Raw genomic sequence first — 72,089 nt, 5'->3', positions numbered from 1 at the left:
ATCAGTGTTGTGGCTCCAGTCCAGTTTATTATTCAGGTGAACACCCAGGTACCTATAAGAGTCCACTATCTCAATGTCCACTCCCTGGATGTTCACCGGTGTCAGTGTGGTGGGTCTGCGTCTTCGGAAGTCCACCACCAACTCCTTGGTTTTCCCGGCGTTGATCAGCAGGTGGTTCTGCTGACACCAGTCTACAAAGTCCAGAGTCCACTGTCTGTACTCTGAGTCGTCCTCACCTGTGATGAGGCCGACTATGGCAGAGTCATCAGAGAACTTCTGTAGGTAGGTGGAAGCGTGGGGAGTTGATGGAGAAGTCTGCAGTGTAGAGGGTGAAGAGGAACGGTGCCAGCACAGTTCCCTGTGGGGCCCCCGTACTGCAGACCAGCGTGTCAGAGACACAGCCCTGTGACCTCACATACTGTGGGCGTTCTGTGAGGTAGTCCAGTATCCACTGGGACATGTGGTGGTCCACTCCCGATAGCTCCAGCTTGTCTGTCAGAAGTCATGGCTGGATGGTGTTGAAAGCACTGGAGAAATCAAAGAACATGATCCTCACAGTGCTTCCAGGCTTCTCCAGGTGAGTCAGAGTTCGGTGCAGGAGGTAGATGATGGCGTCCTCCACCCCAATGCCAGGCTGGTAAGCAAACTGCAGCGGATCCAATGAAGACCTCACCAGGGGGCGCAGATGGTTTAGAACCAACCTCTCGAGGGTCTTCATCAGATGCGATGTCAGGGGTACCAGCCTGTAGCTGCTGAGGTCCTTGGGATGGGAGGTCTTTGGTACCGGTACCACACAGGAGGTCTTCCACAGTTGTGGTACTTTCCCCAGTGACAGGCTCAGGTTGAACAGATATCCTAGGATGCCACACAGTTCACCTGCGCAGCATCTCAGGAGTCTGGAGCTGACGCCATCTGGACCTGCAGCCTTCCGCACCTTGATCTTGCGAAGCTCATTCCTCACTTGAAGTGCTGAGATAGAAAGAGTGGATTTTGGGGGAGGGGTGTGTATGTTGGAGTCCACAGAAGCCAGGGGTGGGTGTAATGACTGGGAGCTGGGAGGTGTGAAGCTGAGAGGTGTGAAGTCCTGAGATGAAGGACAGGCAGTCCCTGAAGATGAAGGAGAATGCAGCAGGGGGGACGATGCTGTGGGAGGGGTGGGTGGTTGATCAAACCTATTAAAATATTTATTTAGGTCATTCACCCACCCCAAGTCTCCTGCAGCCTGGGGGGTTGGTTTTTGTCCTGAGATTGTCTTCAGGCTGTTCCAAACCCCTCTGATGTTGTCCGTAAACACATAAGGCAGTATAATGTTGAATAGATTATATAAAAGAGGATACTATGATTCACAAGAATTACACTGTTCAACACTATGAGTCATAATAATTACACCATTCAGGACATTTTGTAGATGAGCAAGCTTAGTAGTGGAAAAGAGTCAGGAACACCTTTGTGGAAGACAAAAAGCTCTCTGCCAAACTATTGCTTAAATCAGGGGTGTCCAAACTTTTTTCACTGAGGGCCACATACATAAAAATATAGGAGGGGCTGAGCCACTTACTAGAAATTAGGTATATAACCTTAACTGTAGTGTATTAAAGTTAGAAAAATCATTTAAAAGTGGTCAAATGTGTTATAGTGTTGAATATAATTAAAGACAAAACTGCCTTCATCACAGCTTTCCATAAATGGATCTTTATTGATTTATTCAGAAAAAGCTTTGGTAGCTCATTCTCAGAACAGCAGCCTCAGATTTCTTCTTAGACAGAAGATTTACAGCACAGAGAAAAAACAATAAAGGGGAAAATGGGACGGGTATATTTCAAGCTTGTTATTTAAGTTCTTAGACTTAGCAACACACCTGTTAACGTTCGTTTGAAATGGTTATCAACATTAACAGACTGAACTGGACTTAATAACATGAGTCCATATAATTTTAGTAAATTATTCTGGTGAGTATCAGCTGCGCTGGGTATGTAAATCGGGCCATCCAGCCGCGGTGCTGATCGTACGCCACTCGTGCCAAAAATCCGGACAAATGTCACTTGATCAAGGAGCAGATCTGCATCAGATGAGATCAGCTGACTTTGCGTGTGCGTGCGCTGTGCACAGCGGTGTGTACTCAGTGTGTTAACAAGAAAAACGCATATAAGAAAGTGGTGCGCAAAAGCAGGGTAGTGACAGAATTGATGCGCATTATTGATATTTGAAGCATGTCTACCTGCACATGCATGCTTATTAACACACGGGTACTGTAGAATATATTTTTTACTCACCTAAAGCGCTCGTGCTCTCGTCCACTCCCCGCAAAAAAAAATTAGCAGCTGTGCGGTGTCTGTGGCATCAGTGCTCGGATTGCATGCGATGGAGTAAAAATCAAAAGCACAGCTTTATCAGACAGTTGCAGTTTAATGTTGGCGGACGACTCTTCAATGCGTGGCACAACTGTATTTCTGGACATGCTGACGTTGTTGAAGTCCTGCACTTTTTTCGGGCACATTATTTTGGTGACTTTAACGAGGTCGTGTTTTATGAGGTCTCCATCTGAAAAAGGCTTGCCATGTCTTGTGATGAGTTGGGCGACCTCATAGCTGCTATTGTAGCCTTTTCCTGGACAATTTGAGCACTAAAAAAATACTGTTGCTGACCCCGCAGGATAGCTACCCTTTGCTTTAATTTCTGCTCTCGCTCAGCACCAGTGTAGGATGCATAGGCCTGATGTTTGGTTTCATAATGACGTCGTACATTATACTCTTTCATAACTGCCACAGTTTCAGTGCAGATCAAACAGACACACTTCCCCTTTAATTCTTTGAAGAAATATTCACTCTCCCACCGTGTCTGAAATTTTCTGCACTCACTTTCTACCTTTCGCTTCTTTGGTTCTGCCATGTTTGGTAACTTGGGGTAAATTTCTTCTGTGATTGTCCTTTTTGGTAGAGCAACTGCCTTGATCATCAGTAGCTCCCCTTGGTGTTAAAACTAAGAAGTGCAATACACTCAAGCAAAAGTTGAAGTGCGGGCCATTTTCTATTCTATTTATAAAATTACTTGAGGGCCAATTAAAAATGGACCGTGGGCCGCAGTTGGCCCGCGGGCCGGACTTTGGACACCCCTGGCTTAAATAGATTACCAGCAAGATGCACAAAATCATACACAACACAGCAGATGAAGTTAATACAGTTCTGAGTTTTCACTTGACTCTCTGCCATCTTGTATAAAAATAGCATGTAGATCCTCCTTTAGCAGCAATAACTTCTGTGAGATTTTTTATCAGTCTCTAATGTCATTGTGGAAACATTATAGTCCACTCTTCTTTACAATATTGCTTCAAGTTCTTGGAGGTTTGCGGACATTCATTCATAAACAGCTCTCGTTTTGGCTCGTGAGTCTATTTCAGTCAGGTCGAGGTCTGGACTTTGACTCGGCCATTGCAACACCTCGATTATTTTCTCTTTCAGTCAATCCGTTGTAGATTTGCTGGTGTACTTGGGATCATTGTCACATTGTGTGCCCCAGTGTCATCCAAGCTTTAGCTGATGGACAGATGACCACAGATGAACTCTTCTAGTTTACAGAAGAGTTTAAGGTTGACTCAGTGACTGCAAGGTGCTCAGGTCCTGTGGCTGCAAGCCCAAATCATCACCCCTCCACCACCATGCTTAACAACTGTGTTTATGCTGATTGGCTGTGTTTGGTTTTCACCAAACGCGGCTTTGCAAACCAAAGCTGTGCTGCCATGTTCTTTTTATAAAGAATGAGCTTTTGCATGGAAATCCTTAAAAACAAGCCATACTTGTTCATGAGTAATTTCTAATTGAACTTTATCTCATTAAACATGCTAACTAGGGATGGGTATTGTTTAGGTTTTATCCGATACCGGTGCCAAACCGGTACTTTTGGAACGGTGCCGGTGCTTAAACGGTGCTCAAACCGGTGCTTAAAGAATGGAGAACACAAAATTGGTCCAAAAACCTCTCATGTTCAGCTGTTTTTTTTTGTAAAAAGATAACAATGTTAGCCTTTTCTGCAGCTATAGGGCATATATGGTATCACTCTTGGCTGGAAGCAGTGCTTAAACAATGGAAAAAACACAAACTTTGTCCAAAAACTTCTCATGTTTAACTGTTTTCCACTTTTTCTTTGGTCATTTTAGCCTTTTTGGCCAGGGTGAAGGGAGTATCTGCCATCAAACAAGAAGACAGCCGCATGTAACTACGACGGTGTTTGCTAGTTCACCTTACATGCATTAATGTAATAATGTGGTTAGCGTACTCAACGTTAATTACACACGAACAACATTAAGCTACTCACCCAGAGAAGAACAGCTGCTGCTGCTGTCATCATCATCCGTCATCATTTCTGCTACACTGGCAGGGCTAGGGGCCAGGACTCTCCTCTTCGGGTTTTTGGGGGATGTTGCTAACTCCAGGTCCAATAACAGGCACCACACCCGCAGTAGATGTGCACGGTGTGAGGTCTTGCAGCAAGCTATCAAACTCAGCGCATTTCTCGGCTTTAAAAAAAAACGCTATGCGTGGCCAGGTGTTTCATCAGATTTGAGGTGTTACCTCCTTTGACAGTATCACAGTATCACCTTAAAGCACTTGTTGCAGGCTGCTGAGTTTGCATCTTTTGCTGTGAAGTACAGCCAGACTTTTGACCGCTTAGCCTTGGGCGTTTTTAATCTGTAGCTCTGCTCTAAAAGAACGTACGTACCTGGCCCCGCCTACTATCCTCGGAAACGTAAAATGATTGGCTAGAATTGGCTCAGGAAAAAAAAAGCACCGAAATAAAGCACCGAAATGTGTGCTGCTTTTCGGTCTGGTTACTACCGTTTATGTCAGAACCGGACACCGGTACCCATCCCTAATGCTAACTGAGGTGTGTGGCTCAGAGTACGGGGTGGGGCATCATAACACATTTGATGGACCCAGACCAGCAAACTGCCAGAAGTTCTGCTTTTATAGAAGTGGTCACATGGTCTGATGATCAATAAGTGCATTTGCAAAAAAGATGTTATTCAAGTCAAAGTCAAAAACCACATGTACGTTATTCATGGGTCTGCACAGAGTCATGTGAAAACTTTCTTTTTTGCATGACTGCAGCAGCATTCAGGTTTGACTATGCAAGCAATAATTTTGATTTCAACATTAAGTGTCTAATAATAAACATTAGATAAACAACTAGAGTTTACATTTTCTAATATAAACCCTAATTAAATGTCATTCATGTTATCCAAGTGTTTACCCAAAGCTGTTCCAATGAGATTAGATGTATATGAATTCCTGGAACTCTTACAACAGAGTAAAAGTTATACTATCACTCCATTAAAGTAATAGTACTGCATTTAACAAAGTAAATAAGCTCATTTTTTTCTTCCACTTATAGTTAAAATAGATTAATAAGTAAGTTTTAAAAATATTACTATACTAAATGGTGTTTGGGCTGTTTGTTGAGAGTGCCAGTGTTGATGCATTAACATGTTTGCAGAATTTGAATCTTGCTGTAAGTCAAATTAGGCCAGTTTTAATGTGTCTGAGCGATATTTAATATTTTTATTGTATCTTTAGTAGTAAGTGCAACACGAAAAAGGTAAAAATGCCCTAGCACACAACGTAAACACGCATTAAATTGAATATTCATCATTCATGTTTATACATAGCCAGAACACAGTCTGCATGGCTCAACTTGGCTAAAAGAATCTATATTTCTTTTTTCAGTAATTTTTCTTTAACCTATTAATAATCTGCTTTTTTAGAGTGCTTGCATTATTACTTAATTTGACTGAGATATACATATTTATACAGAACTGTTTGTACACTACCTGCTGAGTGCAGCATGAATACTCTAGATATTATTAATAAAGCCATGATTAAATATCATCATGAGCTGGCACAGAAAACAACGAGGTAATTGAATGAAATTGATGAAAAACAATGATAATAACTAGTCAAGTTTGAGCTCGTCTGAAGAAAAGGTAAATCTGGGCATTGAGCTTTTGTTCTTGATAAATGTCCTTTTAATTTTAGGTTTGTTGTGCACAGATGCATTTTTAAAGGTTTAATCCATTAGTTCTGGCACTCTGAATAATTTTGCATTTTTAAATAAGATCTGGGCAAATAAGTAGATGATTAAATAAATTATTTCTCTACCAGAACATTTTTTCTTATACTTATAGCACTACACTGGGAAAAAGATCTACAAGAAATATAGAAGTAAATTTAACAGAATAATAACATAAAACAGTCATAACATAATAATAGATTTAAATATAACATATTATAAAAGGTGTCTTACAGCTCTGTTTAAAGCTCCAACTATAATGTCTTTGACAGTTTGTTCAAGGGACTATTGGCTATATCCCCCAACAAATAAATAAGCAAAGAGAAAATAAACTCTATGCTTCTTCCTGCCCGTTACCAAACACTGCACACTTTTAACAAAGCATTTAGTAGCTAGTTAGCCAAAATAAGCCTAGTCCATGTCAGCTTTAAAGCTCCACCTGCTGTTTTTCCAGTAGCAGCAGACTCTCTGCAGGCAAAGCTGTTTATGGATAAGGTTTAGCCATCTTTTAACACATTGGCTTTACATCTTTTTTGCCCCATTTCTTATAAGCACAATCTACAGTTTTTGTTTGGTCTTCCTCATCGCCATTCCTTATTCACAGTATTTCATGTAAGCCTTTAACATAAACGATATAGTAATCCATTATGTTGGCAGTGACATCAAACTCCACCATTATGTTTACAGCTTCTTTAAACTGAAATAAAGTCAGTGAGTGCAGAACATTTCAGTTGGACTAATGGCTACAAAGTCCCAGTATCAGTCGCTGGGTCTTCACAGCCCATCAGTGACTTTTACCTGGATTTACTTTTAATGTCAAAGGAAACGTCTCAATCAGACATTTTTTAGACTCCAGATCAGTTCACAGGTCATATTCCCTAGTTTACTCATTCACCAGTGTATTTTGGTAAACCTCTCACCCTCCATGGTACACAGATCAACAAGAGAAGCACGTTATGTATGCCTTTTTGTGGTCTCCATCTGCTATACTTCTTCTGACTCTTAAAAGAAAAATGTCCTCTTTTTCTTTCCTCTGTCTTCTTACCCACAACCGAAGGAGCGTGAGCGTTTTTTTCCACATCTCCATATTTTCAGTGAGGATCTGTTGTGTTCTTCTTTAGCACGTGTGGGTGGGTGTCTCTGTCTGTGTGTGGGGGGGGGGGGGCAAGTGACTGTTTGGGTGTGTGTTCAATGCCAGTCCCACATTCTGCATCACCATTCATCTCAATTTAACAGTGTTCAATGTGTGACTCCCTGTGTCTGTGTGTGTGTGTGTGTGTGTGTGTGTGTGTGTGTGTGTGTGTGTGTGGCCATCAGAGCCTGTAGATATATAAATCATTGGTCGAGATTACGGCTGTTTTATTATTCATGATGCAGGCCTTTTATTGCCAGCGATATTTATCTCTTTGCTATCTCCCATGACCTGCAAGAGAAGGAGGGAGGAAAAGAGGAAGAGAAGGAAGGAGGGAGGGAAAAAGTCTGTGTGTTTGGAGGGGGTGGGAGGCCTTAGCGGAGTTGTGCATAAATAAATTTGTTAGGTGGGCGGGTGTGGTTGAGTATTTGTGCGTGCATGTGTGTTTTGCGAGTGTTACCTTCGATTCTCCCACCATGAGGCCCAGAAACCTCACACCACAGTCCTGCATAGCACGTTTTCCTCTCATTCCCTTTTCTCAGTATTTGTTATCACTCTTTTTATTATTGTAATAGTATGTTTTCTAAAGTCATGTTAATGAAGCAAAAGATGACCACTTTATGACTTTCTTATTTGCATAATGACATAACATCTATATTTTCAGTGACCGCATAGCCTAGGTCAGTAAAAATGTCTGTTTTAGTTTTTCATCTGATGTCAAAGTTTTCTAAAGTCTTATTTTTGGCAGTTTGGGGAAAAAGTACTTATCGTAAATGTTCAGTATGACGTGTTGTCCTGAAGGGATATCGCATTTCTTTTTTGTTCTAAGTTATGTATTTATGGTTGTATTTTCGTGCATTACACATTTTTACTGCAGGGTAGTGCAGGGAGATGTCCCTGTAATCTGTAATCATTGTAACCAGGTGAGTCATTAAGAAGAATTTACAATGATGGGTTGGCAAAAGGCAAAGCTCAGAACAAAATGAGAGAAGCTGCAAAGAAATACCAAGTCAAATGCGGCATGCCTCAGGAGAACGTCACAATGCACACATGGGTAAAATACTGCCATCTTGTGGTAAAAGTTTTAGTCTAATTCTGTAGATGGTAATTGCAAAAACTGCATTATAGAGTAGCTTGCATACATGCCCATCTCCCATCCTCATTCCACTCACTGCCTCCCCCTAAATATAGGGAACAATATTGGTAAGGACAAGTTTCCAGTATGGACTGACTTTCCGAGGATTCTGGCCTGGGCTCAGCCATATTCGTCTTCTGGGGAAGCTAATCCACTGCCTTTCTGCCCAGTGTGCCAATGTCCAGTGGATGTGTGAGCCAAGCTTTTTCACTCATAGCTCTTTCCTCTGTTCTCCCATCCTTACTCACTGGGTCTATTTCTGTCAGAGCAGCTTGCATCTCTGAAGCATGCATATCACTTGTGAATGTTTGCTAATGGCTGGAGTTCTTGCCAGTTTTTGTCTAAACTCTTCCAGTCAGAGATGTTCAAATAACTAAGTCTTTGAGGAAGCTCTTAAAAAAGACTAAGCACAGGGAATGGGAACTAATCCTCCCACAAAGCAACCTAATACCTCATGAAAATCTCATTTAACTTCTGACCTTGGTGCAATGATGGAAAATTGTATTCTGTGAATCCTCAGTCGCCATAGGTGCAGTGGACCACACCCAGAAACTTTTAGACTTTCTGACTGCTGAAAAACTTTAGACAAACACAAAAAAATCCTAAAATTACATATTTTCAGGCTAAACAGTTCCTGAGTAACCAATGAGTAACTGCCCACTAAAGTGCTCCCTCAAGACCTGCATACGTTCTTTCTCTGTTTGCATTCCCAATTCAGTTCACCTCGGTTATATTTGTATAATGCCAAATCACAACAACGGTTGCCTCCAGGCACGTGACAGTGTACTGTAAAGTTACAACCCTACACAGAAAACACAGAAAACCTCAACAACCGAAACCAAAACTAACATGATGTATGAGCCAGCTAGTAGAAAGCACAGCCAAGCACGAGATGCAACTCACTTTCAAAAGAGGCTTCCTCCAGCAGATTGCAGCTCCTGGTTTAGCTGATGATGTCCTAGTCTTAGGCCAAGTGTAGTATCTAGTAAATCATACCAATTCACATCTGCTTTACTTACCTGATAGACCTATTTCAGCTTCATCAATTTCTCTGTGTGCTGATTCACTGCATACAGATGCCTGAGGAAGAGGCTTAAGAGGAAATGCTATAAAACACATTTACATTTTGCTTTGAGATGCCAACGTTACGTTGTTCTGCCTTGGTCAGGTTTGTTTAATAAAGAATCTATTTCTCTGTATTTTTATCAGTTTTGTAGCCCTCTCGTCTCAGTTGTTTTTTGTCTGTTGACACCGCTGCAACAATGCGTACTTAGATTTAGCTCAGTCACCGTGCACACATACCACTCTGCACAAAAAAGGGACGTTTTTTCAGGACTATGAAAAAATGCCCCCAAACTTTTTGTTTGATGGGCACTGTTACTGTTTTTTAAAAAAGCTATTAAATTTGCAAATCATGAACGAAAACATAAAAATGACCAAGTGCCCATTACTCTTCCTGAAATAACACTGTGCTTTATTTCCTGTTGGGCCCTTTTTTCACAAATGTCAGTATGAAATGGACATTTGCATGCTAAAATTTCCCCCCAGCTGACATACTGTGCACACAATAAGGACAAGACAGCATGCTGTATACTGTAATTAAAGTAAGTGCATCCAGAAGACCTTCATGACCACACTGATCATTAATGAACTACAAACGCGTTTGCTAAGAATACTGGAAAAGAGAGACACGATGGGGATGTTGAACTTGACCGCTTCACAGCCACACCTAGTGGACATGAGTGCTGAGCATTTTTCTCATAACTAGCTTCATACACAAGCCTCTGGGCACTCATTAATGCTCCTCTCTTGGGTTATTTCTTGCTTTTTGATTCATTTTCAAGTGCAACCAAAATCCAAGTAATTATTAATAAAGATCTAAGACCTAATTCTGCCTCACAGCCGTTTGCTTGCATCTTCCTTTGGATACTCAGAACATAACTGCAAAATTCAGCCCGTATGGGTTCTGCTGGGTATTACACTGCACGTGGAGAGGCCATATTAAATAAAGGTTCCCCATAACGCTGTGGTCTGTCTCTGTTCCTCTCCATCTTTATCGCACACACATAAAGTCAGGCGGAACTAAAGAGGAGCATGTGTCGTAGGTCAGACTCCCTTTCACCTCACAGGTGGCAGGCGCAGCTGTTCACACACACATTTACACACACCCGCAAGTCTATAACTGGAGTATGGAGCCCCCTGGTGAAGCACCGATGCGTGTCACAACGTTTCGATGGCAATACAATTTTTAGTTTTATTATTTGCAGTTTTTATCATTGAAACTTAATAGAGTTTGAGGATGTGAAATTTTCTTTGTCTTTTCTTTGTCTACATTTCTTTTTCTTTTTTTGTGTCTACATCTGCAAAGTGGCTGATTAGAGTGTAATGTACTGTGTAACAACCCTTTCATAGACTTCCCACAACACTGCCACTATTATTGGCACCTCTGTCTCATTCTTCACATCTCCCTACATAACACAACACAATGAACTTTAATAAAGACAATATTCTTTTGTTGTGTGTGTGTGGACCTCAAATAATAAAAAATATTGACTTGGAACATCCTTAAGTCGATATTATTCTCTGTCACCAGGGAGCACAGGCAGACGAAAGCTTAGCGTAGAGCTGCCATTATGAAGCTTACATCACCATCTAGTGGCTGTTAGTGAAGCAAGCTCTAAAAGAGATGGGTATGTGGAAAAATAAACCTGTTTTGCTTGTGTTCTCAACTTTGCAGAAATGCATTATTGATTATTCCTAATTTAGATAAAGAGCTGAAAATGTCTCACACCTTAATTTCCCATCAGGCAATGAACCTTTAGGGCTTAAGTGCCACATTAGGCCTTGCAGGGATTTTTAAGGAAGGGGACCCATCCAGTTCAGCTCTTTTAGCTTTGTAGGTTTATTAACTGGTCACAGTACAAAACCCTTAATTTTATTACTATACTTATCAACAATTATTTTTAAAATTACAGAAATACAGGCCACTCTATGTTGAACCTTCTTGTAAAAATCAAGGTCACAGAGACAATCTTGCGACCGCAATCCTTAAGCTGTCATCAGATCACAGGAAACACGGGCAACAATTAATAAAATTTAAAGTTAGAACTATTATTCACACATTGAGATAAGCAAATGTCCAAGGACTATGGGAAAATTCTATAATGTCTTTATATTAGATTGTTTTATTGTTTTTCCTTTGGGTACACCCAATAAATAATAAAATAAATCAATAATAAGATCGCAGTAAACAGTATAGTGGTATAAAAGGTTATTTCACTATCAGAGTTAATCCATAAAAATCAAATGAATGAAAAACTCATTTTCAAAGGTTTCCATATATATAGCCCACATAGCAAAATTGGTATGGCCCCGATCTGGCCCACACAATGTGCTTACACATGGCCCACATACCGCAAAGAATGACGGCCCTTTGGTGGTCCAGATCTGGTTTGCCAGAGGTGGCCCACACACGGGCCAGCACAAGGCCAGTTGCAGACACACTGCTGGCCCTGTGCTGACCCAGATGTCAGGCTTATGTGTACCTTAATCAAGCCATGTAATAACAACATGTGCCGGAACATAATAGCGCAAAAGTAACATAACGACTTCTGAATGGACTGATTCTTATATAGCGCTTTTCTAGTGTCCTGGATTACTCAAAGTGCTCTATACAACATGCCATATTCACCCAATCATACACTTTCTCTTAAATGAGTGCTTCCTAACTACATTCATACACATTCATACTCTTGACATACAGACTGCAGGAGCCAGGGATCAAACCACTAACCTTCCAATCAGTAGGTGACTTGCTCTACCGCCTGAGCTACAGCCACCCGGTGGTAAACATGAGTAAACTGTCACTAAGTTTTGGATAAAGTGTACACTCACAAACCTGTCAAATCTGCATTTGAAACATTGGCTACCATAGCAGTATAGTATTGCAACATGGCATTTGGGCCTTCTAACTAAAATAGGAGAATAGGGACATAAATAGTGCCATCATTGCCAGACCTGGCCCACATCTGGTTGACATACACCCTGCCATGATACCGGTCAGTCAGAAGTGCCAGCTTGATGCCAGATCTGGGACAGACCTGTTTTCTATGAGCCTGGGCCACATAACCCAAACCACAATCGAGCCAGATATGGCATGCCATCGCATAAACAGTGCCATCTATGCCAGGCCTGGCCCATATCTGGATGACATACGTCTTATCATGCCAGAAGTCAACCAGCAATGCCGGCTTGATACCAGATCTGGGCCAGACCTGCTTGCGATGTGGGAGGGAATGAACAATGAACTACTATTTCCACCTAGAGATAGTGATCTGCTATTAACTAGTAAAACATTTCTGACCCCAATCCATACCCCTTTAATTTGTGTTTAATCCTTTTACCCTAAAAATCTTAGCACACAGTAACAAGTAAGTGTATGACACAACAGCATGTATTTTGACTTGATGTTGATGGAAATTGTCATGAGAAAAAATGTGGGGGAGAATTCAAAAGGACCTATGAGAGAGAACTGCAGTGTCAGAAAATCTGACCACTGCTCTTAAACTAGACACTGAATACTGTGGTGGCACGAATTGCTGACATGGGTCCGCTTTGCTAATACTACAGAATCCTGATAATGGACTACAAAAGCTCAGCTGGTTGCCAAAAGGAGAGTCACACTTGGAAGTGAGGTGCACTGCTGGTCAAATATTATGACAATAATGCGAAAATAAGAAGACATTTTTAATATGTTTCGGGGGGGGGGGGGTTAGATGGTTTTACAAAACTTAATTATTTATTCAGCTCACTAACGTCATGGTTTCACTCCCTCCGTCAAGTTAGACTACAACTTAAATGAAGAAATTACACAAGGTTTCTTTTAGAAATGAGAAGTTATGAGAAAGAACACACACTTCCTCAATTCTGCACATTTAGTGGAAAAGATATATATTAGATCCCTATGATGTTTCACAGTGTTAGGAAACGTTTGGTAAATACTCCTGTAACCGAAACTGTGGGTCTACTGAGTTTCGTGACTTCATTTTCTCTTTTACCGTCACAGTTCACCATTGACCAACTATGGGCACAGCTCTTTAGTGAAGCTTGCATTAACCCTGGAGTGCTAATGCAAGAAATTAAAATCACATTGTTTCTTTGTAGAAGATTTATCACATTATATTTAATGCCGAAACAATGACTTTTTGTATTTTATATTTTAACATTGAATGGTACTGATCAAAAGTCGTGACAATTTGAACATTAATGATCTTGAACTTGACCTCACAGCCCAGTGTTAGTCAGTGGGCTGGTTTCAGTCATTATGCAAATGTACTGTTTATAAGGTTGGGGAAACCTGCAGTCAGCTGAGACTGAAGAAGACACCTGGATGAGTGACGAAACGTTTCTCCCACTGAAAACGCTACGTCCAGATGAACAGCATCAATTTCCTGAGATTTTCTTATCTGGATGACTGCGCATGCATTAGGCATGGTTTTTATGGTTTACAGTATAGAGTAAACTTCACTGATCAACTGTTGTTGATCTGGAAATAAATAATCAGCACATTTGACTTACACAATCCAAGTGTATGCTGAAGTGACTGTAAAGCTTATGCTTGCAGTGGGTGTAAGTCCTTTGTCTTCTCAACCAGCTCAGAGTCACACACAGTAACAACAGCTGTCTCCTTGTGTTCTTGTTTTCAGTGTATACTTCCCCTGTCAGTAATTTCCCTTGTGAATAATGAGGAGCTTTTCTAATGCATTTGTTCCTTATCAGATTTATGTCCCTTTTTCAGATTGTTTCTCTTCAAATTTGTATTTTAAATCTTTATTGTAATGCAAAGGTGGCACATTGTTGCACAATCTGAGGGTCAGAGGAGAACTACAGTACCAGTAGTTTGTTAAGCTCTTCTTAACTGTGGTCAGATAAATAGAACTTAACTCCATAAAGTGGCTCTTTGGCTATTTGTCTCTACTTTCTTTCTCAGAGAGTGTGTTTTGGAATGTAAAGTAACCCATAACACCTGGAAAAGCATGTCATTTATGTAGATGCACAAAAGGAAGGGAGGAGGAAGTGACCAGTAGGTGGAGGGTGATTTACGTGTAGATGCTAAAGAATGACAAAAGGAAAAAGGTCAAGGGTGTGGTAGACAACACTGAGGTGACAAAAACGGGAAACTCTCCAGATGACATCTGATTAATACGCTGACATGTAAACGGTTAGGTATTATGCTTACATATTGTTTCCTTGAGAGTGACGTATTAATTACTTACCACACAATGGGTTCAAAGAATACCAAGTCTGTCTTGATAATCGTCATCAACACACATCACATGTCCAGACTAGTCCCCATCTGAGAATTAGCTCTAAAGCTGTGTAATCACACCTCACACACCCAAAGTGTTTCAATTTTTTTAACAGGGCCTTTTTTTCGTATAACAGTTATAATACATTAAAAAAACATTTTAATGGCACGTTTTTTGAAAAAGTAATACCAAAGACATTTTTGATTCTGAGAGGTACTTTATTCTTTTTTAAATGTAAAAGTTTTTCTAATATACTATTTTTAAAATTGTAATGACGCTGAACACGGGACAAAAAAATGTGTAACTTTCAACTATTTTTTGATTTTGAACAGCTTTTCCACTGTTTCGTAGATATTTGAAAGAACGCCTTTATGTTTGTTCCTATTTTGAATCACAAATTGCATTAAGTAATTTCAAGTATAGAAAAACTTACACAAATTTATATCGGATGGCATTTATTATTATTATTATTCTATGCATAATTGAGAGCTCATTAGAAGGCTAACTCCATATGAGTTTGCATCACACTGAACAAAATCTTTTTTTAACACCTTATCTTATTCAAGTTTTATATCAAGAGAAATAAAGTGTAAGAGGATACTCAACAGAATAAACAAATTACTGGTCAGCCTGTACCAATGTGGCGGCTTGCAAAAAGCTGACATTTGACTACAGGTTGCAAGGAAGAGAGTTGCAAACAAGAGAGTGTAGGCAAGGTGGAGGGAGTGGAGATGAGCGTCAGGGGGATTTGACACAGGGAAAAGGAAGGGAAGGTCTACAAAATATAGCGGTTAAACCTGTTGTGATGTATGCTTTGGACATGGTGGCAAAGCTGGACGTGGCAGATTTGAAGATGTTAAGATTTTCATTGCAATGAAAAGTACATGAAAGGGACAGCTCAGGCGGAGTTGTTTGGACACAAAGGTAGAAGACAAGACAGAAATAGTATGAACATGTCCAGAGGTGCTATAGTGTATATATTAGGCAAAGGATGTTGAACATAAATCTAACTACAACAGGAAAAGAGGAAGACACCAGAGCTTCATAAATGTGGTGAAGGAAGACATGCAGAGGGATGGTGTGACAGAGGACCCCAAAAGGTGGCAAGTGAAAAATGATTTATTATTTTTATTATTATCACATGGATTCATTATTTTATGTTTACATGGCCTCCCTATAGGCCGAGCAATTACGTCTCACGGCCACAAGAGGGCAACGTTGGACTTTTTTTCTGCTGTGGCGTTTTTGCTCGTTGGCCTGTGTAGATCCGCAGCTGTGCCGCTGCACAAATTGCCCAACAAAGTAAAACTCAGGCGCTCACACACGGGTGTTGACAGTCTCATCTCACAGGATCTCCATCTCCGGTTTGAAAGTCGTAAGGATGTAGGTCACTCTGCGTCTTGTTTTGATATCTCGTTTCAAGCGATAACCATCTTTGAGCTCGCACCATCAAGCACTGTCGTGTTTTGATGACGCCATCACTGGGACTTTCCGGATACGTCACTAGGGGCTTCCGAGTTATTTAGCTAGCTCTGCCGCTGTGTTCATGTCGTTTAGCCGTGTAAACGTCGCTGAGTCGGTCTGGAGTACACAGCAAGAAGAACATGAACACCCCGAAGGCTCCTAAGAGCCACAAAGGGTGTGACTGTTGAGACGTCGTCGCCAGGAACGACGGTGTGAGAGAGAGGCAGAATGTCAACAACGCGGCCCCTCCTCGGAATGAGACGAGTCACCGAGCTAACGTGCCCGGAGCAGCCGGGCAGCAGGCTGCCTGCGTCCGCCGGCAGGCAGCAGCAAGAGAGCCCCACAGTGGACGAGTTTACGGTGCTGGAGGATAAAGAAGATGAGCTTAAATGCGCCAAACCGAGGGTGGAGCAGGTTTTTAAAGTAGCGTTCACCATTATCGGCTTGCTGGACCACACAGGACAGTCGCACGGCAACAAAACCTTACGGCAGATATGGCTGCAGCTCAGAGGCAACAGAGAAGACGTGTCGAAGGCAAAGGTAGGATCTTAAAAACGCTTTCGCTTGCATTTCTGTGGCGAAGCCAGCAGACCAGTCTGACAACAAGTCTGTCATTATTATTCTAAGAGCAGGTCAGCTGCTGTCATTATTATTTTTAAATCAAACACAGTGCTGACTGTGCCCCTCAGTGTTGGTGCAGCTCAGAAACACGTCTGACTTGTACAATCTTATATTTGGCAGATCACGTATTAGGGTTTAAATATATTCTTCAGGTGTGCAGATGAATAGCTTGTTTAAAAGTCGTATTAGTGAGCGATGTAAAGGACAACATTTATGGCATCTCATCCTTTCTATCACAGGAAAATATGAATGATGAAATATGACCTATGAATTTTGCCCAGATAGCTAATGAAAGTAACACTACTCATAACGCTCATAAGATGATATCGCAATATTTACGCTGTGGTATCTTGTCAAATGTCATGACATTTGCTTTCATTAGTTTATTGTTGGACTGTGGAGTAGACAGCCACAAGCAGTTGGCCACACTGTCTGTCAGATATGTTAAACAGGCCATCTCGGTTTCACAATGATTTTTAGGTGGGGTTGGATACAATGTTTGTTAACTAGTTGCTATTTGTTTTAACCAAAACAAAGGCTGAAGACTCCCTTTCATGTGTCTGTACAGCCATGAGAAAAAATACTAAGCTATTACCAAACAGGTGGAGTCTGAAGGTTATATAAGAATACAGTACAATCAAAATAGTTACTGTACAGGCAAATGTGTGGGCGTCTACCTTACTACACAACCTGAAGAACAACAGGCAAAATATGTTAGCTGCTGAGAGCTCAAAGGTGTAAGAAGGTGTTTTATTTACAAGTCAAACATGAACAGACACAACTGCAGCAGAATATCATTAGTTTAGCATTTAGTTGTTTAACGCCTGGGGCTGAGTAAACATACATAATAGTTTTCTTTTTTTTATTCTTATTTATTCCTGTAGTTGTATGTCTAGCTTCAGAACTTTAAATATTTATTTTCAAATTGCTCAGTTTCTGATTGCCTTATTTATTTAGTTAGTTGTATAGATATATATATTATATATATTTATCTTTATTGTGATTCTCCTACTTCCAAATACTCCAGTTTTTGGCTAGGCATTGGCATGCCTGGGAATCTCCATATAGGAAATTATGTTTATTACAGTTTGTTTTAATTCAGCTCCCTAAACAGTTTGCAAAGTTATTTTATTAGGTGCTAATTTCAAAGTGCCAGTATAGTCCTTTCCTTAACGAAAAGAAAGGAGACTCCACTCTTTGCCTTTATTCAGCATTTGCAATTATGTTATTTGTAGATATAATTTTAATGAGGCAGACCACTAAATTAGCAAAACAAAACAAGAAAAAATGTGCAAAAAATGGTTAAAGTCATGGATAATAACAAAGTAAAATAGCAGTTTTTAAGTTTCTAAACACCGTACATGTGAAGTTTTTGTGTCTTTGTGGAGCCATTGTGATTGTAAAATTGTAATACGTATGTAATGATCTGCTTTTTAAATGACCGTCTTATTAAGTGCTTTTTTAGGGTGAACATTTAGAGTTTGTTAAAAGTTATTATAAAAATGCAATAATAACAACAATAATAATAATAATGATAATAATGATAATAATGATAACAATAATAATAATAGAAAGAGCAGCGCTCTTTAGCACCACTGCTGGAGAGAGATTACTCATTGTGACTGATTTACCTCACCTGAAACCAAAGTCAGCTTGTTACACAGCCATCAATTTAAAAGTCATGTGATGTGTTTCTAGAGGTTTTACGGCATAATTAGTCATGCAAGGGATCTGTAAACATGTGAATCTTGATCTCAATCAGATCACTTTTGTGTGATTTCCCGGAGCATCGCTCACACTTCTGCATCTCGTGTCATGCATCTCTTTCTTTTTGGCACACTGTAACCAGCTGCTCCGAGCTCTGCCAGTCAACCGAGAAATGAATGTGGAAATGGTAATTTCACTGTGAGCCTGTTGAACTCATGATAAGAATGACATGCAAGTCGTCAGTGGCGTCCTGCTTAACTATATTAGGTTGATGCTGGCAGTTCCTCCAGTTTGGGAAATCACTACTGTTTTTCCCATGACTGCATTTCTTTTTTTCCCTTCCATAGTCCGAACATGTGATTCTGACCATGCGTACTAGAGTCTTAGACGTCTTGTATGATTGACGTAATATTTTTTTTGTACAGATGCTACATTTTCTCTTTATCTTTGCAATGAGCAGATGGGAATGTTTATTCCACTGTTTGTTTGGGACTCTTTCCCTAGTAAAAAGTATCCTCCAATACCATCAATACTGTGGTAACTGGTAGGAAGAGATGGATTAGGCTTAGATTTACATTTGGTAAATATCCATTGGAGAGGCATTAGACTTTATGTTGTTATAAGTTTGCTTTTAGTTTTCAGTGGTACTCAATAATATGTATTGAGTGTGGAAACAGAGTCTTAGTGATAAGTTTTAACATCAGGAACTATAGCATATGCAATAATACTTAATATTTTAAAAGGTTTGTTTGGGTTGGCCACTCATGTTTAGATTCTGTGACTGTGTTACCAGTGGACAGCCTTGCTTATTTTGCTTTGGCGTATTTTGCTTATTTTGCTATATTTTTGCTTTGGCCCTACCTTCAAGTGTTTTCACTACCAGCTGGCCTGCTGGCCAGGTGGTCATTGTCCTTGACCCTTGTCCTGGATTGCTATTGACTGATTTCAAGATTTACTCACAGTTAGAGTGCTACTCCAACCAGGACCTAGAGCAGGTAGAAAAGTGCTAAAGCTCACTGAGACTGCAGAACAAGGAGCTGCAGTCCAAGCTTCCCGGAGATGGGGCTTGTATTGCTTTGTTATGTGTAAACAAAAATAAAATAAATAAATTTTAAAAAATGCTCAAATCTTTGCAGAAACATAGAAACATTTATTTAATAATTCGTTTGAGAAAACGTGCGCTTCCTTACGCAGCACAGGCAAACACGTGTACCCTGACAGTCCCCTTTATAAATACAATCATTATTTCTAGTTGTTAAAAATCTAAAGTATATGCAGCAGTGATCTCTCAGCCTGTATAGTTTGTACACAGGGCCAAAGGAAACTCATTTTATTGGTTATTTTATTTTAAGAAGCCACACCCACATATTTATAGCCCTGCTCACTTTCAAATCTCACACCCTTTCTGTCTCTCCCACCACATCATTGAGTCATCATACATTGCTGGTGCTGAGTCACTTCTTATCGGCAGAGAAACACTAAAAAAATGCAAAACACTATCTGTAAGAAAGTTACCGTACCCACCAGCAGCTGATTCATCCAAACAGTTGCCACAGCCAGGAGATTCCCTAAAGCAGTGAGTAGAGTTTGGTTTCATCACGTGTCATCTTAAATACCTTACAGGTGTGTGGGCACGTCAAGCACAAGACAACACTTACTGTGTGAAATATTTATATTCTTTTTTGTATTTTTTGCTAAATACATTAAATTAGGTCATTCTGACTGTTTTCTTTTGTTTTTGTTTGTTTCCTAGATGGACGATAAACAACACTCCAGTCATAATGCAGTACTCACCGCTGTGGTTCTGTTACATTTTGTCTTCTCCTTGTTGTGCAGGAATATGTTCGAGGACTGTGCGACCCAGAACTGCAGAAAGAAGAGCGGTACCCGGTGGATATGCACTGTATCTTTGCTGGCGCCAGGGGCCTTTTTTTGGACAGGCTCATACGGGACACAAGCGCTGAAGTTCTGGTGCAAGAGCCGGGTTGCCTGCGGCTGTTGGGTCGGGCTGAGCCCGTGGTGATGGCTCAAAGCCGAGTTCAGCAGTTTGTGGCACTGTTCCAAGTACGAGTCTTGTTATCAGACGTAGTTTCATTCTGTAGTAGTTGCGTGACTCCGGGGGGGGTTGCATATATATATATATTGTGGAAAGCTGATGAATAGTTGTAAAATTCGTTTAACAGCAAATTAATGGCCAACTTATTCGTAGTTTTTAATCAGATGTACTCAGATTTGCTGGTTTTCAGTCATAAAATGTGAAAATTTTCTGCAAATGAATCCTTTTTGTTTTGAACTATTGATGGGACAAAATGAAAGGTACGAAGGAACGCCGTGGGCTTTCTAGAGAAAACAACTTAGCAGTCATTAAAAATTATTTAAGGAGTAGTCTACAGCATGTGATACCACACACTCAACTGTTTTTGTGTTTTGTCCAGGAGAAGCGAAGTCTACCAAGTGACAGAGAACCAACAGTAAAACGAGCATTCAAGTCCTTCGTGGAGGAAAGGGATGACAAGTACACTATGGAGCTCTTGCTGCTTCCCAGTGCCCTGAAGGAGGAGTTGCTGGGACTTGTTCACACCCCTATGAACGCAAACACCTCTTCTCTGGTTAGTGTGAACATTTTCTGGCAGCACGTAGAGCATGACCGCTGTGACCCAAGAGTTTTTGATGACAACTGCAAATTTCAAAGAGAATAAGCTGGAACTGCTGTGGGTAGTTGAGCTTGTAGCCTTGTGCTATAAGATTTAATGCTAAGATTTTAAAAAGTTTTTCTGATGCATGACTGGTATTATTTTGTGTTTAACCACAGCTCGACCCAAAAATATACCTCTGTGTTCATTAAGTTGGCGTAAGCAGCTTAAGTTTACAAACTGATCTGAAAGTAAAGGTTGGAAGGTGTGGTCAGTCAGAAGAAAGTTAACTTCAAGGTCATGTGTAATAAAAGACGTTTTTATAGTGTTGTTATAACTGTGTAGAATTAGCTGTTAATATCTGCTGACATTCTTCTACGTCCCGGCAACAAGATGCTTCCCAGCTTTACAAGTCAGTAAGAATTTCCCCCCGTTTTTACTTAGAAAACTGGTAAGCTATAGGCATTGAGCTAAAATCAGTCTCACCCCCTCACTGCTCACTTCCATTGTGAGTGTGAAGGGGAGATTTACTAACACAGATGCTAAACATACTGCCAGCCTTGGCTTTGGGTGGGTGGGTTATATTCAAAGTGTTTTTGAGAGATAGGAGTGTGTTGTAAATAAGGATCATTGTGAATCATGCATAGTAGTCCCCCATTAACCACAATGTCTTTGATTAGTTTAGAGAGCATGACTGGTGCTCTGAAACTTTTGTGATGATGCTGCAGAATTACAAATTTGGATCTGTCGCCAAAATGTTGAACTAGTTATTATTTAATATGAAGCTTGTTTTAGTTTTAAAAAATATGAATTCAGTGTGATGGGGCGATTGTGGCTCAAGAGTTGGCAGTTCGTCTTGTAATCGGAAGGTTGCCGGTTCGAGCCCCGGCTCCGACAGTCTAGGTCGTTGTGTCCTTGAGCAAGACACTTCACCCGTTGCCTACGGGTGGTGGTCAGAGGGCCCGGTGGCGCCAGTGTCCGGCAGCCTCGCCTCTGTCAGTGCGCCCCAGGGTGGCTGTGGCTACAATGTAGCTTGCCATCACCAGTGTGTGAATGGGTGAATGACTGAATGTAGTGTAAAGCGCTTTGGGGTCCTTAGGCAGTAAAGCGCTATACAAATACAGGCCATTTACCGTTTGAATTATTTATTTATCAACAAGTTAACGGCTTCATTGTACTTTTAGGTATTTAGAAATCATGTTTTACCAACTTATGAAGTAAGAGAGTAGTTGAAAAACAAGTTTTTGAAAGTCACACACTAAGTACGTCATTTCTGGCATCGGGAAGAAGAACCACGTAGGGCACACAGGAAAGTACGATAGGAACGATGGCTATGGCAAGCATCCCAGTTTGAAAGGAACTTTTATTGTAGTTTCCTAACTGAGGCCACAACCACTGTTTTTCCTTCCCCAGACTCAGCTCAACCAGATGCTCCATCCAAGCATGTCGGAGGTTGACCAGGACCGCTCACAGAGCAGCACACCTGTGACGGAGCTCTCCAACCGCATCCTGGACACTAGTTTTGAAGAGCGAGGGACCACGCCATCATCTCTTGGCGGAGGCAGTAAAGCAGGAGGTGGAATCGGTTTAGGTCCCGAGGCAGTCCTGCTTAACAGCAATCGGCCCACGCACAAGCGGCGCTCATCAGGCAGCGAGACGCGGGATACAAAGAGACAGTACTCTCTGGAGCGGAGGGAAGAGTCGCCGGAGAGAGCAAGAGAAAGGGAGCGACAGAGGGACAGAGAGGGCCGGGGGGGCAGCAGCAGCTGTAGATCCAAAACCCCCTCTGCTTCGTCGTCCCTCTCCTCCTCAGCGAAGGCAAACACCGTATCTGGGCCCAACATGCTGGACTCCGCTGAGGGTGTCTCAGATGAGGGAGAGGCAGTCAGCCCAGAAACCAACCTCCGCTGCTTGGTCAATTTTTTCAGGTAAAGGTCACACTAGTCAAATGTTTCCAAATTAATTCCTCGGATTTATATTAGAACTCTTTGGAATTATGGTGGTCGTCTTTGGGGTCTAAAGACGACCACCATAATTTGAAATGTGGTCAGTTTTTCTTTGTTTTACATTACAGTAAGTCGAATATTACCTGGAATGAAGGATATTGTGATGGCCTTGTTTTATTGACTAAATTAACATACTCTTTGGAAGATTTATTGCTAATGAATATAAGAATTAGTTGAAATCTGAATGAAGAATAGATTTTGTATTTGAACAGAGCTCACATTTGCTTATGTACATATAAGAGACCTGCTGCCTGTTGTCCTGGTTGTTCTGATCCTGTTTAAGATGAAACATTAGGTCACTGTACGTACGCGTACAGTACAAAAATAGATTTGGATGTTCAAATTAAAGTAATACGAAGGTTCAGTGGTCCATTTGAATCACATCGAGTGGCTAACTGTTGAGTTTCACTGTGCAGTATTCCTTACTCATTTGTGGTGAGATCATAACAGAACGAGTCAACCTCACGTACCCTTTTCAGACGTGCCTCCTTTTCATTGATCTCCTAATGACTCCTGTCTTGAATGTGCAATCCAGTCAGCTTTCCCTAAAAGCCGTGATGACTAGGTGGGACATCACATAACATTTACACGTTACTTCAACTCATAACGAGTCTGAAATGCATGCTCACAAGATTTCAACACACATCTGTGAGTCTGCACGAGCTTTTCGTCAGCATGGACTGAAGCTTGAATGAAGAGAGGCAGACAGCATGTAAGGGCAGGGACGAGTGAGGTCACGTTTCACTGAAAGGAAAAGAGAACCGAGAGGAAGGGAAGAGTCGGTGTATTGGCAGAATCTGCCTGGCCAACCAAATCTCCTAGAAATTATGTTTATATTCAGCTAATTTGCAACAGTAAACATGTTTTAGAGGAATTTTTTTTTTTTTTTTTTAATGAACCAATTTGGAAAGTTGCCAAAATTGTCACTGAAAAGTTGATTCTGTTCAACTGGACGTTTTCAGTGGGAGAAACGTTTCGTCATCATCAGGTGACTTCGTCAGTCTCAGCTGACTGCAGGTTTCCAATCTTATAAACAGTACATTTGCACAATGAAACAAGCACCACTGAATGAACAATGGGCTGGGAGGTCAGTTCCTTGATCACTAATATGCAAATTCTCATGACCATTGATCAACAACCACTGATCAAAGCTCATCCTGGATGATTGAGCATGCATCAAGATATATTACATGGCACTGGATTAGATTCAGGTGGGTAAGTTATCTTAGCTCAGTAGACTCAGTAGGGTAGGGTAGGTAGAGCGTTCACCCCATGATCGGAAGGTCGGGGGTTCAAATACACCAAACGGCTACCCTGAGGTACCCCTGAGCAAGGTACCATCCCTACACACTGTTCCCCGGGTGCTGGATTGGCTGCCCATTGCTTCAATGACTGAATGGGTTAAATGCAGGGAGTAATTTCCATACTGGGGATTAATAAAGTATACAAAACAAAAAAAACTCTGCTGCTGAGCGGTTCGTCAGTATGAGCTGTGACAAGCATCGACAGAAAGGTGAGTTGTGTCTGAACGACGCAATGAACCCAGTAATGTTACTTGATTTGTTTGAGTTTCTCTTGAACTGGAATTGAACGGCTCTCTTTACAGCCATTAAAGGCAAGCGGATGCATTGTAGCCACCAGTAATGTAACGTGCTACAAAATCACATTTTCCCCAGAACCATGGGTTACCAGCAGGAAGTGGTGGAACGTGTTGTCAAGGCAACAGGACAGACGGAAGATACCTTCCTCGTCCTTGAGAAAATTGTGGAGGAAACTAAGCGTTGTGAAGAGAGCTCGAAAGGAGGGGAAAAAGAAAGAAGACTGAACTCTGTGCGTACCTCAGATGCTTCCTCTTCATCGTCATCCGTCTCTGCAACCTCCCGCTTCAGAGAGGAGCGCGAGCTGAGCAGGCTGTCGGCGGACCCAGGGAGATCTAAAGAGAACATGAAGCCCAAACAGTATGGAAGCAGCAGTAATGGGCTTGGGCACAGGAGGCAGTGCAGCGGCAGCGAAACAAGCACTCAGCAGGTACTTGACAACTTAAAATAACTCACTTCAGCTTTACTTCTTCGTCTCACCAAGACAGCCATAGAGCCAAAGGTTTAGCTGTAGCGTGCGATCCTGTCTTCACATGTACATCTCCTATATTATTCTCTCTGCTTCTTATTATCTTTCATCTTGCTGTCTGATACCTTCACCTGAGATAACCTTTGATATCTTATCAGATATGATGCCTTTTTTAACCCATGGCGAGGCGTTGTATAGTAACACGTGCTAAAATTTGATTCAAACCTCATTTCAGGCGATCACTATTAAGAGGAGCTCGAGCGCTCAAGGAGGAGCAGGAAACTATGAGGTCATCACAATTGACGACGATGAAGATATCATCCCCACTGATACCAAAATGGCAGACAAAATGTCTCGGATGATCACGGTGGCGCACCTCGACGCACAGTCGGGTTCCAGAACCGACTATTTGGCACGAGGAGGCGGAGGCATCTCGCAGAGGGACTACTTGTCCCGAGGTGGGACTCAGACTTTGGGAGGATCGGTGAAGGTTGAGACCGTAACGGCGCTGCGCAGCACGCCTCAGTGGCTGACTGCCACCACTGCATCCCTGGCTTCAACCACCAGTGTAGGTATTACCCCAGTGTTCAGTCAAAAATAGTGTGTGTGAAGTTTTCTGTTTAACAGGTGGCATTTTGAGGTAGCATTTTGTGCAGTGTCTCTTGTCTTTTCACACACACACAGACACGCACACGACAAAGCTGGGAATGAGCAGTTATTTTAAACGCAGCACGTGCCCGAACAGCTGGTCTGTTGGATTTATAACATCAGTGACATCACGGTTTCTTTGTCTCGTCCTCATCAGTCAGCTCAGCCCATCGCCCGACCCTCAGCCTCTTCCTATCAGACAATCGGCCACACGGGGTTCCACGGGGCAGCAGCACGGACGCCTCCCGCAAATGACTCACCGGCCCCACCGGTGACGGGCTTGGCTCGTTTCCATCAGTCGCTGAGGACTCCCTACAAACTGAACCTGCCAAACGAGCCAGGACGCCCAGACCTCAGACACATCATCATAGACGGCAGCAACGTGGCTATGGCGTGAGTGTAAAAAGACATTTATATTGAAAAGTCTGGCCTTTCCATACCAAGTAAGATATTCACATTCAGTAAAAACTTTATATACACAACTACTTTTTGTTATAGTTTCAGATCCCTCTCATCTGTCAGAAAAATATTATAAAAAGCACAATCTTATTCAGCTGACATCATTGTTTAAATATAGGGCGTATAAAATGTCAATTTTTTTTTTCAAGGTTAGTTAACAAATTGGATGTTTTTTATGTGTTGATGCATACCCCTGAGCTCCAAGCGGGTTATTTAAAAAAACCCACCATGTCCGTTTTTCACAGGACGCCTCGCCATCCTGTGAAAAACACGTTTCAGCAGCTTGTAGCTTGTTGTCTTTAGCAACAGTAACAGCAGTTCAGCTCAGTGAGGTTTGTGCTCATTTTTTCATGCACAGCTCTCTTAAGGTCCCACAAACAGCCGTTGCACCATCGTGATTCTTTTCTGGTTCGGCTTTGCTGCTGTGCTTGAGATCAGTGTCCTGTTGCATGACATTTCAGCAAAGCTTTGGCTGTTGCACAGATGGCTTCACTCTATATACTTTGGTATATAGAGGAGTTCATGGTCAGTGCAATAAGATTTCCAGGTGCTGTGGCAGCAAAGCAAACCTGATTATCAGCCCTCCACCACTTTTCTTAGCTGTTGCTGTGAGGTGTTTGTGCTAATTTGCAGCTTTTGGTTTTCTCCAAACCTGGTGCTGTGCATCATCTCCACTTTAGTCTCATATGTCCAATGGACTTTGTTCCTGACATCTTGGTAATGTCTTGGTCATGTTGGTTCAGCTTAGATGATGCAGAATACATATATATACATATATATGTATGCCAGGATTATCCACAAGATACCATCAAGTACAAAGCTGTGCATGACTCGGTAAATCAGAAGATTTACCAGATGCTGAAAATGTTGTAGCTGCAACATTTTCAAGGCTGTCTATCTGAATCCCCATCTGCTCCTCTCACCATTATAGATAAGAGATGAAAGCAGGGTGTCAGTCAGAACGAGCATTTGTTAATCATGGCTGTAAGGACAGGATGTTGTAAGTCGCTTGATGACAAATATAATATGTGTTTTGATTGGTGTCACTTCCCGCACCTGTTTTACTCGCACCACGTTTTTCCTTTTTACTAACGAAGCTATCCACCTTCCCATCATCATCAGTTAAGGTCACACCATCTCTCACACAATACCATCTGTTGGAGCGCGTAGGTCGCAGCTACAACTGTTGTGTAGGTGCACCAAAACCTTGCCCACGCAGTCACATACTGTTGTTAGTCATCATATTTGCGAGTGATTTCACGTGTGTGTGTGTGTGTGTGTGTGTGTGTGTGTGATCGACGGAGCGAAAGCACGTGTAACGGCACAATATTGATGTGTGGGGGTGAAACCGTGGGGGTGTTTTTGAGAAGAAAGGCCCTTTCTAGTAAAAAATCTGTATGTTTCTTTCTGATTATTGGATAAGATATTCTTTATGTGTGTAACACAGATTATTGTGTTGGCTCTGTGCTGGCACTCTTCCTCCCGGATGACCCTCTCCTGCCCTCTCATTTTTGCAGCTACTTCCTTTCATGTTCTTACTTCATCGTCCCTCCTTACCAGAAGTATGTCTAAAGGAAACGCACAAGTCAGCACTGTGACTCAGTTTTGATCATTATTGTATTTAATACGCAACGCAAAATGAGCCAAAATCAATGCAGTCGCTTTCCTGTACAGACACAGGAAGAGATTTTCTTGTATATTTATTGAAATAATCACACCTGCCTTAAATGACTAAAGTAATTTGAGTTTCGGGGATGAAGGCACTGATCCTGAAGGAGGTTATGGGGTTATGTAAAGTTTTGAAATGTGTTCCCTTGTCAGGTTTGCTCGGTGATTTTTAGATTGCATAATCTCTTCCTGCTGTTTTCTCATTCATCACTTTCTCTATCAGCGGCGAGTGGAACTCCCCCTGACTTTGCACTTTAGGCTCTGACCACAAGCTGAAGTTTATCTTGTTGTGCAGCGTCCGTGTGCACTCTCTGCCTCAACTCTGTGCATCTGCAAGACGTCGGAGACGATGAGTTTATCAGCTTTGAGCGTCCGCCTGAGTATGAAGAGCCATGTTGTGAAATACGGGGCACTTTCTCACAGCATTTTTTACAATTTGGCATTATTACAAGAATGATATTACTGAGATATTAATAAGAATATTATAATGGCACCATTACATGAAGAATTCAGGTGGACATCAAATTTCATAGTGTAAAGTTTCCATTTCACAGTTCTCGTGTTTTAAGGAACTCGCTGTGTGAAGTCACTACAATCAAAGATGAATTATCATGTCGATGTTAAAAACAGTTCTGCTTGTTTTTGGCAGAGTGTATACAGACGGATCTCGTTGCCACTTTCTACCTTTAGCTTGTTGCATCATTATTTTATCTGTTTATTTATTTTTGGTCAGACTTGTGTCACTTTTTGGAACTGCTAAGGTTTTAAACGCTGTATGAAGAGAGTAGAGCAGCTGACCAGGATGTGAGCTGGTCATCTCTGCTTTACCGCAGCACATGTAAGACTTCTGAACACGATAGTAACTCTGTGTACAGGGAAGTACGCAGGGGAGACAAAACCGGAATTCACATGATGGGGAAAAAAAAAAAGAATGAACAGAAGCTTCATTCATAAAGCAGCATTTAATTATTTCCTCAAGAACATCAGCTTTCCAAAACAGAAATCTGCAGTTCCAGTCTAGTTTTCCCTGTTTCATCGTTTATTAGCCGCCGTTTTAGTTGTACATTCGGTTCTTAGTGAAGAAAAGGGGAACTTGTGCCGGTCTGTTTTTGTATATCAAACAGGGGTCACAGAAGCCTTATACACTACTACTGTAAGATTTTAACATTTCCTCTGAAAATAACCATGTGCACAAGATTTCCCCCAAACATAAAAATCCACTGATGGGCTGCCAGCGTTGACGCGTGTGCCGTTTCTCCCGAGGTGGTGATTGTTGAGGTGTACGAATGACGCTGAACAAAGTGCCAAAAAGGCCAAATATTTAAAAATACCTCCGTGGCTGATAAGATTTTTGGGTCTGTGGATTTCAGCAAGAGAGGCCAACTTCCTGCTGCTGTGAGGGAGTTTCTCATGTCTGCTGCCGTGTGCTGCTTTTGTTGTTCTGTGGTTTTCTGCGTCCTAGCGACCGATGTTGTATTACACCTATCTGACGTGCGCATATGGAGGTCGTGCACGTCATCGACAAGAATCTGGGTCAGCTGACGATGCGCCCTGCATTATGTATTTGTTTGTGTTTATTAATGAATTCCCAGGTTTGTAGTGACTTCTTTTGCCCACACATCACCTGAAATGTGTTTACATGTGTTCAGCGTTTGTGGTGATTGCCTTATTTGGGCGGCGGCGTGGGGGGGCTTATTACTGTGCATTACTTCTGTTTTTATGGGTTTGTTGTCTTCTCCAGTTAACTGTGTCCTTCTCCTTCTCGTCCTCACTTCTGCAGTCATGGCCTTCATCGGTTCTTCTCCTGTCGTGGTATAGCACTAGCAGTGGAGACATTTTGGAAGAGAGGACACAGGGAAATCACAGTCTTTGTCCCCCAGTGGCGTCAAAAGAGGGATCGACTAACAACAGGTACGACAGGTGTATACAGCCCAGTCTTCACATGTGTATTAAAATATTTTAACAGAGTATCTGTTTGTCTTTCCTTTGGTCCTTTGTTGTCTTGGAGACACAGCCACAAAAAAGCATCAGCAGGCTTTTGATTGTTCCCATGTGTATTCGATTTATTTACAGTTCATTCACTTGTGATAAATCAAATACAAATATTCAAACTAGAGATGGACCGATCCGATATTACGTATCGGTATCGGTCCGATACTGACCTAAATTACTGGATCGGATATCGTCGAGAAATAAAAAATGTAATCCGATCCATTAAATATCAAAAAACCACCTCACAAAACTTGCGACACGGCGTAACTTTGCTCATAACCGTAGCACGTCGGAGCAGTGAGCTCACGTGATAGAGCGGCTGTGTGTATTTGTAGCCTCGCTACCAAACCAGCATTTCATCTCCGAGGAAGTTATCCCAGAGAGAAGTAAAGCAAGTGTGTAAGTTCATCTCTGAATGTTTGTAAAGCGTTCCCATGTTAAGCTTAACAACCGATATATGGAGCGACTGCCTCTCTCTCTCTCCCTCTCCTGCTGCTACTTCAATCGTGAAACTGCTTAATGATCAGCTGATCGGCTTTTCTGTCACGAGTCCGTCTCTCTTCTTTGTTTTTGGCCCACTTTGCACCAGAAAGAGGAAACCAGCGGCTGAACAACAGCAGCACATTTAACCTTGATAAGCTGTTGTTAGAATTTATTTAATATTACTTTCTACACCAGGATCCTTTTCTACATAGCTGACGGCTGGTAACTGTGCAGGGGCGGATCTAGCAAAGTTTAGCCAGGGGGGCCGATAGGGCATGAACAGGGAAAAGGGGGCACAAAGACATACTTTTCTTTCTTATTCTCATTTAAAATGTCTAGCTTTTAATAAATAATTATCTGAATCTTACACCCAAAGTTTTAATCTGATGTAAAATGTATAGAGGTCCATTACTGTATATAGTAACTATTAAGTCTAATATATACCTTAGTGAGCTATAGTACTTTTTCCTTTGGGCAGGTACCATCTGTGCAGTCTGCAATTCTGTTGAAGAAAGCTGTTGAATCTGTTTAATTATTCTTGAAAAATAATTTATTTCTGTGCATTTTTTTTCACCCTGCATCAAATTAAAGTTGATTACATCGATTAAGCATCATGAGGTGGAGGGTGGGGGTGGTTCCGTTTTTTTTTTTTTTTTTTTTTTTTTGCTGGGAGTTTGCAACCCTATTAGTTAGGTTGCTTAATATTTCTGCTAAGTACTCTTTAAAATACCAGAATAGGGAGGATGGAGCAGGTTTAAGTTTATTAGATTGATCAGTGTTGCTGAACTATGAAATATTTTGGGCGCAGTGTATTTTTTACATACAGGTATAATAGAATAGCTTTAGTGTTGTTGTTTATTTAAACTTGAGTATGAACTTATACAAAATGCAGCAAGATATTAAAAAACACACTATATCGGATTCATATCGGTATCGGCAGATATCCAAATTTATGATATCGGTATCGGACATAAAAAAAGTGGTATCGTGCCATCTCTAATTCAAACGGGTTGCTTTAGTTGAAACACAGAAACATTTTTTTTCTGCTGAAACTCTGTATTTAACACAGCTGAAGGTCATATCCGCAGCAGTACTTCTGGAGCAGCTGTTTCGGTTCTTGTCTTGCAGGTCGTTGCGTTACGGGAACCAAACAAACCTGTTTAGTAGACATGTGTGTTCACTTTGCCGTCATTGTTTTTACTGACACAGCCGGCGGTGTTTTCTTACAGAGCAACATTTTCTAAACCAGCTAGAAGACCTGAGGCTGCTCTCTTTCACCCCCTCCAGGGAAGTCTGTGGCCAGAGGATATCCTCACATGATGACAGGTACACCCTGAAAACACTTTGTATCTAAGGGCACAGAGACTGATGGACAAAGACCGAATAACTGAATTGCTCAGTTGTTGTAAGTTCCCTTGTGTGTGTTCGCCCCCAGACTCACCCCGCTGACCTTCATCTGTACTGTATTTTTCTAACAGATGACTAGAAGATAGATGTAGATACATGATGACTTTATGATGATGTTTTAAAGCCCAGATCATTCACCATAAAACTGACCAGCACCTATAATATTAATATAATCACCACATATAATATTTTTGAACTCTGGGAAAATCCTGAGTGTCCTTTTTTTCTCCCCGTCAGGTTTATGCTCCACCTAGCAGAAAAAACAGACGGCATCATTGTAACCAATGACAACCTGAGGGATTTTGTCGACACCTCGGACACCTGGCGTAGGATCATCCAAGAGAGGTGATTGTATGTTGTGTATACAGCTTAGTGAGTCATTCGCTTGCATGTTGCATTACCTAACATGGCACTGGAAAGTCCACACAGGCAGCAATGTTAAAGGTTGAAATTCTATTTAAAACCATTTTATTTACATTTACTATCAATCAGCGAGTCCTTAATAGGAAGAGGAAGCTGAGAATTCATGTGTGTGCAGGAAACTAAAGGGGTACGGCATTTTTACGTGTGTCACCAATCAAAGGATCTGTTTTTTTGGTGACTAATAGTGAATAATGCATTTTATTACTCCTTAATGAGAATTTCATATTGCTACATCAGTTAAAGCAACGTATTTAATGTGGCTAAGAGATGTCTTTAAATGATTGATTTTTGAACACACATCGTGTCCTTCACACGTTTTTGGTCACGCAGGAGAACCATTGAAAAAGTATTGAGGAAAATAAATCAGTTTATATCAACCATTCATACTCTGCTGTATCTGCAGAGAGTGTTGTAAACCACTCAGACATACTTATATTCTGATGAATACAGAAATTACTCTCAGCGCACCTAGTATGCCGATATTGCCCATTTACAGTTAAGGCTACAATAAAATAAATGCAAACTGAATAAATATATTGAAACTTTATATAAATCAGTGATCACAAAGAGTGTTTGTATTCAAAGTAGCTATGTAACATTTTCCATGACTTCTATCATACGGCGCTCCACCAGAGCCCGTATGAAGGGCTAAATGTATGAGACTGTGGGATTGTGTCGCCCCCTGTTGGTCGGTGTCTCGGTTAAAGACCCCCTTTGTACAGGAAACCGCTGTGTGAGTTGGTGTGACGCCATCCAGCGCTGCTGTCATGGGTTAATTCCTGGTTGTGACTGCTTACACAGAGAGCGGCTCTCCCCCGTACACAAGCTCTGTTTATTTAAGGCTGTTTTGTTCAGGCTGACTAGTTCAGCCTTCACCAGGGGGAAAATTAGCTTAGCTTATAATTCCATGACAACAATCTCAGATACTGTGAAGTTTTTATTTTTTATTTCAAACTGGTTTAATAAAGATGCTACTGGAGGGAGAGACTCATCACTGACTCTAACCATATTTCTCATTTCCACATACCTGTAAACATACTGTGGCTTGTAAAAGTATTCGGCCCCCTTGAACTTTTCCACATTTTGTCACATTACAGCCACAAACATGAATCAATTTTATTGGAATTCCACGTGAAAGACCAATACAAAGTGGTGTACACGTGAGAAGTGGAACGAAAATCATACATGATTCCAAACATTTTTTACAAATAAATAACTGAAAAGTGGGGTGTGCGTAATTATTCAGCCCCCTGAGTCAATACTTTGTAGAACCACCTTTTGCTGCAGTTACAGCTGCCAGTCTTTTAGGGTATGTCTCTACCAGCTTTGCACATCTACAGACTGAAATCCTTGCCCATTCTTCTTTGCAAAACAGCTCCAGCTCAGTCAGTTTAGATGGACAGCGTTTGTGAACAGCAGTTTTCAGATCTTGCCACAGATTCTCGATTGGATTTAGATCTGGACTTTGACTGGGCCATTCTAACACATGGATATGTTTTGTTTTAAACCATTCCATTGTTGCCCTGGCTTTATGTTTAGGGTCGTTGTCCTGCTGGAAGGTGAACCTCCGCCCCAGTCTCAAGTCTTTTGCAGACTCCAAGAGGTTTTCTTCCAAGATTGCCCTGTATTTGGCTCCATCCATCTTCCCATCAACTCTGACCAGCTTCCCTGTCCCTGCTGAAGAGAAGCACCCCCAGAGCATGATGCTGCCACCACCATATTTGACAGTGGGGATGGTGTGTTCAGAGTGATGTGCAGTGTTAGTTTTCCGCCACACATAGCGTTTTGCATTTTGGCCAAAAAGTTCCATTTTGGTCTCATCTGACCAGAGCACCTTCTTCCACATGTTTGCTGTGTCCCCCACATGGCTTGTGGCAAACTGCAAACGGGACTTCTTATGGTTTTCTGTTAACAATGGCTTTCTTCTTGCCACTCTTCCATAAAGGCCAACTTTGTGCAGTGCACGACTAATAGTTGTCCTATGGACAGATTCCCCCACCTGAGCTGTAGATCTCTGCAGCTCGTCCAGAGTCACCATGGGCCTCTTGGCTGCATTTCTGATCAGCGCTCTCCTTGTTCAGCCTGTGAGTTTAGGTGGACGGCCTTGTCTTGGTAGGTTTACAGTTGTGCCATACTCCTTCCATTTCTGAATGATGGCTTGAACAGTGCTCCGTGGGATGTTCAAGGCTTGGGAAATCTTTTTGTAGCCTAAGCCTGCTTTAAATTTCTCAATAACTTTATCCCTGACCTGTCTGCTGTGTTCTTTGGACTTCATGGTGTTGTTGCTCCCAATATTCTCGTAGACAACTTCTGAGGCTGTCACAGGGCAGTTGTGGAACTGTTTTGCAAAGAAGAATGGGCAAGGATTTCAGTCTCTAGATGTGCAAAGCTGGTAGAGACATACCCTAAAAGACTGGCAGCTGTAACTGCAGCAAAAGGTGGTTCTACAAAGTATTGACTCAGGGGGCTGAATAATTACGCACACCCCACTTTTCAGTTATTTATTTGTAAAAAATGTTTGGAATCATGTATGATTTTCGTTCCACTTCTCACGTGTACACCACTTTGTATTGGTCTTTCACGTGGAATTCCAATAAAATTGATTCATGTTTGTGGCTGTAATGTGACAAAATGTGGAAAAGTTCAAGGGGGCCGAATACTTTTGCAAGCCACTGTATTTCTTCATCAACAAACAACAAAACTCTAAACATTTTTAAATAATTTTCACAGACTAATTATTTTTAAAACTTTTTTTTATTGGGGGAAAAACAGACATTTGTACCTAAATCAGTACTTTCATGGAAAACGCTGTTAATTTGTCAGCAACAATATTAAGTCATTTCTAGGAAGGTATGAGCAAAGAAACTAAAAGTGTGTCTTCCTTTGTTCTGCATCGCCTGGATCTCCTGGTGCATTGATGATCTTGTCTGAACTCCAGAGTACTTTCCAGCTTTTGTAGTGATGTTAAGAATTCAAGAATAAAATGTAGTTATTAGAAATCAGTAATTCAACATGTAGTATGTCAACAGTAAGAATTTAAAAGCTGCAGAAAAGCAACACTAGTTTAAGAGCAGTTACTTGGATGTTACAGTTTGTGAATTTGTCCACTTTGACCGGCAGATTGCTTCAGTTTACTTTTGTGGAGGACCACTTCATGATCCCCGATGACCCTCTGGGAAAGGACGGACCTCACCTTGACATCTTCCTCCGTAAAGACAGCTGGTGTGTGATGAAATACTGAGGCCATGTCGGGTCAGTGTTGGTTACTGTGCTGTGCACTGCTCCTTCTTACACCCTCTTTCTCTTCCTGTCAGGAGAGCTCCGGGCACGCCTCCGCCTCTCAGACCCCCGGACCTCCGTCCTCCCTCACAGCAGCAGCCAGTTTACGTGCAAGCTGTTCACTCTACCCCGCGGACCCCCACCTCCCTGATGGCCCACACCACTGCGCACTGGCCCCACTCTGGGCCCCCAGAATGGCACCCACCTCGCCGTTCTCCCTCACCCTCTCCCTCACCTCCACCCCAGCGGTCGCCGGGGGAGACATCAGAGCTGAAGAGAAAACTGTACGACATCTTCCCCGACCAGAAGCAGCGGATCGACCGCATCCTCAGCGACAACCCATACATGAGAGACCTGAACGCCCTTTCTGGGTTGCTGCTCGGATAAAGAACTATCTCAGCTATGAGGATCAGCAGATATACACGCAGCGCATATATATAAAAATAATTTATTTTACCATCTCTTCCAGCTTGGAGGACTTTTTTTTTTTTTTTTTTTTTTTTTTAATTATTGTTATTTTTCATCGAGACTGATCGTCAAACTGGCTGCTACTATTGAAACCTATTGTTTGGGACGATCTACTTTCTCTCTCCTTCTTCCTTCACTTTCAGGTCGATTAAGGTCGACAGCACCGGTGTCGGCGCCGCCGAAATGTTAAGTTGCCACATTCGTCAAACAAGAAAAGTCTCTCTAGGTAATAAATCATTTCTTTGTTTCTTGACAACAGTCCAGTTTCCATGAATGTGGGACCAGCACTGGGCGCGCTCTTTTTGGACCGTGGCACCAGATCAGCGCACGACCGTTTCTCTCCTGAACTTTGCTGATTTCTTAATACAGACTCTCAGATTGGTTCTCCAGCTTTATGTTGAGACACGAGTGACGCTGGCAGGTTTTTGCATGTTTTGAAACTTTCAGCAAAGCATTTTTTTTTTTCCCCCCCACTGTCAAGCAGTACCAGGCTACGAAACCTAACATCGGTTTGTGCAGTTTGGAGTCGTTCAACATTAACATGGGAAATTTAAAAGAACACTTTGATTTCGTTTGCAGTGCATCGAATTGCGTTTTAATCGAGACAGCCAGAATTTCAGGAAGCATGATGAGATCAGTCGGATTAAAGTGTAAACAGTGACTAGAAATCCCCAAAAGCAGTAGTTGGTCAAAAGTTGAGCAGGAAATTACATCAGAGCTTCTATTTTAGCAGCTGAACACGTTAAAGAAACGGCCTTAGGCGTGCTCGTGGCCAACATTTAGAGGCTGTTGTTCACAAGCCATTTCTCAGAGTTACGATACGTGTGCATATTCAAGCTGAATTTAAACAACTACCAAAAAACGTTTCTAGTTAATTAAACTAGCCCCATCCAACTCTGCCTTCTCAAACCCAGTTTTAGATGCTTCCCCCCCTTCAAAGGTAGACCATTATAAACTGTTTTATTTAATCTCATTGGTGATTTTTCTTTTTCATATGATATTTGCAGAAAGTCCCTTCTCTCTCATAGTTCTGTGTTCTTTCTCAAAGTTGCACTTTATAAATGATCTCTGAAGAAAACCTGAATTTGCTGCTCTGATGATCTCTTCAAAGTGACGTTTCTTCCCAAACTGACCCGCTCTGGGTTAAAAGTTTCTGTCTGTAGCCGACACGTGTCAGTTGTCTGACCTTGAATGGAAACAAACACTAAAACAGTTTAGACTTACCCTTTGAAAATTAATTTACATTTAAAATGACGGATCACAAGTTTGCTCACAAAAAAAGATGACAGAGTTTAAATTACAGATGTACCGCACTGAAGGCTGCAGCGGTGTAAAACAAGTTTCACCCTCACACACCCTGAGCTGCAGCTTGCATATTTAATGTGCATCTGATTTTGTAACATACAAACACTTCATCTTGTGAGAAAAGAATCTCTGCACAAAAACTTCACAAGGTGTCAAAAATAACTTTTTTTTTTTACTTGCTATGTTGTTATCGTAACGATTACTGAAGGATTTATTTTCTCTTGTATTATAATTTTTTTGTGTATATTGATTTCGTTTTTGTAAATATGCGCATTTTTGGCTACAGTGCACATATGGTTCTATGTATGTGGAAAAAGAATAAAATGCAGCATTCTCCATAAAAAAATGGGCAACTCTCGTGTCTGCTTTTAATGTCTTAAATATTGTACAAGAAGGCTCATGCTAACATGCTAAGAATGTGAGAAGTTTTTGAGAGATCTCTTCCGGGGTGATTGTATTTTAATTATATTTACGTACAAACTAAGACAAAATAAAAATGAAAATTTCTTTAAAACAACCACCCTGAGGAGGCACTGATTGCATTGCTTTTAACACTGTATTTTTATATTTTTGCTACATATCTATTCAGCCAATCACATGGCAGCAAATCTGTGCATTTAGGTATAGTCAGGATGACCTGCTGAAGTTCCAACTGAGCATCAGAATGGGGAAGAACTGCCTGCGTGATCTACCTGTCTGACCTCAAAGCCTGCCCTACATCCACATGAGAAACTAAGGAGGCCACCAGATGCATTAAGAGCAGTATCACAGGGATGTACTAGAACTGCTTTTTTTTTTTTGGTAAATGCCACCACTCACATGTTTAACTATCTGAACTGAATCAATGAAAAGCTCCCTGTATGCACATCACTACCTTTTAAAGCAGCAGTAGATTTTTTTCCATTAAGGGTTAGGGTTGTATTTGAAGAGCTTGCATTGAATTATAAATCACATCAGTGCATATATGTTACACGTTACCTAAGCCCACCGTCTGGCACAAAGTTTCAGTCAGTGTCAGGCAGCAGGTCTCAGTGTTTGCTGTAAGCTTTGCATTTCCCTACTTCTCTGGCTAACATCTGTCACAGCTGGTTTACTCCCAGGGGAACAGTGATGCCTGCCTGGGGTGCAGATGTGGCTTGGAGGGCTTTCACGCCGATTGTCCAGCTCTCCCTCCAGTAGGTCTTGGTTTCTTCCCTGAATGTCTCCTAAATGCTTCACTCTAACTGAATATTGCTGTAGACATCAGCACTTCCAGCTGTTTTCTAACATCCACTCGTAATGCTTCTGTAAAAACGAATGGACAGTGGACTAGTTTACTATTGGTTTGAACATCGTTGCAGATTGTCCCACTTTGTTTTGTATCTTAAATTAGTTCTTTAATAGCTCCGTTACTTTTCTTTCCTTCCATTCATTCATTCATTCATTCATTCATTTCCATACCCATTTATCTGATTCAGCATCGTGGGGGCGACCCAGCTAAACACTGTGCTGCCAAGGCTCTTACCTGCATTTCTTCCTGCTCTATGACCACTCCTAACAGTTTTGAGACACCTGTAATGACAACATAGACCTGAAACGGACATTGTATTTTATGTTGTTCCCTGTAGACCTGAAAAGTTTTCAAATGAACCGACTGTCGGGGAGATCAGCTTTTACTATTACAATGAATTTTATTCAATTTCACGATGGCCACAATCTTTTAAAATTGTACTTCACCTAGCCCCCATCATGTTTTAGCATTTGAGCTTCTAATCATAATTCCAATTTTGTTTTAAATGTTTTGTCTTTTAAACTTGGCTCATTGCTTCATGCTGATATTACAATATTTTTACCTGAACACCCTTCACAAATCTCAAGCTCAACAACAAACTGGGAAAGAAAACAAAAGCTTCCAAAATGCTGATAAATGAAGGTTTACAACAGGAAGACCAATAAAATAAAAAACGTCAAAAACAGGAGGCGCATCCACTGAACTGGATATGTTAGATGTAGATTTACTTACATTCATTTCTTTGCTTGTCAAAAACTGAGGTACTGTCAGTTTTACAGTCGTTATCGTGTTGAATCCAAAAGCCTCAGAGAAAAAAAAATGAAAAAGCACAGAGTATGAAAAAGATAGATTTATTTAATGACAAATTAAAACAGAAGAAGTGGAGGACTTCAGGGAGAGCAGCAACATTACTGAGACTCCACATGAGGTGAAATGGAGAGATGATTGGCTTGAACTCCCTCAATCCTTGAACAAAAAGAAAGGGCTCGAGGGGGAAGACTTACCACACAAACGAGAGGACAGCAGGACAAATAAGTGAAGAGGAAATAAAATAAAGCAACCCAACTCTGGAAGAAAAGAAACCTTCAGAAGAACGACAACTTGTTTTTTTTTTCCCTCTTAAACTACAAACACTGAAGTTTAGCCACAACTTTTACAATTGCTTTTTAATGTTTGTTTTTAAAATTCAATACAAAAACTGATAATTGTCATAATCTCCATGTAATAATAACAATAGCAACATTGTAACGGTAGAAACTGTCCCTCATTCCTGGTTGGGTGATCAGTCAATCACTGAGGCCGACAGAAACGAGGCCGAGCACAAACGAAAGAAGCGAAAAAATGAGCAGGTTTTCAGCAAAGACAGCCATCCCTCTCTCTCTCTCACACACACACACACACACACACACACACACACACACACACCCAAAGAAATAGACTTGAAAAACAAAACAATTCTTCAACTGAAATGCAGTGTTTAGGTTTGTTTTTCCTCCTTGTTCTAAAAAAAACAAAAGGACCCATTTGTTCCTTGGTCAATTTATTACACTTGCACACAGAGCCTGTAATGCAAAGAGCAATGTGCGTTTGCGCATGTCAGAAAGCTGTTGATGTGTCCACTTTGAAAATAAAACTTCAAAAAGTAAAACTCCAGGGCTGACGTAGCTGAGGGCCTTCTTACATCCAAACAGTATAACAGCAAAGTTTAATAATTGATGACAACAGTCAACAATTTAATAGCAAGCATCCGATGCGCAATCTTTAGCTTTGGGGGGAGGAACCGGTGTGGAGCAGAAGGAAGCAAAAAGAGCTCGCGCAGTTGTAGTAATCCCGGGACCCTTTACACAGATCCAAGCTTCTTTTCCTGGACATTACTTGGGGGTTAGGGTGCTACAGCCATCCATGTCTGTGAGTGATGATCCCAATCACAGGTGAAGATAAACATTTCAGATAAAGATTTTTAGGGACTCAGGGTTCCAGTTTGAAATAGTCAATAGCAGCCACAGCCACGGTCATAGCCCTGCGAGGGTGGGGAGCATGGGAACCGTTCCATTCAGAGTGAGGGAAAGTGTGGGGGGACTTGAGGGGTACTGAGGTGGATTACAAACAGGAGGTGCTAGCTGTCTCGCAAGTCCTCCAGCACTGACCAGGAGTCCATTTTGAATTATAGCTTGATCCTTTTCACAGAGCGTAGCAGTCAGGGACCGGAGCCCCTTCTGCGTTCCGCTCGGGAAGAGCCGTAGTGTCTGAAATGTCTGAGCATCACTGAGACACACACACACACACACACACACACACACACACAGAGACAGAGAGAGAGACAAACAGAGGGAGCATCAGGGACACTAAAATGAGCGGTGGGAAATCACTCCAAGACTGACACGTGGCCAGGAAAGGAGTTTGACAAACAGTTTGTGTCCGTGTTTATGACCAACAGAGGGCGAGGCCCCGCGTGGGCGCACGGGTCTCACGTAATGTGTTTACAAGTCTATAGCCGTCACTACACAGTTACGTCATTTTGTTTCATTTCCTCCACTCATCTATCCAAACATTCAGCCAACCATCTCACCCCCCCCGGGCCTCCATGGCTGCCTAAGTAGACAGTCCAAATCCATGTCTGAAGGAGTGAGGCAGAGAGGGGTGGGGCACTGTGAGGTCTCCCCTCTAATAAAAAAAAAAAGAAAACGAAGAAAAAATGCCCCCTAACAATATGTAACTTCTTTTGTTTTTTTAAATCCTCTTCTCTTCAAAGTTTTTAGCACATGGAGATGGTGACGTTGATTCCCAGGTTGCCGTTCTCAGCAAACAGCTGTGCGATGGATGTGTCGAACACCAGGCAATCGCTGTTCATGATAGCTGTGGCAATGCCCTCGTGGATGGAGCGTGGCGTGGCCTCCCAGGTCAGACGACGCCGGTGCCCGTTGAGCTCCAGTCGGTAGGCGAAGTTCTCGGCCTGCTTGCGAGTCCCAATGAGCTGCACGATGGCAAAGAACTGCTGGTGTCCGTCGTACTTCTCCTGCTTCTCCAGCACAAGCATGAAGTGGAAGCCGAAGCACGACTGCATCATTACCCAGTCCACCGCACCGGGCAGGTTGATATCTGTGGCCAGGAACACGATGTCCTCCCCCTGGATGGAGACACACAGGGTTAATCATCTTTAGTCATCAGCCTGAAGTTAACACCCAACGTTGCTCACATAAAGATCTTTTACATCATCATGATCTCAAAATTAATACATGTTATAAAACAAGGTGCAAAAGGAACAAGCTGTTTGTTGTTTTCATGTTAAACGCAATTTTCTGGAATAATCTGGCAACTATTTGACAAAGCAGTAAGCTCATGATAACAACCACGCCGTTATGAGACCTCGACCACTGGAAAGTTCAAAGGTCTGCCAGAGCGCGATTTTTGGACTCGGGAAACTGAGAAACACATTAAAGTTGATGTAATGACTTATGCACTTGTCTTTTTGAAAGGGGTTGTGATTTGCACTGCATCCACAGTCTATTTAACAAAGTAGAAGGTAACAAATCAAAGTACTACAACACCTGACTCCAGGATGGTTTTGAAACATTTTCACAACATTTAATTTGCGCTTTTCTCCTTGTTTGCAAACCCCCACCACCACCTTTTGCACCATGGACACGTCGACTTATTGATAACATCAAACCATCTTAAATTCTCAAGACCAAGTAAGATATGAGCCACTGAGTAGTCATTAGTGTTGTCTTGCAGTCCAACCTTACAGCTTTAAAAACAAACTTGTTAGACGATCACGCCTAAAAGTCATCCCACAAATTAAAAGGCTAAACCACTTTCAATGAAAAAGAGCAGTACTGCTGGCTGCAATAGCATGCCAACTTTAATACGTCAGTGTTGCCAGATAAGATAACCACCATCATGGACGTTTTCGTTGTAAGGACAAAGATCCTCCATGGTTTCAGAACACATCGTACAACTACATCTACAAGCCACTCAGGCTTTGCATGACATCAGTGAGAGAAGATTTCCTTATGTGGTGATCTCAGGCACACCGCTTCAGCTGTGAGCACAAAAGCTCACCTGTTGCCGGAGAAGCTCCGCCCACCTAGCGGTGGTGTAAAAAATTATTGGAGTGTTCCTTCAATTTAAAAGTAATTATGATATTAAAATGAACATCTTTTGCAGGCTATAACAACTCATTTGTAAATTAAAACACATTTACACAGTATGTTGTTTCCTTTGTTGTCCAGCAGAGGGCACTCTCAAAATTCCCCATCAGCTTAGTGGGAATAGAGTAGGAAATGTTTTCCATGTTTCCACTTCGTTTGAACGCTGTTCATTCAGATTTGAGTTTATTTTAAAGTCACAAACCTAATTGCAAACCCTGCATGATCCATGTTTAAATAGCATCAATTCAGATAGTCTTCAAAGTGTCTCATCCTCAATTAATAAAAATGGCACACACCTTTAGGAGCATGCTTTGTGGAAGAAACTGAGGAACTGAGTAACTTCTAACCTGCAGTGTGGTGATGGACTTGTGCTGGTGCATCAGGTGAGGCATGACTGCGTCCAATGATCCCTGCCACTTGCAAGAGGCACCGGGGCAGGGGCAGGAATACGGCCGAAACTCACAAAGCTCTTCGTGCTCGGTCTTGTCGGTATGAGGCAAGGTGACTTCACAGCCTGATGAGGCATACTTGCAGGGGAAAAGGACAGAGTTGGCCACCTTCTCCATGGCCAGGTTCCTGATGGAACCCAGGGGACCTCGGCAGGTGGGGCAACAAGTGAGCTTAGGTCGGCAGTTAGAGCACACCTGGGGAAGAAGAAGAAAAAAAAAAAAAGAAAAAAAAAAAAAAGTAGTATGTTCATGACAAGAGTTTACTAAAATGTAAATCTTCACAATTATGCCTCTGCATATTTTTTTTGTCAAAAAGACAAAAAAAAAAAAAAAGAAAAAAAAAAAAAAAAAAAAAAAAAAAAAGACATTTTACTGGTAACAACAACCAGTTCAAGTTCAGTTACAAACTGGACTGTACACACCAGGTGTCCGGACTGGCACTGGAGGATTGGGGGGAGGACATAGTCGAAGCAGACAGGACACTCAAACAGGCTCGCCAGGTCACTGTTGGAGGCTGTGGTGCCTGAAAGGGTGGGCACGCGCTGAGAGGGAGGGCACTTAGATGTTCCTGTGGGCAGCGCGGTGGCAGTCTGGCGACTCATTTCTGACAAGAGAGGAGAATGGTTATGATAAAGCCATCAGCAGATCATATGTTACCATACCAAAGCTTTAGTTAAAAGATAAGTATGACTAATTGTCTAGCCCTCCCTTTGTTGGCAGCTCTTACTCTACATCGGAGTCAAAACAGGTCACTGAGAAGGTGGAAGAAACAGACAAGACAACGGACATGAAAGACAAACATCACGATGTTGATGCTGGATGCACAGCATGCAATTCGTTTAAAACATGTAAATGAAAATATACCAAAATTAAAGCAATTTTTCCCCCTTTAACCCATTTTCTTTTACTGTAAAGTTATCAACATGCTATATGACTGTTATATACACCACAGCATATATGTTGACTGTTGAGCCAAGTTGCTAAGGTTGTTCCCAAATTAAGACGTTTACTTTCCTGTTATTCAAGGTGTATTTTTTGTTTTGCTTTAGCGCCATAGTGTACTGTTTACACATTCACCCATCACCTGAAATATTCATAGACTCAACACTGGGAGGAGTCAAATCTCTGGGAGGGATAAATCAGGAAGGGCATCTGGTTCTGTGTGTGTGTGTGTGTGCGCGCGTGTGTGCGTGTGTGTGCGCGTGTGTGGGCTTCATGACAAACTTAACGACTGGCAAAATATCAAAAAGGGATATGTGATGTCTAATTGTCACAGAAGACCTGTTAAATACTTCAGCTGATGATACCCATGCGGTCGTGTCCTAGCAGGACTGATGCAGCTAAAGTGTTAGCTCCAACTGTTCATACACAGGTCAGAGCTGTAAGGAAAAATTACATGCTGAAGCAAGACCACGAATTGTGCAGGTATTAGGAAGCATTTTCTTCAAACAGACAGCCACAGATTTCTCCATGTTCATGTGCCTTAGTGCAGTTCAGCCATCTTTCTGTTAGCAAATTATATCCATTTGCTTCACAACTACAGCCAAATTCACAAATCTTTTCTCATGTATACACTTTCATTTCCTGTTGTCAGACAAGAGAATGACAGCTATATGACGTGAATACAGCCCATAGACTACTAGTTTATGGGCTGTGTAGCAGTGACTCTGCCTAACAAACTCTTCATTCATACGGGTAAAAGACAAAAACTGCGCTGAAAGTTCATGTAGTGCATGTAGAAGTCATCGCTCAGACCGAGTGTCTCCGTCAGGTCTGTATCAGCAGCTGTGGGGTCTCAGACAACATACTAGATACACTGTGCTACTCCTACTGCCGCCTTCTAGCCATCACTCAGTCCTCTACACCAGGTAGACCTTTAATGTTAATCAATACTTTATGATATACATGTTCATAAGAGGATTGGTTTAATGTGTATGGTTTGAGAATTTAAATGCATTACTATACAATTCATATAATAAATGAATAATATTTATATGTAAAGCACATATGAATATCAATAATCTTTTGGCAATGGTTTGATTCCCGTTTGTGTCCAGTCCAGCGTCCAGCAGTAGACTGTTCTGACCTGAATCATGTTTGTACTGTTTGGTTGCACGAAAGTAAACAAGCTGGAAAGATGCTAGAATGCAAACCTCTGGCTATAGCCTGATGGTGATGCAGCTGTTTTATATGGCCACTTTATTTATCCGTGTTTATAAACAAACATCTGTGAACAGAACAGGAAGTCTTGTAAATGGTAAATGGACTGGTTCTTATATAGCACTTTTCTACTCATCTGAGCACTCAAAGCGCTTTACACAACTTGTGCATTCACCCATTCACACCCAGTCGCACAAGCACATCTTTCTAAGTGCTTCATAGCTAACATTCACACACATTCATACTCCGATGGATGCATCGGAGAGCAATTTGGGGTTAGTATCTTGCCCAAGGATATTTGGCATGTAGACTAGGGGAAGCCAGGAATCGAACCACCAACCTTCCGATCAGTGGATGACCTGCTCTACCACCTGAGCTACAGCCACCCACCCTTGTCCTGTTAGCTACACTGAAAAAAGAAAAAAAAAGAAAAAAAAAAAAAATGGCTGCTGCCCTTAGAGGCCAAATCAGCAGAGTGACAGATTAGTTTCCAGAGAGCGTGAGAATAACCAGACTGGTTACAATTCTGTGAAACAAAAGGGAAAGTTCGTCATCATTATCATTGTCGTCATCATGTGAGCAGGTGGTCATTTAATTCCATTTCAACAAGTCTTTAAAAAAAACAAAAACAAAAAAAAAACCAAAAAAAAACCAAACCACAAATCAGGAAACTCAGCTTCTTTCCTCCCGTTGCGCTCACTGGCCACACGTTGCAGCTTGCATGATGATGTGCGGCTACATGCTGAGCTAATCCTTTCTCTCACAGCTAGCCCCAATCCAGCGCTTATTACACTCGCCATACACTTAATGTCTAATGTCCAGAATTACAAACACTCCATAGTTAAACTGTCTGTAGCACACAAAGTGTGCCAATATCAGAGAGCTTAATTTCCTCACTGAAATCATGATAACACATTTGGAGCAATCTCAGGAGACTCGTCATTCTACCACACTTCCTCATTTGTATGACTAATGCAAGCTTTTGGATTTCATTTGGAGTGGATGGATTCTTAAGGGGTAATGAATTCATCTCTCTGTGAAAACCAAATCTTATGGTTTCTACCATGCTTTAAAAAGCCTACAGTGTAGGAAGAGTATTCTTCAGTATTCTGTCACTGTGGTGTAAAACACTGTCATCACTGCAACGAGTCAGCTATGCAGATTTTCTGTCACTTTAATTAAATAACAACCAGACAGTAAAGTGAACTCAGATGTGGTGTGTGGCACTGATGTTCGTGCTGTGTAGTTGCCTTGGTAACAGGTTTGTGGATAAGGATGGGATGGCCTGTGAGGCAAAGGAAAGAGGTGGCAGCCGAATGTGACGGACAGAAAAACAATTTTGTGTCGAGGAAGAGGAGAACGCAGGGAAGCTAGTTTATGCAACTGGAAAAGAAAAAAAAAAATGATTCCCATCCATAATCCTAAACTTTGAGTTACGCATCTCAAAATTTCGAGTAATAAGTCAAAATTTAGAGAAAATCAGGAAGCTTTTTTAAAGGTACGTCATTGCTTTGTTACTCGGAAGCAGGAGGTTGATGGCATCAGCTGCCAGTGCTACAGCTGGCAGGCATGAATATGCAAAGTGTTCAGTACTTTCTATGTGGTTTAAGAAATGATGAAATCCTTGTGTTACTCAACAACATGAACAGCACTTGGTTCGTGTTTACTATACACTGAAAGCTGACTGATGCTGTCCACTACACGATTTTGAGTGAGCTAGGGTCAGGGATATTTTTCCCCCAGTGGTGGAAACGAGCTTCCATCAGAATGAATCAGACATAACCATATGAGTCAGGAAGAAGGTGGGGTTTTTTTGTTTTGTTTTTTTGTTTTTAAAAAAAAAAAAAAAAAAAAAGGAAGGTGGAGTGACAATAGACTGATAGACTGATGGGGTGACACCGCAATGAGGATGCAAGAAGAACAAGAGTGTGCAGAGAAAAGGGAAATGAGGAGGAAAAAAAAAAAAAAAAGGATAAGAAGAATATTTCTCAGGTCACATTTTTCAGGTCAGTACAGTGATTTGGGTGGAGTACGTCACCTACTCTGCTCCTTTTTATACCCCTACCTACAGACAGAGGCAGCACAGGGAGGGCCAGCACACAGGAATAATGTGGAGAAGAGACGGTATGTGTGGGAGGTGAAGACAAGAGGAGAGTCAGCCAGAGAGACACCACAGCGATATGTAGACAGACAAAACAGCTGGGAAATTAACACCCACCAGCAAACTGCTGCCAAAGCTTTGGTCATGACTGCTCAATTCACCTAACTAAGCAAAAATTTAACAATTTCAAAAAGAGTAGAAGAAAACATACTCAGCTGCTGTAGCTGAGTCAGAGGCCCTCATAGGTGGTCTTCTGAGGTCTTCCCGGGCAACTTACCTCCATTTAGCAAGTAAATTATGATGTTTGATAAAACATTTGGGTCCTTCTTGTTTTTACAGAAGGGAAGCACTTCCTCTTTCCCTTTGATGGTGATTCAAAGAACTAGCAATAACCAGCAATTTTTGAAGACTTTTAGAAAGACCAAATAAATAAAAAGGTCACTTTGAGACCATCCTCCAAGGCCTCTGCTGTACCGTGCCATTTTAGAGCCACACAAGTTAGAATACGCTCTCTTTGCACAAGCTCCAGCTCTGCAGAAAGTGTCACAAAATTCAGTTTTTTGCACAATTTTGCTGAAAAACTGAAAACCTGTGTTTTAGCAGTAATAACTACTTCATTTCCTGCTGACAGTGGAGTCATTTGCCAGATAATAGCGTAACCCTGTACCCACGAGTGTCGAATGTGATGCTTTTATCTACGGCATCATTACTTGTGTAAGCATCCCTCTTATGTCTAGCTTAGTAGCTGACAGTACTACCAGTAGGCAGGCCTGCTAGGGTAAATCTTGTCTGCATGCTCACATGCACATACTCATGCCATGTGCTGAGGTAAAAAAAAAACAAAAACAAAACAAACACTGGATCTAATCAGAGGCTGTATTAGTTAGTGCTCCCTGTGCCTGCCTGCCTGTCTGTAAACACATCTGCTGCGATGGAGATACTGCCTTAGCAGCTATTAATAGAACATCTTTGCTAGCTAGCATGCTAGCAACAGCACCAGGAACAGTGAGACCAAATTAGCTCAGGACTTTCTGCTTGGCAAAGGCAAGACTGAAATATCCAGCATGTGGTAGCATCACCATCTTAGCTCTTATGCTTGAAGACAATAGTTTCTTCACAACTGGAGAGTCATTTGTTGTAGATGAATTGAGACCTTTATAAAACTTGTGTACTTGTCAATAATTGGTATCCACATAAAAACACACTGAAATAAAAACAGCCTTAGAAAGTAGTCTCAACATGATTATGAAAATGTAGCATCTGTTCTGTTCACTCCGATAGCTGTGCCATGCACCTCATGTGCTCATGTGAGAGAGGGGGAAAGGGGAAAAAAGGACAACCATTAACTTACTACTTTGGTAAATGTGGAGATCAGCTACCAGCTGCGTTTCGGTGAAAGGAAGTCTGTGTGCTTAGGGTGTGGCTGATTGGTACTTCTGTCATACGAGAGTACATGGCAGCACCATCTTATTGAAGAATACTGGCTGCATTACTGAACAGAACGAATGTATGGCTCAACATACTTTACTGAAATAGATCATCACTGGAGCTCAACCAAGGGGCCATGAAAGGGGGAGAAGGGTTTTGTAGTCTAGCAGCTGAGAACACACACACACACACACACACACACACACGGCTATTTTGTGTTGATTCAGTGGTAATATTATAGAGATTACTATTAACACCAGCTGGAATTTTAGCACAAAATGCCACCAACAAACCAGACTAAAGGATACCGAATTGTTCTCCTTTGTAGTTTCCTGACTTGAACATTACATATGATAAAACAACAAGTAGTTTGTGGCATATAAGGCTATAACAAGCTGCAACATGCAGAGCTAAATGGAGTGTGTAGGGATAAACATAGCATCACTTGTTTAGCTGACACATGAGAGGCCAAGGAGGTGCTGCTCCCAAGATAAAAAGGAAAAGAATAGACGAGCAGCAAACTTTTGTTGTTAGCAGGTGGCTTAGAAATGACTTCTGCAGCCTGAATTTACTTTATTCCCCCCCAAAAATATAAACATACTGTTGAGTAATTCAGGACGACTCTTCTCCTTTATAGCAAATTTATACATTACCAAGAAGGGTGCAGCAAAAGGTGTGTGAAGGAGGTAAAATCGTGTGCGCAAAGAGACTGAAGAGACAGAAACAGTGAGTCAGCTAACCAGACATCGAGAGATACTGCAGTGTGTCGAGAGGGTGGACAGGAGGATGACAGAAAGAACAGACAAACAATGACTGTGCACACAGCCTGCTGTGTTCAGGAGAAGCAGAAAAAGGGAAAAGATATGCAATGTTCTGTTTAGAAAATAGGCGATCACACAGTAGTGTATGCACGTTTGACAAAAAAGTGAAATAAAAGTCATCTTGCATACCCCTCCATGTGTTACATTAGACAATTACAGTGTGTTAGGTGCTGTCCAAGTGAAGTAAATTAAGAGCACCAAACTCCCAAAACAGGAAACAACTCACCCCGTAGCTAGGACTACAAAAGGAATGAGGATAGATATGGTTAAAAAGCCTGCTGGAAACACTGGTATAAGCACTACATAACTGTAGATGAACAGGGGAAAAAATGAAAAGGACCAGGGGGGGAAAAAAAAAAAAAAAAAAAAAAAAACTAAAATACACACCTTCGTCCATAAGATTTCCAAATAAGGCTTTCGTCTCCTCTTGAAATGTAGGGACCTCTGAAAAAGAAAAGGGAGCAAAGTAAACAAACACAAGTTAGAAAAGCAAAGCTAGAGGGACACTGGTTCAGACCGATCCCACCGTAACAATGTTCCTACCATATAACAGGAATAATAACCATCAAGTAAAGTACACCAAATTACACACATTTTTCACCAGCTAAACATGAAGTCTGGCTTTGTAATTTCTGACACTGTTTAATAACATGCTCAAGTCAGTCCGGATAAGCTGGATTTCCATCATGACAGTCTAGTTTTTAAAAATGGTGCCAGCTGGCTATAGGAGATCAGGAGGAGCACGGCACATTTAGTGCACTTCCACGGACTACAACCAACCTTTCAAGGCATTTAAGCCAGTCACTGTGCTGCTAATGCACCATACATGAGCACTTATTATTATTATCATTATCATCATCATTATAATAATAAATTCATGGCGTGCTGTCTTGCCTACTTCACATTTTCCCCAGTATTGTTCAGTCAATGCCTCTGTTACAACACTGACATGTAGCCATTGTGTCTGGGTCATAATATTTTGATCCTCTACAGAGGTGACTGCATGCTGGCTAAACTCTGCACATATGTACATTTCACAACACAGCTGTCATCTGCCAGAGAAAATCTCATTCTGCCCTTAATATAGTGCACATCTGTCATTGTAATGCGGGGTGGGTGATATCACCTCAAATAATCATATTTTTATATGGCCAGAAATATGCCCATTTTACTTCAAAATAGAATAATCCAAACAAAAACCTGGTCATAACATTTTATTGATACTTTGAACTATAAATGATGCTGCCTGCAAGTTGCAACTAAATAAAGGATAATTTTCAACCTTTTTAAATGAGTCAAACAAACACTGCAGCATCACTGAGAGTTACAAACTGTCTAAATTCTTTCACCTTTAATAAAATGATCAGTGTGGCTGCTCTACCAGGTGTAACAAACTGGTTTAACATCTACTAGGTATCCATGAAAACAGAGTTTATGAAGGTTAACATAGTTAGAAGTTAGCTCGCTAGTTTCCACCTAAACACGATATAGCATGTTCCGACTGAGGGATTTCTGATAAATTCAAACGTACAGCACTTCCAACATAAATGAAGACTTTAACAGCAGTGACGTTTGTATGGTTACTGAAGTTGGGCTAGCTGGTATATAATCATGTGCTACGTGGTCGCTAGCTACACAGCTATGTTAACATAATGTAAACACATTAGCACAGTGAAGCTAACTTTTTTCCACTCGATAAAAGTTAACGTGAGGGTTCCCGATGGTTAGGGACAAATGCAATCGCATGGCAGGATGCTGTAAACGGACCAAACTTCAGTCAGGAGAACAACTGAGATAATCCATCCACAATACGAGGTTAGTCATTAATATACTGCTGCATGGGCTGTAGTTACATAGGAAGGGTTTAAAAACTGAGCCTTAAAATCAACAGTGGTAATAAACAGTGAACACCCCCTCCATAGAACAAGATGCAAAGCATGAAAACCTGTTAAAAACACAACAGCCTTAATAAACACAGTGTAGCTTGAACCCGGAAGCAGGGTTCATACATCATAAAGACCAGATACTGAAGGGGCAATCTTTTGAAAAAAAAAAAAAAAAAAAAAAGATGCCAGGAGAAGCAGTATTATATCCAGTGACGCAGCACAAAAGTAATCTAGGTGAAAGTGTTCCTGGATACTTCAAGTAAAACATATTTATTTAACAATAACTTATGTGACTAAAGTTTGTACCTCAGATGTTGGGTTGAGCTATTTAAATCAGCCACATCAGTAATTTGCATCCACTGTTTGTTATTTTTGTCATATGAAGTGCAGCTAGTGAGTACTCCTGCCACACTGGGCGAGTCATTTGTTTACATTTCGGTCCCAAGTCACCGGCTGCTAGCTTCGTCCTTTAAAGTCTGGCTGCACCTTCAGTGTGTTTGTGCTGGCTAAAGGTGGAGAAACACTTGGCGTTTCCACCTTTAATCTGGACAGTTTTCGCGTACATGGTGCAAAGTACTGTTTACTTGTGGGAGGGTGTTGAAGTTGCTCTCATCTTCGGTACTAAATGGTGACTCTTGCTCTCAGACATGCCTGGGCTCATGTCATTGTGCACAAGATGGATATTTATTTCTACTTATAAAACACTTAAGGAACCAAGTCTCAGCAACCATTTTAGATTAGAGAGCCTAATTCATTTCTGACTTTCACAATGGATACCAGTTTGACAAGATCTGATGTAAAGGAAATCACCATGTGGGCATCATGAAAACAACATTTCCTTTAGGTTAATCTGCAGCCTTTTTAAAAGCCCTTTGCTTTAGACAAAGCAAAACAAAATAAAACCCAAAAAAATACAACCAACCAACCAAAACACATACCTTGGAAAAAAAACAAAAACAAAACAAACCCCTACATAGCACCTCAGGTACAGGTGAAAACAGAAGGACACATTTAAAGAAAATGTGCCATTAAGAGAAGCTAAGATATGCTGCACACTGAAGCCAGGAAAAGTTGAAGTACACAGAAAATAAGCACTCGGGGGAATAAAAGAATGTAGAGAGATACAAGCAGGAAAAAGAGACCACGAGTAGAGGGGGAGGCCGAAAACAAGCTGGGCTTCAACAAACATGCCGTTCTTTGTTCTTAAGTCGTGGCCCACTCCAAGTTTTCATACACACTGTACAGTGTAATTCACAATGTACGCAAGCGGCGCCTGCTGAAAGGCTCCTCTGTATTCACCTACATAGAAGCTATTCAGCACATTCTGTCACAACATACAGAACACACCCTTTCACCAGCTACGGTCAAGCTACAGAAAGGCCAATCAATTTGTCAGCTTGATGCTAACAAAGCTACAACTAGACTGGGGTCAGAAATTGACACTACTGTACAACATCTTACCCTGCAGATACAGGGTGGGGGTGGGGGTGGGGGGGGGGGTGGCATTTAGTGTGCTTTACTGTTTTAAGAGTAATACCTTTAGTCCTGTGCACACTCCTTGTGGCTACACATGAGAAGAGTCTGAGCAAGGAGTTCCAGGGTGGAGCTTGCAGCGCTACACTAGCCGGCTTCGATTTCACTTGTACCACAGACATAGAGGTAAAGCATTTATACGCTCCCTTTGCGCCATATTTATCTGGCCTTTTCCATGGAAACCACACTGTGTTACTGCTGCCCCAAACACACGACAAAACACAGGGTCATATTTCGTCCTCCTGCTCACCCATTTGAGAAGAACAAGTTCATGAGGGTTGGGGTAAGCTGAAATGAAAGAAAGAGCTGTGTCCGGAGAGGCAAACTGATCCTTAATAGCTGGTAAAATGAGTTCTCAGAGGAGATGGCACAACAGAGTGGCCAAGGCTGGAAAGGGAGACGGAAAAAAGAAAACAAAACAAAAAAAGCAGGTCACCGATGTTTTTGCTGCAACACTTAGACAAAAACCATCAGGTTTGTTTTCTGTTAAAATTAAAACCTTGAAAATCAAGTCCGTAAGCAGTCTGTTGGTGTGTGGTCAGCCGGCCACTCCCTCGTTTCTCCCTAATTGGGCAATAGAAGAACAGACGGCAAAGTAAGGCAGTTTAGCCAACTCACAGTAGAGTTTCTTCAACACTGGATAATTATCCTTTAGCAGGTTCCACCTTTGTTTCTCCTGGTGCCAAATTTTCAGGAACGGTTTGGCACTACACCACTGCAGCGTCTAACGGGTACAAATGCCTCCAACAATCACCTTCTGAAATTGTAGTTTCGTGGGAACATTTCCCACAGTCAAACAGGGGTAATTTTGATAGAAAAACAAATCCTGTCCAGTGTACACGAGTTGGAAGGTAGGAAAAAAAAAAGTTTTCTAGGAAAACAAAGCTCCGCTTTTTTAGTTTCTTAAGATGAGACTTGCGAGAGAAGGAAAGAAAGAAAGCGTCCCAAATAAAGTCACTCCCTCACTGAGCTCTCCGTCCCCAAGAGTGTGGTTGGTGTCGCTGCTGCTGGGTGCGTTTGTGAGAAAGACAGAGAGCAAAGCTAAGCCGGCATCCAATGTCAGTCCAAACAGCAGCCTCACTCACACCCTCCCCGCTCTCCTCTGACAACTCCCTACCCAAACACATAACCCTCTCTCCTCACACAGCTGACACTTGACAAATTTTATTTACGCCTGAAAATATACATACAGAAAGTATACAGACAGTGTACGTACACGTCTGTATACTTTCTTGCATTTTTGCCTGCCTCATGCCTGCATATTTCGCTCCCCTTCTTAGGTGGACATTCCTTCTCTAGCTCTCCCACTTGTGTTTCTTTCTCTCTGCACCCTCCCTTCCACTGCCTCTGTGGTTGAGCAAGTCTCGGATTTCAGCCTCGTCTGGCTGCAGGCTGTACCACCAGCTGCCCTCAATGACACCATACCTCACTTTCTCACTGCCTTTTCTCTTCATTCTCTTCTATCAACTTTCCCCTTCACATTGCTTACCACAGTGCAGCAGGTCTGTGCATAGCATTAGGCACTCAAACACTTAATCTGTAAAACACAACAGATTCAAACAAAATTATGCTCTCTGTAGCTTAAACAAGTCAAACAAGAAATTATCTTTTTTTTAAATCCATGTCGGTTAGTCAATTTTCTCCTCCTACACACAGGATCATATTCTCTTTAAAAACACAAACACATGTGTGTATAACTGAGCCAACCAAGAAGGGAAGCCAGATTAAAAAACTAAATATTACTGTGAGCTGAAATCTGTCTGTCAGCAGGAGAGAAAGTGATAGCTAGCTTAGTGCACAGGGACAGGGAAACACCGGCCCGGTTCACATGCAGCACTCGAGTGCATCTCGGTGATCTGATCCCATATGGACAGATCTAAACACAGATGTAACTGCCCCCAAACACGATGACTCACGGATTCTGCTTCTGGCCACCATCATGGCCGACAATGCCAGCGATGACGGAGAATGTCTGCTGTACACAGTGTGTGCTGTGTCTGCGAGTACTGCCAAAAGTGCACATCTATTTTTGAACAGCATGATAAATCACAAATGACATTTGGGTTTTGACGAGATTCAAACTTTAATACCTTTTTATAAAATGAACAGTATAAATGATGCACAACTTCCTTAAACATACGTTCTTTTTAACCCTTTAAGACCTACCATAGAACCAAGTCCGCCAGAGCTTATATTATGCTGTAGTGCCAATTTTGGGAGCATTTTAAGTTGATAAACATCAATACAACCATTATAGCCCAAATTTTAATAATATGTATGCATTAAGTGCATAGTAATTACATAAATTGCAAGAAAGTGCAATAAACTACAAAAAAAATTGAAAATCGTTTTTGTTTTTTTAACATATATTTCTAGTTAGAGAAATTTAAGAGGCTTATCCCTCAAAACTGTAAATACAAAAAAGTTGCACAAAATAGTTTCCCACCACAGGAAATTTATTTTGAGTGTCTTCATAGTTTTATTTTTGAAATACACCAATTTTTAATATACTGCAGGAAAAACGAAAATAAATATTATAGTGCAAATTTGCAAAAAAAACAGCATGTGCATCAAAATAAACTATTTCCAGCAGTGTAATTTGAGTTCTAAGCCTCCCAGAAACGACACAGAAAGTCATAAAGTCAAAGATAACTTTTAAAAACACCAGTATAGGCTCTGAGGCCCTGATAGTAAAAAAACTACATTTCCGCGAAAATGACGTCACTTCCGGTTTCGGGCAGGTAATGGCGGACATGCGAAAGTTCACGCTGACGTCTATTCCAACGTAGGAAGTGTTATGAACAGCTGATCGGATCGGCAAAGCGTGTTTCTGGAATATTGTTTTTGTTGCTGCAAGTGCTTTTTATGCAGTTTTTGCAAAGCTATATGTGGAAGAAAACCGTGACCTAGGACAAGCTGATGGCATAAGATGTAAGTACAACTCCTCCGGTTTCATATGCAAAAAAAAAAATTATTGCTCTTGCTTACGTGGTTGCAGAGCTACCAGGATTTAAAAATAGTTACGCAAAACGGAGCGTGCCCGCTCCGACCGGTTTTAAAGGGTTAAATGTCCACCAACGGGGCAATAACTGCAATTGAAAAGAAACTTCCAGTCCTGTACAAGTCTGAGAAAACAGCTCTTGCACGTGCCCTCTGTAAAGACCTTGCTGATCAATCTCTGTGCTCAGTCTCTCAAAAGTCCATTTTGCATGTGTTTGGTCATTTAAGTTTCACAAAAGAAGATTATCCAGGGTACGCTCACTGTAACAATTTGTGACAAGTCTGAAACCACATGCTTCTGGTTTCACATTGACATCTACCTCTTGCCGTCCCTTTCCCAGCCTGTATGTGGACACTAAGCTCTTTCTTCTATACTCTGTGTGACAATGGCAGATAGAATTTAAGGGCACATCTTTGACAGGTCATGCCATTTCCTATAACTTTCACTTGATTTTTAAGTTACTTGCATGGTAGTAAAACAAATCAGACTGTAAAAGGAAAGGACAGCAGGCGTCATTTCATATGGAAATGTGGGCTTGTGCTTTACTCAACTCTATCCTGTCTTACAACCCCTCGCCAAGGCATGCCTTTTACATCTCCGACTCACTGGTCTTGTTTCTCAGTTCATTGATATGCTATTGGCATGACAAAATGCAGAAATCTGCATTACTGAAGGATGTTTAAGATGTAAATGGTTTCTCTCTTTTTCCATCCTCTCCTTTGTAGCCCCCTTGGATGTAGGTGATGAACTGTTTGAGTCGCCAGTGATGAACTGCTGCCTGGTCCAGATGGCGCATTGTTGTATATATTGCCATTGCCCTTTTAATAACACAATTAGGGCATTGGCTACTGTCACTAGCTCTGTTTTACAGCCCACATTGTGCATGCGTGTCACAGCGGTCTCTCTTTGTGCCTGTATTTCTTCTGCTGCTGCCAAGTTTCTGACTGTATTTGGTTTATATTTTCTGGCAATAATGTGAACAGATGTGGCGCTACCACTGTGAAAAGATTACAGCAGAGGGAGTACGGTAGCATGCCTCATGTCTCGCTCGTGGTTTAGTCAGTATAGTCAAAAAAGGGCGTTTTTTTGGGGGCGGGGGGGGGGGGGGGTTGAGAAAACTAACACTCAAGTGTGATCAGTTCAGAGACATACTCAACAATAGGTACACTACACTGATCAATGTAGGGAGAGTTTGTGAATAAAAAGGAAAATGTCTGTAGGTCCTTTAAAAATGCATTTATTTGAATTTTAGGTCTCTGAAATTGTTTACAAGATATTTAAATCTGTCCTGCAAGTTGCAGTAATATTAGTCTTACTTCCATCTGGGTCTTGGGGAACAATATTAATCACTAATACACATTTTGCGTCCTCGCAAACTATCAAAGGATGTCTGTAGTAGTTAGCAATGTATTGTCAGGGATAACATGGCTACTACTTCAAGTTATAACTTTAAAAACCGTTTCTGCATACACTACTTTCATCTATGACAAGTGCAAAATCTGTGAGATCACGACACTGAAAGAACCTGGGGGGACCATTTGTGGACATTCAGTCCCAGTTTTAAAACCTTTACACATCTGAGTAGCAAACTGCACCAGCATCATTTCTGCCTACAAAACAATCTGAAACTGAGTTTGTGAACAGAGAAAAAAAAAAAAAAAAAAAAAAAAAAAAAAAAAAACCTCAGACAAAAATGATTGCACTGATGAACACGCAAAGCAGGCAGTTGGCTAATGGTTCCTTTTAGCCTTTAAGCAATGTTCACATAACTTGGTTGATTGTGTGTGCAATTGTTCCAAGATGCTCTCTTGCATAGGTGAACTAACAGCAGGCTGTCACTGTGCATTCTTAATAATCTCACTTAATGCTAACACATTCAGGCTGCTGAAAAATTTGACATGACCCATCGGATTGCTATTACACCTCACTTCTGCCAGTGTACAGTCTGACTGCCACAGGCGGCTTCTTCATAACAATAATAACAATAACTATTATTATTATTATTAGTAGTAGTAGTAGTAGTAGTAGTAGTAGTAGTAGTAGTAGTAGTAGTAGTAGTAGTATCCAATCAACTACGGTTTGATTTCACAGTGCTACAGGAATGGAATAGACTGATTTCAAAATCCAGACCCAGTCAACAGTTGGCCCTTTTCCATGGCAGGAAAAACAACTTAGGAACAATGCAGCCTAGCAGCTTGTTACCATGGAGAAGCCACACAGAACAGGGATATCAAGGCAGAGGAAAAACCAACCACACAGACACACTTACCCATCTTGTGTGTTAGCATCTAGTATAGAAATATACACAGAGATAAAACAAGCAGGGACTCCCTTTGGCATTAGTAGCAGATCTAGAATTACCTCACTGTTAGTGAGCCGATGACTCACTGCTGTCTTTCTCACATTCACACACCGCCAGTATTAGGTTGGACAAGAACAGCTGTCACTCTTGTCATTTTTTTCAACACCGGCTGCTAAAGTTGTGCCGGCACAGTAAGAGATGCAAAAATCTAAAGAGAGATTCAGAGTTGCCTTCACACACCTCAACATAAAAATCACAGTTATTGTGAAACTCCACATGTAATTAGTCAAAAGGACAACTTGGTATACATCTCAGGTCCACCCTTGCTGTAAGACTGGCAAAGATAAAGATATTTTTTTTAAATAAATTTCCAGTCTCTTGTGTCATATGACACCACACATGCATGCACAAGCACACAGGTAGTCAGGTGACAGCAGGAGCAGCAACAGAAGTAGACAGGCAGCTCAGATGGACCAAATGAATTTTGAATTTCAAATACAAGACGAGCCAGCTAAGCTTTCAAGGTAATGGGTGGAATGTGATGCTAATTAAACCAACTGGCCAAGAACTAACAGCAAAAGGGTCTACTGCTGGAAAGAGAAGAGGCACATCAAATGCACACCACCTTTTTAAGATTCAAGCACAGTGATGAAACAAACCAGTGTTTCCCAGAAAGACAACACCACGGGAAACCAGGGACAGTCTTCCCAAGCACAGGAAGCATCATAACATAATACAGCCTGACAACAGCATGAAAGCAAAATGAGGTCTGCACATACTTATGTCATTTGGGAAACACTGCAAGTAAAAGTACTGAGGTAAGGCAGTCAGCAGCAATTGACCTTTCAAGTATACTGAGTGCAGGAATGTGCTGGCAAACATACCTGGGAGGGTTACCTGAGGAAAGTCTGTGGGAAACTAGAATTCACAGTGAAGATATGTTTAACCATCAGAACAAGCAGTATGTGCCCCTACAACATTGCCCGTGAGCACACATACGTGGTTACGTTATCCTCAGTTCAGAAGTCAAATACAAAAGACTGTCCCTAAAGACAACTGGCAGAATTAAAAAGGAAATTCCTTCTTATGTCGAGCTGAAGCTGAGGGTTACACACAACGACAGTCATCATCATGTTTGATTACCAAACGTATTGTGGTGGAAACCTGGCACTGTCGTGTCTAAGATGATGAGTACAGTAAAACAAAGCACCAGCATCTGAGAATTTTCTGAGCCAACAAGCAGAACCCTCGCCGGGTAAGCTAACACAATAAGCTGCAGGTTGTTTCCTTGGTCATCAAAAAACAAAAACAAAAAAAAAAAAAAAATCCCATAGAGTTTGTAGTCTTTTTCCTTAACAAGCGCGTGTGCATGCAAGGCAGGAGGGATTGGCCACACATCCACTTCTGTCACCGTTTTAACAATGGCTGGTTGCTGCATAGTGGTCAGATGGTTCAGACATTTCCTGCCTTTAACTCCAAGTGCTATTCCACTGAGAGCAAATACTGCATTAGAGATTTGATAAAAGAAATATTTAACAATATTTTACATTGGTCAGAATAAACAAACCCATTCCAGATGTAACCTCTTAAATACAGTCTGTAAAATGAAAGATGAAAAAGCAAGCTTTTATTTTCTTGCATTTTAATGAGCTTTAGGATTTCACAAGGATGAGTCTTTCTATCAGTGACATAAATCCTTTCATCTTGGCATCTGTCAGCTTTCATCCACATATAAAAACCACCCTGGGGCTACACTACCAAGTGACTAAGCCTCTCTGAAAGCTATGGAAAACCATTGGGTCAAAACAAGTTCATCTCTACTGCTGCATTACATACAACCAACACTTAGCTGTGGCAATCAGCAGAAACCAAGACTGATCGTACATACATGTGTACATGCTGTATTTCTTTTCCCTCCCAAATGCAGTTAGACTGACTAAAGACACGTTATAGCTGGACAAACTTTATCAACCAGTTAAAACAGCTGAGTGCATACATATGGGTGTGTAAGGTCTCTGAAAGAAAAAGGTTCACTCTGATTTTGTGGTCTGCAGCAAAATAAGCAAAATTTCAGTGTGTAAAAAAGTGTTTTTAAGGTACAATGCAGAACTTGTACCTAACCTAACCTCTAAATGCAGCCCAATAACTGGTTTTCAAGGAGAGGGGAGATTAATTATAGTGAACTAAAATCAACCACATCCTAAAAGAAGATATTTAAATACAATTTGCAATTATTAAAACCTGTATTGCAATTCCAAATACTAACAGGCAATGGAACAGACTCCCACCTCCCAATCAACACCTGCATCTCTCATGTTTATAACATGCTGAAAAGACCATATTTTTCCGACTGCAGGGCAGATCATGTACTTCCAATAATTTGCATCTCAAGATAATGAGACCCTACACCTGACCAGACTGACATCTGCCGTGTAATCTTACTGTAAAATCTCAAATACTGTTTCAAGCATGACACACAAGTCCAGCACTTCGGAGGCTGGAGGTCTGTGTTTAGAGAGTATTTAATTTGTCAAAAGCTGAAAGAATTAAACAGCCACATTGTTTTTTTTGTAATACAATCCCAGAGTTTTACAACTTGTGCATCCCTTTGTCTAGGTTCATTTAATTTGTAAATTTATTTTCGTTTTATTTCGTCTTACTCTGTGAGGAGCTATGGACTCCGAGTCTGTATGCAAAGTGCTACATAAACAGTGGTATGGCTTTATTATTTTATTGACCTCGGCTTAGATCCATCCAGCCTGAGCAGAGGTATTGTAAAGTAGGGTAACAACTGTGATCAATATGGAGGTTTGCTTTTTTAATACAACTTCAGCGAAAGGTCATATTGTAATACCACTGTGCATCTGTCCCCAGCCTAATTCATAACTCATCTACAGGTGTCCACGTCAAGGACTACGTGATCCGCTCAACAACTGCTCGTTGAATGCAAACTGCAGTGAACATGTAACAACGGCGATTAGAGCCCTTTAATAATCAATAACGACCAGGAGCTGACATTAGTCTTATAATAGACAAGTCAAACACGCCGACTCCGACTGTAACCTTTACTTGGAGTAAACATTAGTCATCACTTCCTCTACAGCCGTTATGCCAGCAACAGTGCTACACAAAACAATGCCACGACGAGTTTCTGTTGACCTGGTCTAACCTACTTTGAAAGCAAAATGGCCTTGTCTTTGCAAGGCAGACAACGGCGTATCCTAGCAAACAGTTTCCTGTGTGCAAGACGAGGCACACAGGCCTCGTCTTGCCGTAAAGCAGTATCCCACAGCTTACTAGCTAGCTTAGTCGGTGAGTTTGTTAGCTTAGCTGGTGTGTGAACATGCTAAGAAGCGGTACCCTTCCATTTTTCCCCACTCACACCAGTTAGTAAACGTTAACAACAACGTTTAGTCGCTACGCATGTCAACCCGTTAACCACTGCAGGCAAGAGGCGTTTAAAAGATCAGCAAACAAGCCGGACAGTAGGCTAGCTACCCGCCAGCATTATTAGCACTGCGCTAACGAAGGAAGCTAGCGTCTGCTACAACGGGGCTGTTGTTTTCACCGACACACACGCCACTCGAAAATCTGATGTTTCACTCTCTGCGGCACACCCGCTTACCTCGAAAGAACTGTCCTTCAGTTCACCACGGAGAAACAGGTGAATGTGTGGCACCAGGACAGACACAGGATCCCTCTCTGTCGTCGTTCTCTCGTTTGCTCGATGTACACATTGGCACAGCTCCTGGAACAGAGACGAGACGGCAGGCGTTAAGTACCAGCCGCTCCAGAGCGCGCACAGTTAAGTTTGCCACGGGAGCGCGCCTTGCACGAATTGCAGGTTGCTCTAAATGGTTCAATTTTATAATAAAAACAATAATACGAAAATAAATATACGCATATATGAATGCATCCCACACAATTTACTTCATATCTTTTAAAGCTATTTCACACTGTAAAATGAAAATATTCTCACCGTTCACAACGAGTATCAACGCATGCTCACACTTGTACTCCTTAAAATCAAGGCTCGTCTAGCAGGTTCTCATCTTAGTTTCACTTCATTATACTATTCGCCTGCATCTTGTATCTGTACTGAATTTGATCTCTTGCCTCTCCGCTATAATGTAAGTGAAGGAAACTGCACATATGCTTAAACCAACAAGTCCCACAGATAAATCCTTAGAAATTGGACATTTAAATCAGCAGTTTTAATGAAAAAAAAAAATAACAACGGGTTTTAAAAAGAGACTTTGGACAGGTATAGCAGAGATTGAGGTCAGTATTGATGCTGGACACATGTAACTGGCTGGGATTAAGATTTAGAGGTCATGTTGTTTCTTTCATAGCAATCTGGACATAAGGAAAGCCATCACCATGCCCCCCCACCCCCCCCACACACACACACACACACAGCCACCTACCATCAGGAGGGATGAGGGGTAGGAGGGGGAGCTAAATAGTAGTGTGAGGTGGGGGTGGGAGGAGCTGCTGCACAGACTGGGATTACAGAGAATGATTGGTTATGTAAGTGCGTTGTCCCAGTAGGCAAGCTGCAGCAGGAGCAAACAGAAGGCTGAGAGACACTCAGACAGCAAGAAAAGTAAGAGAAAGAGCAGACTTTTGTAAATAATCCTGCTGTCCTCCTGTGAACAGTGGCTGTAAGCCTTCTACTGTAACCGGGCAGCGTGCAACACATTTTCTTTGTAAATATATGAAGTACACCATCATTGCATGCACAGCAGACACAACTTCTCACATTTACGGTATCACACATGCATTTAAATATGACACCTTACTTTGGACACATATACATCACATGCACACTTCTTCTCTAAACAAAAACCACAAAAGAGTATCTCTGCTCAGTTCTCAGTTACTGTAGAAACAGAACTCAAGAGAAAATACGGAGTACTGGAGAAATATAAAGAGGGTATGACATTTTTATAAAGAGACAATAAAAGACAGTGGGATGTCAAATGTCTGAATTTGGTCAATTATGAGGATGTCCCTTTTTTCATCATTTAGCTAGGAAAAAAACGATCTACCAATTGTGAATGCATTGGAGACACTCATTAAGCCCACTTCTTTATATTAATTTGAGGAATAGAGCAAGCAAATAAAAAGGAATGAAACTACAGAGAGAGCACCAAGGAGAATGTGGGAGAGGGGCTGGGGAGGAAGACAAGAGGAAGTGGGGCGATCCAAACCAATGAGAATGTTAAGCTGTGCTGGTATGCTAGAGGAATTTGAATTTCTTGGTCGGACATAACGACATGCACAGTTTTTTTTCTTTAGCAAAGTGAGAATGAGAAAAGATTGGAGGGAAGACTCTGAAAAGAAATGTGGAAGGAAGAGATAGTTTGAAGAGGAGAGGGGAGGCAGAAAATAGAGTTTGAGAGAAAGGGAGGAAGGAAGTTGTGAGACAAGGATAATGAATGTAATGCAAATGGGAGAAGAGTATGGAGACAGAGGATGGGAAGGGAGGGGTATGTGGGAAAGGGGGGAGTGTTAAAAGAAACGAGGGAGAGGAAATGGGTGAGTGAGAGCTGGCAGAATCATCAGCACATTCCAGACATAATGCTGTTTGGCAGTAGATTGTTATGCTGAAATCAAAGCAAGCTAGTAGCTGTGCATTGGCCAAGATCCTCTCCGAAAACTTGTTTGCTGCTGAGTGGAAGCCCAGTCAAGTGGAAAACCTTGACCGGGCTGGAGTTAAACTCCCATCCTCTAAATTCCAGCTCATGTTGACTGACTGGAATGAGCGAACTAGAAAGTGCAAATACATTGCATAGACTGGAAGCACGGATGGTGTTTGAAGCATTGTCTCTTTGATGCTGCTGCTACTCTCATGCCACCTGTGGTGCAAGAACTTTCTCTCTTATGTTTGTCTGAAGATTTAATTGTTTACAATATACCTTCCATGCCTGCTTGTCTAGTTAAACCACTGAAAGGACATCTGGGAGAAATACACGTATTTACTGGCTTGGCAGGACTTGGATAAGAAGATTAATACCACTCTTATGTCTGTATGGTAAACGTGAAGGGGTGGTGGTTAGAGGTGATGTTGCTTCACAGCAAGGGCATTATAGGATTTAATCTGCCAGCCAGGTGGGGCCTTCCTGTGTTGGAGTTTGCATGTACTCCCTGTGAAAGGACTCGGGTTTCCTCCCACAATCCATAGGCATACATGTTAGGTTGAGCGGTGATACAAAATTGGGCATAGATATGGATCATAGTGTAAATGAGTGTAAAATGTCGAGCTAACAGCAGGCAAAAGTTAGCTGAATGTCAAAGGTTAATGTAAAACAAATTTGTGTGAAATTAATTCCCTTTTATTTTTTATTTTTCTTCAGTTTTCTTTAATTGTGATTTGTGAAATGTTTCATGTAGACAGTCATGTTTACTAATATTAAACTTAAGTATAAGTTATAAAAAATCCTCATGAGCTAAAAAAGTCAGACTTCAAACTGCTCGAAACTCAATTTCAGGTAGTTTTTTTTTTTTTACTCTCAGCTCTGTATGATGTCTTTACAAGAGGATAGACTTAATTTGGCCATGTCAGGCACACACCTCTGCAGCCCCTCACCATCCCAACCCATGTGCTGGTTAAACTTTGTGGATTTGCAAAAGTTCAAAATGTATCATAAGAAATGGATGTTGCATGTGTATTGATAAGTGAACTGTGACACAGTGAAAGTGCATACAAGTTGTCTTAAGCCAAGAAGCTTTAAGAAATTCAGTGTCATATCACTGAACATCACGAATTTCATGTCAACAGTTCACCAGCCGCTGCAGTCATGAATCTGGTGGCTAGCAAATAGCTTTACAGTGGATTAATGTCATTATTAGTGTGAATGCTTGTAAAAGCATTCACAGTATTGTTGTTGTAATCTTTATTAGTGTGAATGCTTGTAAAAGCATTCACAGTATTGTTGTTGTAATCTTTATTAGTGTGAATGCTTGTAAAAGCATTCACAGTATTGTTGTTGTAATCTTTATTAGTGTGAATGCTTGTAAAAGCATTCACAGTATTGTTCTTCTAATCTTTATTCTATTTTATTATAGATTCCGTACGTTTTTTGTACTGTATCTCCTTCAAAACCGTTCAACTTAGAAAAACCATTCAAACACCGTTAGATTCCTCTTCTTTAGGACATGACTGCTTCTACTTTTCTCATTTTTAACATTTATATTTTTAAAATTATTTAACTTTTTTCAACAAAAATTTCCCATGTATTTCAATGGGGAGACCCTTCAAATTCTTCTTCAACTCACTCCTCTTTAAACTGTATCTACTTCCACATACGTTGACATAGGACCACCATTCAAACTTTAAAACGAAGCCAAGACATTCAACTATTCAACTTCTATTCATCTTTTCAATATCTATTATACTTTATCTTCAGTTCCAGTTTAAGTTTCATGATGTTTTTTCACCCGTTTCAGAGTTTATAATGGGTGTGTATGGGACGGAATGTTGGGGCTAGAGTGAGACAGCTCAACTGCCAGAGTGAGAGGAGCAAAAAAATTAATCCTAAAATCTTTTTTAAAACTGCTGCTGTGTCCGCAGCGTTTGCTCTACAGGTCTGATTTTACCCTCAAAACGTAGCCATCGCTGTCCTCTTTCATCCAATGTGTTTACTATTGTACTAGGTGTTATGGTTCTTTCATAAATGTCACCAAAGCACAGCCTCCTCCCTCCAACTCCTCCATAGACTCTAATGTTAAAATGGCTCAGAAGGTTCGTTTGAAAATCAGAAGAGCATGGTGTCTTTACACTGTCACCACGTCCATATAATAAACTCCACAGGCATGAAAACTGAGAATTAGGTAGACTGGACATTGCTGCCGCTCACGGTGAAAGAATTTCGTCAATAGGACCTGTACTTTTAATTTGGGAAGGATTTGTTTCGGCCTGACTTTTCTGTTCATTTTAAGCAGCAAAAGTGAGGTGCATGTCTGTGTGCGTGTGTACTGAGCCATTGGGTGCAGTCACTATAGCAACCAGGCTCACACCTGCCTGCCTAACGAGCTCTGTCTCTCACTGTGCCAAGATTCATCTTAAACACTTGTCTTTCAACTGCTGCTGTGTCCACAGTGTTTGCTCTACAGCCATCATTTTACCCTCAAAACGAAGCCATCGTTGTTCTCTTTCCAACAGCAAGTCTTTCAAAGCTCAGAGATGTAAACCTTTAAAACTGTGTGGATCCAAGTGGAGGGATTACACTTTAGTCATTCAGTGATTCAAAGAATATGACCTTTTAATATTCATTCAGATGTTTTCTGACTCTAAATTTTCTGTTCTCATTTCTTAGGTTTTCGAAATTTTAATTTAAAAACTTTTCAGCTATTTTCCAACTTCTTCTGTGTGAACATCAGCTTTCAAAAGTTCTGCACTTTTGTTTTCAGGTTAAAAACTCTGCATTTTCCAGCTCATTCAACATTATTATTTTTTAACTTAAAATTCAGCAATTAATTCATTTCAGTGCATACATTCAGATTCAAGCATTCACACTGCAGTTTCTTCAGAAAATGCACTTTCTAGTTATTATTATTATTATTATTATATCATATTCCGTACGTTTTTGTGCATCTATCTCCTTCAAAACCGTTCAACTTAGAAAAACCATTCAAACACCATTAGATTCCTCTTCTTTTGGACAAGTGTGCTTGTATTTTTCTCATTTATAACATTTATATTTTTAAAATTATTCAACTTTTTTCAGCAAAAATTTCCCATGTATTTCAATGGGGAGACCCTTCAAATTCTCCTTCAACTTACTCCTCTTTAAACTGTATGTACTTCCAGATACGTTGACATAGATCCACCATTCAAACTTTAAAACGAAGACAAGACATTCAACTATTCAACTTGTATTTATCTTTTCAATATCTATTATACTTTTTCTTCAGTTCCAGTTTAAGTTTCATGATGATTTTACAGCCGTTTCAGAGTTTATAATGGGTGTGTATGGGACGGAATGTTGGGGCTAGAGTGAGACAGCTCAACTGCCAGAGTGAGAGGAGCGAAAAAATTAATCTTAAAATATTTTTTAAAACTGCTGCTGTGTCCGCAGCGTTTGCTCTACAGGTATGATTTTACCCTCAAAACGTAGCCATCGCTGTCCTCTTTCATCCAATGTGTTTACTATTGTACTAGGTGTTATGGTTCTTTCATAAATGTCACCAATGCACAGCCTCCTCCCTCCAACTCCTCCATAGACTCTAATGTTAAAATGGCTCAGAAGGTTCGTTTGAAAATCAGAAGAGCATGGTGTTTTTACACTGTCACCACGTCCATATAATAAACTCCACAGGCATGAAAACTGAGAATTAGGTAGACTAGACATTGCTGCCGCTCACGGTGAAAGAATTTTGTCAATACGACCTATACTTTTCATTTGGGAGCGATTTGTTTCGGCCTGACTTTTCTGTTCATTTTAAGCAGCAAAAGTGAGGTGCATGTCTGCGTGTGTATGGGGCCATTGGGTGCAGTCACTATAGCAACCAGGCTCACACCTGCCTGCTTAACAAGCTCTCTCTCTCACTGTGCCAAGATTCATTTTAAACACTTCCCTTTCAACTGCTGCTGGGTCCACAGTGTTTGCCCTACAGCCATCATTTTACCCTCAAAACGTCGCCATCGTTCTTCTCTTTCCAACACTGTGTCTTTCAAAGCTCAGAGATGTAAACTTTTTAAACTGTGTGGATCCAAGTGGAGGGATCACACATTTGAGTCATTCAGTGATTCAAAGAATATGAACTTTTAATATTCATTCAGATGTTTTCTGACTCTAAATTTTCTTTTCTCATTACTTAGGTTTTTCTAATTTACATTTAAAACATTTTCAGCTCTTTTCTAACTTCTTCTCTGTGGATTTTAGCTTTTAGCAGTTCAGCACTTTTATTTTCAGGCGAAAATTTCTCTATTTTTCATCTCATTCAAAATTTTTAAATCAGAATTCAGCAATTAATTTATTTCAGTGAATACATTCAGATTCAAGCATTCACACTGCAGTTTCTTCAGAAAATGCACTTTCTAGTTATTAGTGTGAATGCTTGTAAAAGCATTCACAGTATAGTTGTTGTAATCTTTATTATTAGTGTGAATGCTTGTAAAAGCATTCACAGTATTGTTCTTCTAATCTTTATTATTATTATTATATATTCCGTACGTTTTTTGGCATCTAATTCCTTCAAAACCGCTCAACTTAGAAAAACCATTCAAACACCGTTAGATTCCTCTTCTTTTGGACATGACTGCTTGTATTTTTCTCATTTATAACATTTATATTTTTAAAATTATTCAACTTTTTTCAACAAAAATTTCCCATGTATTTCAATGGGGAGACCCTTCAAATTCTCCTTCAACTTACTCATTTTTAAACTCTTATTGCTTCCACATACATTGACGTAGAGCCACCATTCAAACTTTAAAACGAAGACAAGACATTCAACTATTCAACTTGTATTTATCTTTTCAATATCTGTTATACTTTTTCTTCAGTTCCAGTTTAAGTTTCATGATGTTTTTTCAGCCGTTTCAGAGTTTATAATGGGTGTGTATGGGACGGAATGTTGGGGCTAGAGTGAGACAGCTCAACTGCTAGAGTGAGAGGAGCAAAAAAATTAATCTTAAAATCTTTTTTAAAACTGCTGCTGTGTCTGCGGCGTTTGCTCTACAGGTATGATTTTACCCTCAAAACGTAGCCATCGCTGTCCTCTTTCATCCAATGTGTTTACTATTGTACTAGGTGTTATGGTTCTTTCATAAATGTCACCAATGCACAGCCTCCTCCCTCCAACTCCTCCATAGACTCCAATGTTAAAATGGCTCAGAAAGTTCCTTTGAAAATCAGAAGAGCAGGCTGTCTTTACACTGTGCCCACGTCCATATAATAAACTCCACAGGCATGAAAACTGAGAATTTGGTACACTGGACATTGCTGGCGCTCACGGTGAAAGAATTTTGTCAATACGACCTGTACTTTTCATTTGGGAGCGATTTGTTTGGGGCTGACTTTTCTGTTCATTTTAAGCAGCAAAAGTGAGGTGCATGTCTGTGCGCGTGTGTATGGAGCCATTGGATGCAGTCACTATAGCAACCAGGCTCACACCTGCCTGCCTAACGAGCTCTCTCTCTCACTGTGCCAAGATTCATCTTAAACACTTCTCTTTCAACTGCTGCTGTGTCCACAGTGTTTGCTCTACAGCCATCATTTTACCCTCAAAACGTCGCCATCGTTCTTCTCTTTCCAACAGCGTGTCTTTCAAAGCTCATAGATACAAACTTTTTAAACTGTGTGGATCCAAGTGGAGGGATCACATTTTAGTCATTCAGTTATTCAAAAAATATGAAACTTTATTATTCATTCAGATGTTTTCTGATTCTAAATGGTCTTTTCTCATTTCTTGGGTTTTTCTAATTTGCATTTAAAACATTTTCAGCTATTTTCCAACTTCTTCTGTGTGGATTTCAGCTTTTAGCAGTTCAGCACTTTTGTTTTCAGGTGCAAATTTCTGTATTTTTCATCTCATTCAACATTTTTAACTTAAAATTCAGCAATTAATTCATTTCAGTGCATAATTCAGATTCAAGCATTCACACTGCAGTTTCTTCAGAAAATGCACTTTCTAGTTATTATTATTATATATTCCGTACGTTTTTTGGCATCTAATTCCTTCAAAACCGTTCAACTTAGAAAAACCATTCAAACACCATTAGATTCCTCTTCTTTTGGACATGACTGCTTCTATTTTTCTCATTTATAACATTTATATTTTTAAAATTATTCAACTTTTTTCAACAAAAATTTCCCATGTATTTCAATGGGAAGACCCTTCAAAATCTCCTTCAACTTACTCATTTTTAAACTCGTATTACTTCCATATACGTTGACATAGAGCCACCATTCAAACTTTAAAACGAAGACAAGACATTCAACTATTCAACTTGTATTTATCTTTTCAATATCTATTATACTTTTTCTTCAGTTCCAGTTTAAGTTTCATGATGTTTTTTCAGCCGTTTCAGAGTTTATAATGGTGTGTATGGGACGGAATGTTGGGGCTAGAGTGAGACAGCTGATCTGCTAGAGTGAGAGGAGCAAAAAAATTAATCTTAAAATATTTTTTAAAACTGCTGCTGTGTCCACGGTGTTTGGTCTACAGGTCTGATTTTACCCTCAAAACGTAGCCATCGCTGTCCTCTTTCATCCAATGTGTTTACTATTGTACTAGGTGTTATGGTTCTTTCATAAATGTCACCAATGCACAGCCTCCTCCCTCCAACTCCTCCATAGACTCTAATGTTAAAATGGCTCAGAAGGTTCGTTTGAAAACCAGAAGTACAGGCTGTCTTTACACTGTCACCACGTCCATATAATAAACTCCACAGGCATGAAAACTGAGAATTAGGTAGACTGGACATTGCTGTCGCTCACGGTGAAAGAATTTTGTCAATAGGACCTGTACTTTTCATTTGGGAGCGATTTGTTTCGACCTGACTTTTCTGTTCATTTTAAGCAGCAAAAGTGAGGTGCATGTCTGTGTGCGTGTGTACTGAGCCATTGGGTGCAGTTACTATAGCAACCAGGCTCACACCTGCCTGCCTAACGAGCTCTGTCTCTCACTCTGCCAAGATTCATCTTAAACACTTCTCTTTCAACTGCTGCTGTGTCCACAGTGTTTGGTCTACAGCCATCATTTTACCCTCAAAACGAAGCCATCGTTCTTCTCTTTTCAACAGCATGTCTTTCAAAGCTCAGAGATGTAAACCTTTAAAAGTGTGTGGTTCCAAGTGGAGGGATTCACTTTAGTCATTCAGTGATTCAAAGAATATGAACTTTTAATATTCATTCAGATGTTTTCTGACTCTAAATTTTCTGTTCTCATTTCTTAGGTTTTCCAAATTTTAATTTAAAAACTTTTCAGCTATTTTCCAACTTCTTCTGTGTGAACATCAGCTTTCAAAAGTTCTGCACTTTTGTTTTCAGGTTAAAAACTCTGTATTTTCCAGCTCATTCAACATTTTTATTTTTAACTTAAAATTCAGCAATTAATTCATTTCAGTGCATACATTCAGATTCAAGCATTCACACTGCAGTTTCTTCAGAAAATGCACTTTCTAGTTAGTGTGAATGCTTGTAAAAGCATTCACAGTATTGTTGTTGTAATCTTTATTAGTGTGAATGCTTGTAAAAGCATTCACAGTATTGTTGTTGTAATCTTTATTATTATTATATATTCCGTACGTTTTTTGGCATCTATCTCCTTCAAAACCGTTCAACTTAGAAAAACCATTCAAACACCGTTAGATTCCTCTTCTTTTGGACATGACTGCTTCTACTTTTCTCATTTATAACATTTATATTTTTAAAATTATTCAACTTTTTTCAACAAAAATTTCCCATGTATTTCAATGGGGAGACCCTTCAAATCCTCATTCAACTTACTCATTTTCAAACTGTATCTACTTTAACATACGTTGACATAGAGCCACCATTCAAACTTTAAAACGAAGACAAGACATTCAACTATTCAACTTGTATTTATCTTTCAATATGTATTATCCTTTTCTTCAGTTCCAGTTTAAGTTTCATGATGATTTTCAGCCGTTCAGAGTTTATAATGGTGTGTATGGGACGGAATGTTGGGGCTAGAGTGAGAAGGCTCAACTGCCAGAGTGAGAGGAGCGAAAAAATTAATCTGAAA

At 40.9% G+C, this 72,089-nt stretch overlaps 2 protein-coding genes across 3 annotated transcripts; one reads left to right on the top strand and one right to left on the bottom strand.

Annotated features, from left to right (window-relative positions):
* Window positions 1–15,882: 15,882 nt before the first annotated feature.
* Window positions 15,883–37,450, top strand: n4bp1 (nedd4 binding protein 1). The gene is made up of 12 exons (XM_005463060.4): window positions 15,883–16,642; window positions 20,267–20,494; window positions 20,866–21,039; window positions 22,477–22,991; window positions 24,746–25,097; window positions 25,372–25,704; window positions 25,942–26,177; window positions 29,692–29,822; window positions 31,616–31,712; window positions 32,031–32,138; window positions 35,337–35,438; window positions 35,531–37,450. The coding sequence occupies exons 1-12, from the start codon at window positions 16,331–16,333 to the stop codon at window positions 35,880–35,882; spliced, it is 2,940 nt and encodes a 979-aa protein (XP_005463117.1). The 5' UTR covers window positions 15,883–16,330; the 3' UTR covers window positions 35,883–37,450.
* A 1,923-nt stretch (window positions 37,451–39,373) lies between these two features.
* On the bottom strand, window positions 39,374–62,174 carry siah1 (siah E3 ubiquitin protein ligase 1). 2 transcript variants are annotated; one of them, XM_019361970.2, is made up of 6 exons: window positions 61,996–62,174; window positions 50,036–50,092; window positions 49,875–49,887; window positions 43,561–43,742; window positions 43,037–43,333; window positions 39,374–41,665 (listed from the first exon to the last, which is right to left on the bottom strand). In XM_019361970.2, the coding sequence occupies exons 4-6, from the start codon at window positions 43,738–43,740 to the stop codon at window positions 41,294–41,296; spliced, it is 849 nt and encodes a 282-aa protein (XP_019217515.1). In that variant the 5' UTR covers window positions 43,741–43,742; window positions 49,875–49,887; window positions 50,036–50,092; window positions 61,996–62,174; the 3' UTR covers window positions 39,374–41,293. The 2 variants fall into 2 exon arrangements, with proteins under 2 accessions (XP_019217515.1, XP_019217514.1); XM_019361969.2 differs by lacking the exon at window positions 49,875–49,887 and having other exon boundaries at window positions 61,996–62,173.
* Window positions 62,175–72,089: the final 9,915 nt, after the last annotated feature.

Source organism: Oreochromis niloticus, linkage group LG7 (genome assembly GCF_001858045.2).
Source record: "Oreochromis niloticus isolate F11D_XX linkage group LG7, O_niloticus_UMD_NMBU, whole genome shotgun sequence".
NCBI classification, from domain to species: Eukaryota; Metazoa; Chordata; class Actinopteri; order Cichliformes; family Cichlidae; genus Oreochromis; species Oreochromis niloticus.
Note: the sequence above shows the minus strand (reverse complement) of the source record. Positions and strands in the feature narration are given on the sequence as shown.

Excerpts from the sequence above, each read along its gene's own strand:
- n4bp1 (XM_005463060.4), top strand. The coding sequence starts at position 16,331 with ATGTCAACAACGCGGCCCCTCCTCGGAATGAGACGAGTCACCGAGCTA. Across the intron at positions 16,643-20,266 it reads AAGACGTGTCGAAGGCAAAG|GAATATGTTCGAGGACTGTG; the intron begins GTAGGATCTTAA and ends CTTGTTGTGCAG. Across the intron at positions 22,992-24,745 it reads TGCTTGGTCAATTTTTTCAG|AACCATGGGTTACCAGCAGG; the intron begins GTAAAGGTCACA and ends CATTTTCCCCAG.
- siah1 (XM_019361969.2), bottom strand. Across the intron at positions 43,334-43,560 it reads AGTGCCAGTCCGGACACCTG|GTGTGCTCTAACTGCCGACC; the intron begins GTGTGTACAGTC and ends CTTCTTCCCCAG. Across the intron at positions 41,666-43,036 it reads AGTCCATCACCACACTGCAG|GGGGAGGACATCGTGTTCCT; the intron begins GTTAGAAGTTAC and ends GTCTCCATCCAG.